The sequence below is a fragment of the Phragmites australis genome, chromosome 3, assembly GCF_958298935.1.
Source record: "Phragmites australis chromosome 3, lpPhrAust1.1, whole genome shotgun sequence".
In the NCBI taxonomy this organism is placed as follows: Eukaryota; Viridiplantae; Streptophyta; class Magnoliopsida; order Poales; family Poaceae; genus Phragmites; species Phragmites australis.
The window spans coordinates 6,722,574-6,792,683 of record NC_084923.1 but is presented as its reverse complement, the minus strand read 5'-3'; the positions used below and the strand labels follow the sequence as shown (position 1 = coordinate 6,792,683).

General features: G+C 42.6%; 8 protein-coding genes across 10 annotated transcripts in view; 4 read left to right on the top strand and 4 right to left on the bottom strand.

The window, feature by feature from the left end:
* LOC133911838 (uncharacterized) overlaps positions 1–1,377 on the bottom strand; it is a 4,211-nt gene extending 2,834 nt beyond the window's left edge. Inside the window, exons 1-2 of one of the 2 annotated variants that reach the window (XM_062354266.1) lie at positions 1,010–1,377; positions 1–375 (exon numbers count right to left, since the gene is read on the bottom strand). The exon at positions 1–375 is cut by the window's left edge and continues 208 nt beyond it. In XM_062354266.1, the coding sequence (XP_062210250.1) occupies positions 1–344 (344 nt within the window). In that variant the 5' untranslated portion in view covers positions 345–375; positions 1,010–1,377. Of the gene's footprint in view, positions 376–883 lie in introns of both variants that reach the window. The other variant, XM_062354267.1, reaches the window with a different exon arrangement.
* Positions 1,378–18,147: 16,770 nt separating this feature from the next.
* LOC133911837 (ADP-ribosylation factor-like protein 8a) lies at positions 18,148–21,373 on the top strand. The gene is made up of 5 exons (XM_062354265.1): positions 18,148–18,411; positions 19,312–19,393; positions 19,474–19,628; positions 20,735–20,896; positions 21,007–21,373. The coding sequence occupies exons 1-5, from the start codon at positions 18,374–18,376 to the stop codon at positions 21,122–21,124; spliced, it is 555 nt and encodes a 184-aa protein (XP_062210249.1). The 5' UTR covers positions 18,148–18,373; the 3' UTR covers positions 21,125–21,373.
* An 829-nt stretch (positions 21,374–22,202) lies between these two features.
* LOC133911836 (surfeit locus protein 1) lies at positions 22,203–26,668 on the top strand. Of its 2 annotated transcripts, XM_062354264.1 has the most exons (7): positions 22,203–22,853; positions 22,943–23,086; positions 23,167–23,270; positions 23,364–23,608; positions 24,595–24,769; positions 25,211–25,494; positions 26,279–26,668. In XM_062354264.1, exons 2-7 carry the CDS (start codon positions 22,945–22,947, stop codon positions 26,346–26,348), a joined length of 1,020 nt encoding a protein of 339 aa, XP_062210248.1. In that variant the 5' UTR covers positions 22,203–22,853; positions 22,943–22,944; the 3' UTR covers positions 26,349–26,668. The 2 variants fall into 2 exon arrangements, with proteins under 2 accessions (XP_062210248.1, XP_062210247.1); XM_062354263.1 differs by lacking the exon at positions 22,203–22,853 and having other exon boundaries at positions 22,862–23,086.
* Positions 26,669–31,945: 5,277 nt separating this feature from the next.
* On the top strand, positions 31,946–36,266 carry LOC133910933 (protein NPGR1-like). Its single transcript, XM_062353172.1, has 6 exons — positions 31,946–32,087; positions 32,772–33,108; positions 33,339–33,612; positions 33,884–35,100; positions 35,183–35,330; positions 35,739–36,266. Exons 2-6 carry the CDS (start codon positions 32,872–32,874, stop codon positions 36,071–36,073), a joined length of 2,211 nt encoding a protein of 736 aa, XP_062209156.1. The 5' UTR covers positions 31,946–32,087; positions 32,772–32,871; the 3' UTR covers positions 36,074–36,266.
* A 991-nt stretch (positions 36,267–37,257) lies between these two features.
* Positions 37,258–39,722, bottom strand: LOC133911835 (small ribosomal subunit protein eS1-like). Its single transcript, XM_062354262.1, has 6 exons — positions 39,568–39,722; positions 39,336–39,441; positions 38,287–38,424; positions 38,020–38,205; positions 37,735–37,935; positions 37,258–37,615 (listed from the first exon to the last, which is right to left on the bottom strand). Exons 1-6 carry the CDS (start codon positions 39,624–39,626, stop codon positions 37,517–37,519), a joined length of 789 nt encoding a protein of 262 aa, XP_062210246.1. The 5' UTR covers positions 39,627–39,722; the 3' UTR covers positions 37,258–37,516.
* Positions 39,723–42,981: 3,259 nt separating this feature from the next.
* LOC133910932 (uncharacterized) lies at positions 42,982–45,247 on the bottom strand. The gene is made up of 3 exons (XM_062353171.1): positions 44,816–45,247; positions 43,641–43,804; positions 42,982–43,435 (listed from the first exon to the last, which is right to left on the bottom strand). Exons 1-3 carry the CDS (start codon positions 45,072–45,074, stop codon positions 43,244–43,246), a joined length of 615 nt encoding a protein of 204 aa, XP_062209155.1. The 5' UTR covers positions 45,075–45,247; the 3' UTR covers positions 42,982–43,243.
* A 6,646-nt stretch (positions 45,248–51,893) lies between these two features.
* LOC133911834 (heptahelical transmembrane protein 4-like) lies at positions 51,894–53,522 on the bottom strand. Its single transcript, XM_062354260.1, has 2 exons — positions 53,049–53,522; positions 51,894–52,951 (listed from the first exon to the last, which is right to left on the bottom strand). Exons 1-2 carry the CDS (start codon positions 53,336–53,338, stop codon positions 52,114–52,116), a joined length of 1,128 nt encoding a protein of 375 aa, XP_062210244.1. The 5' UTR covers positions 53,339–53,522; the 3' UTR covers positions 51,894–52,113.
* A 14,162-nt stretch (positions 53,523–67,684) lies between these two features.
* LOC133911833 (uncharacterized) lies at positions 67,685–69,551 on the top strand. The gene is made up of 4 exons (XM_062354259.1): positions 67,685–68,566; positions 68,651–68,761; positions 68,872–68,955; positions 69,077–69,551. The coding sequence occupies exons 1-4, from the start codon at positions 68,180–68,182 to the stop codon at positions 69,110–69,112; spliced, it is 618 nt and encodes a 205-aa protein (XP_062210243.1). The 5' UTR covers positions 67,685–68,179; the 3' UTR covers positions 69,113–69,551.
* Positions 69,552–70,110: the final 559 nt, after the last annotated feature.

The following is a 70,110-nucleotide window of genomic DNA, read 5'->3' as shown; positions in this document are numbered from 1 at the left end:
TCTGGGAAGAGCATATCGTGTACCGCAGAAGACTCATCCAAGAACTCATCCACTATGGTAGGTGGCTTCTTCTCACCCTTGCGCCGCACAGCCCGGGGATTCCTCCGGCTCCGGGGAGGCGATAACCGGAACTTTTCCTCCTCCACCTCTTCCAGTTCTCTCATAATCGATCGACGGATCTCATGTGAACCGATACTTTCATTCTCCTTATGAATGATGAAAAGATGGAAATTCACAACGATGACCAATGCTGCTAGGCTCCACAGTACCAGAGTTAGGGACTGGTAGCTCGCCGGATAGCAGCGGAAAGCTAACGCCTTTGGATGCCTGCTCCTCACAGCCATGGTGCCGCTTATCTACTCCAATAAGTACATGCTGCAGTAGAAGAAGAAAAATTGAGCTCAAGGGCGGAACAAATTAAACTGCAAATCAATAGCGGTTACGATTTCTGCAACGCGTAAGCTCATCACCATGTCAAATCAAGAAAGACACAATTGCAGCAACCAAACTGAAAATTCTCCAGAAAAGAATAAGGTTTATTAGAATAGAAGTCCAACATTTAAATGTCCCAGATTTCATTCCCGAATTAGCGATGCTCGGCTCATTAGTCATTTCAGAGAACTGCTAAAAGAAACAAGCAAGCGAACTCAACAGTGTAACCATGGTCAAACAACCCGCCCCCTTCCGGGTGTGTGGATACTGGATACACGGATCAAGAAACTCAATTGGATCAACCCAAACCAGAGAACTGTATGAAGAATCCAGCAAAACAGCATAGCAATGGATTTGTACCGAGACCACAGAATTCTCCACGAACCACACACTTTACAGTTTGCAGGGAAAAAAAGAAAGAAAAAAGAAAGAAAGAGAAAAGGATGCTCACCATGGCAGCTTGATCCAGAGAACTGAAGAAGTCAAATGAAAGGCTAAACTAAAACTAAATCCAGTCCCATCAGCTATCACTAGAATAATAATCTCAGCAACTAATATTAAAATCAGCGCAGCTCACCATGGGCTAGTCCTGTCGAGATCTTGGCGAAAGATGGTTGGGTACTCCGATTAGCTTAGCCTCAGCCGTGATCCCGGGGAGATCATGGAGATGTCTTGCCTTGAGCGGCTGGCAACTCGAGCTGTAAAACGGCGAGTGGTTTGGTAATGGTGTGGTATGGTTGGCTTCCCTCACGAACAGCGAACTGTGGAGTCGCTCTGGAAAGGTCGCCCGTCACAATATGGTGGGTATGGAGCGGCGTGGGGGGGTGGACACCGGACACCTGGCTGTGCGTGAGAGAGAGCGGCGTGCCTGCGGTCGGGGTAGGGATGAACGAATGGTCTTCTGCGGCAGGGGGCTGGCGTGCTTGCTCGGTGTGGCCCTGACGGGCTGTTTGTTCTTGTCCGCCCTTGTGGTTTTGGGTCCGTGGGGAAGGAGATAAAAGCCGAGCAAATTGGTCTTGGTTTTATTTTGCGATTTCAATCTGAATATTCCAAATTTGATTGTGGATTTCATTGGCACATGCAGCGAAACTGTTGTAAGATTTTGTCATCTTCTTTCGCCACATTAGTAGAAGACGGTAAAAATATATGGATGTTGACATGTCGATGTCATGGATATTCTAGTAAGAAAATAACATGTAGGAAAGAAATCTAATTTTGAACGGTATTTTATGAATGTGTTCATTTAAGTGGCATTCTTTACGGGGCGCCATTAATTTTCATATATGAGTTAGTTTAGTCAATAGTTTTCACTCTTACATACGCACCAGGATCAATACAAGATTTGAGGTACATTTTGATGTACTTGGTGAATATGTGGTCAAATAGGGTTGAAAGAAAATTACAACAGTATTGAGAGTTAATCTATAATAATGTATCTAAGTGTATACTGAATGATAGGTGTCTGATCAATATTTTCAGTAGTTATTGGTGGGTGTATATCAAAGGAACTCAAAAATATTAGAGTTTATCCCGATGCAGACCTCTCGTGATAATAACAGTCATACGATCTGTGTATTTTTTTTTGAGTTAGATAAACTTATCCAGAATCTCCTCTCTACAAGCCTGATCCTTCCCCTTTAATATTGTAGGAGGCGAGGTGTATATATAAGCAGACCGTATCAAATACGATGTTTGCTATATATCTGACGAATACAACTACCCCTGAGTCATCATTACAGGGAGTGAACCCACCCAACCCGTTCTATCCCATCTGACAAACGCCATCACGCCTACCTGCTAGCTTATCATGCTCGCCTGTCATACAGGACGGGTCACTCTGTCTCTATGTTGGCCCACAACTTCGCCCGTCGAAAGTGTGCGTGGGGAAGAAAACGTATGAGTGAATAACATTAAATATGATTAGACTGGTTAGATGTGTATCTGCCATACGACCAACAAAGATTGATCGCGGGGTTTTCATCTGCGATCAAGGGATTGGTCGTGTTAGCCTCACCTTATCGCACGGTGTGTTATGGTTTTAAAAATATCAACTGCTAACTGATATCTATCTGTGTAAATTCTTCTGATAAGAGACCCCTTATTCTTTATACGGATAAACAGTTTATATGATATTTACAATAACATTTGGCAAGATATCATACATATGACGCCAAATGCATCTTTGATATTCTTAGTTCACAAGATTCCACTTCAATAACTTAGAGCATGACATATCAACCATTCAACCTACAAATCATATATTTTGTTTTTCATAAATAAAGTGGTTGGTGCACATGATCCGAATGATATACGATGTTGAACAGTCGATGCATCAAGCGCCTTCTCAAATCCTTGTCTATTCAGGCGCAAAATCGATGCTCCTGTTTTTGAAAGTGACAAGTACATCTTTCTCGAATAAATCTGACATATGCTGGACAGAAAGTCTAGTTTGCTCTCGTAATAAATCTGACATATGTCACCAGGTCTTATATAAACTAGCGGTCACCCCGCGTATTGCCGTGGAAGGAGTCAAAATTGTAAATTATCATCTATATATGTATTATACATACTATATAGTATTAATATATATCCAATATAAATACCAATATTTATTAATATTGTTGTATATATTATGATATGTACGCTATTGTACTTAGCTCGCACAATATGTGTTAACTAATATGGATTATCTACCATATGTATACCACTATATAAATTTGTATATATATCATATGCAATATGCTATTAATCAATGTGTATTATGCATATAAATATGGTAACATAGTAATGTGGCATGCGGTATATATGGATACCAAATCATGTATATGTATACAACATATTGCAAATATATTAGACATACATATGTATTAATCATATATGTAATTATATGTAACATATAGTATACAATATATGGTTATCATATTATATGCATACATATATGTTGTATTATAGTGGATACATATGAACATAATGGATACATATTAATATGATATGTTACATTAACATATATATATAATGTAATGACATAACATATAATATGTAACCATATAATATGTTATACCTTATATAACATATTGTATATGGTATAGCATATATGTATCAATATAACATATATTATATAATATGGTATAATATGCTATATATTGTATGCATATATTATATATATCATATAATATGCTATGTCATATTATATATATATATATATATATATATATGTTATATCATCATAATATATTGATATATACTGGTACACAACCATATAATATGTTGTATATGGTATAACATATATGTATCCATATAACATATAATATGTACGATATAATACAGCAGATATTATGGTACCATTATATCATATGTTTTAATATATAATATGTTACTAATAAATAGATATTATATATAACAAATTATATGTATGGGTATAACATATTGTATCACATGATGGTGTAATATATATATATATATATATATATATATATATATATATATATAATTATACCATATACAATATGTTATATATGGTATTACATATTATATGGTTACATACATATATGTTATACCATATAATTACATATATGGTATATAAGTACATATGAATATATACATGGATACATATTATATAGCATATATGTAATATGTATTATATTGTTAGTATATGGATAATGGTACCATATATATTATATATGTTATATAATATGCATCCATGTATGTATCCATGTGTAATATACCATATATGTAATTATATGTTATATACATATGTATCCATGTAGTATATACTAACAATAGAATATCATGTATCTATATGGTACATATTGTGCGATCATGTACTATGCATACATACGTAATTATTAGTAAAACATGTAGTATTGTAACATATATGTTATGTTATGTTATGTATATATTATTGTAGCATATATGTTATATATTACTATTTATAAATATACAATTACAATTATATATGATTAGTATCTATATATATAATATGGATACAATATTGAAATGTAAAGATGCATATAAATGGGCCATCACAATGGAACATACCTTTTCACCAAGTAACCTAGTGTTAAAAATAATTTTAGAAATTATTACAGCACATGAGAGGAATATTAGTGAATTTTTCTAGAATTGTGAGAATATTTTTGAGGGCTTAAAAATTGCAAGAAGTTCTAACAGTAGCTCTCGTTAGAGTTTTTTTTTATTTTGAAACCTACTCGGGGTATTGATGTGGATCATTTTAAAATAGATTCATCATGAATTTTAGGGTGTATATAAAAAAATCCATGAATTTTGAAGCATAGTAGCCTCACTGTCCGAATAAAGAAAGAGGGAAGGAGGAGAAACCCTGGTAGGTACTGTGTGTCTGCTAGTACTATTTATCTGCATAGTTCAATAGTAAATGCGCAACGTGTCGCGTTCATGTGATGTGGGCAAAAACTATATATAGTACTGACTCGAGCATCGAGAAAAACCTAGTCGTAGGCCGTAACCTGGATTTTAATTTCATTTTACAATTTTTTTCATCAACAAAAGGATAGAAAATTAGTAAAATTCCTGATATTTTTTCTCTATTATGTGAGTTTCATGTGTCACTAAAAGAAAATTTTAACACTAGATATTTTGTTGCCCTTCAAAATTAGACCAAAGGCTTTTTGACCCTGCTTTTTATCAAAAAAATAAGAAATGTTTTGCTGAGATTACCAGGTTACATGAGAACAATTAGATCACCAACTAGACAGACAAGTCGGAGGTGATAAACCTCTAAACATCAGAAAACATGGTTCATCTAAACGACCTTTAACCTCTAAGCAATATCACATCTAATAGAAACCTAAAAACATTTTTTTAGATACAACATTGTTTAATCCATTTAATTACATTTGTATAATTATTTGCTTAGTTTGATTATATGAATTTGATTATTTGCTTAGTCAGTGCAATAATAATTAGCGTGAATTTGTATAATAGTAATTAGTATGAATTCATATAATAGTAATTATTTGTTTCGCCAGAGTAAGTAGATTGTATAATAGTAATTAACGTGAATTTTATTAGTCGGTGTAATTAGATTATTTAATTAGTTTAATAACATGATGTCCTAGTGGTGGCACTTTATGCTAGTGGCGACATAGGGTGATGGCTTAGTGTATGCATGCTCTTGATAGGTGTAAGTAGGGTGTTGGTGCAATGAGAGAAAAGAGAGAAAAAGAAAGAAAAAAGAAAGGTTAAAAGATAAAAAATAAATTTTAGAAAGATTAAAAAAACTTGGGTTGGACAAAAAGATTTAATAAAAACCACAATGCACCAAAAAATTATCGAATTAAAAATTTTAATTAATAGTGGTGTGCGCATGTTTTATTAGTATTTTAATTCAATCTACTAAAATAGTGGTGCGCACAATAACTCATGTCCTTAGTTAAAGAAAAGAAACAGCTATGAAGTCAAATAGAATAATATTTTTAGTGTCTTCTACTTACCATAAGCTAGTCTTTTTCTCTCTTCAGCTCACTCAGCATAAAGAAATCTATGAATAAGTTAATAGTTCATTGTCAAATGTGAGTACTGAAATTTTACTAGGACTATAGGCGTAGTAGTTTTCACCATAAAAAGAAGATGATCACCTAGGTTGATAGCAGCATGCTGATGATTCTGACTTGTGGAAGAAGTAAATATGGTGTAAAGAAATTTAGCAAAACTAGCTTTCAAAATAGTTTTGAAGTCAATTTATAATGAGATTGAATATTTAGTCAATATAACTTTCATGTTAGTTTAATTAATATTTTAATTCAATATTAATTATTAATTATTTCATTTGAATTTAATATTGATGATTTAATTAGCATTATTAATTACTTAAATATTTAGCATTGTTAAGTATAGTACTATTTAATTTGCACTGTTAAATTATTTATTATTTATCGAGGGGCGTAATTAGTTGTGTATTGTATATACATCTAAGTAGTTATTTTATTAAATGTACATTTGTTGAGCAGATACGATATGATTTTCTATATTTATTGCAGAGAACGTCTCGCAGTTTGCATAAGGGACTCGTAACAATTCAGAAGTGCCAGCACATAGAGAGATCGGTTGATGTACCTAATAACTTGGATGGTCTCAAATCACATGTTATAAGCCTTTTACGTATGAAGCAGCAATCCCATACTGTTGTCTCAGAGGGTGTGCGGCCACGGCTTGTTTCAAACAGCTTGATCGTTGTCTATACGTTGTTCGAGATGAGAGGAAACAACACATGGGCTTTGTACTCACGCAAGGCATTGGAGAAGAACTTTGGTATGAGGGTGTATGTAAATATAGTGCCACAACTGATGCAAGGTGATGCAATGACTAACGTGGAAAGATCATGCCAGCATGTGATGCATGAAGAGGATGGAGAGCATGTTAGGGAGGGCAGTTTCGATAGAGAGGGAGCTAGAGTGGACCCTTCTTAGGTAGATGCATCGATGATGAAGTCGGTAGTAATGGGGATGAATAAGCTACCGATAATGATGACCTGGTGCCTGCGATCCAGTACTTTTGTGGTGCTGGGCTCATATTCTATAGAAATAGGTCTTCTAAAATTATTGGACCTCATCTTAGGTACACTATCATGACAACGAACATAGCAAAGACATTCAACAATGTCTTAAAGGAAGTACGGGGCCTCTCGCTGTGTGCCATCATTGAGCTCATATTCTATAGAATGACGGACTACTTTCGAGACCGTAGTAATGCTGTTATAAATTGCAACACGCGGTTCACACCTAAGGTGGATGAAATTATATCCAAAATGAGGAATAAGGCACACTTTCATCGGACGAGGATTTATGACCTAGCCAACAATGAATTCGAGGTCATGTGCCGTCATAAATATGCTTCAGGGTATAATGCAGGGGACACCGTGTAACAATATCAACTTGGGCCTCACGAGGTAAAGTGCACATGCAATAAGCCAAAACTGCATCATATCCCGTGCTCGCATGTCTTAGCCGCTTGCAGGGATATGAGTGGTAATGACAGATCACAGTATGTAGCACCATACTTCAAGATCGATGTATTTAGCAGCACATGTTTTCCAAAGATGAGGTCCTTCAACATCAGAAGCAACTACAAAATGATCGAGGGACCTAAATGGATACCTTATCCCCGAGTATAACGCACGGATCCTGGAAGGCCTAGAGCCATAAGGCTGCAAGGTGACATGGAGGAATAAGATGTCATTGACGGCCTACGTAAGTGCAAACTTTGCAAACAGCCTGACCATGACAGAATGACATGCCCGACCCGGCAGTAAACTATCAAGCCGCATGGAACTGTAGTGTATTAGAGTTGTTGCATTTTAGTTTGTTGTTTGAAGTTATTCGCAATCATGGTTTGTATTCTAAATTATTATTTACCTATTAGTTGTACAAGTTATTTCGTAATATATTGTTCGGTACTAGCATCACATACGATGTTTTCTTATTAAACCATGAAGCTTGTTATTCACCTATTTGTTGAATCATGAAGCTTGTAATATATTCTTATTCGTTATTCACATACTTATTGAACCATAAAGCTTGTAATATATTTTAATTTATTATTCACCTACTTATTAAATCATGTAGCTTGAAATCATTGTCATGGCTCATGGTGGTCTTCTTGAGCTTCTTCAGTAGCGGTACGATGAGAACTATAGGGGGCGGATGATTTTTATAGAGTAGGTACCACAATTATATATGATTTTTAATTGCTATGATAATTTGCTACTAACTCAGTATATTTATTGGATACCTTTTGCAGTTGCTTCTGTTGCGAGCCCAGAGTGTCCACACGATTAAGAAGTTAGACCATTGATTACACGAGCCACTCGCACGGGAAGGACTGCTACCTTTCGCTCTCGTGATGGCCGGAGCTCTCATAGTGGATGGTGGTAGGACACATCTCCCGCCAATTGAGGAGTCATTACTCGTAGGTCTCATCGACTGGTGGCGTCCTAAGACGCACAAGTTCCACTTTTCTTTTGGCGAGATGGTCGTAACACGTTCTGCAACACGACAGACGATTATGTCATCCCCCATATTGTATGGATAGCGAGTCAGCTCGTGTCACATCTTTATGAGCTAACATCTTATAGTTGGGGATCTGTTGTGCTGGCTGCCACGTGCAGAAGATTGTGTGATGCAACCCAGCGATCAAAGAAGAAGGGATCAGTTACAGGCTGCCTACACCTCTTATAGCTATGGAGCTGGGAGTACCTCCCGATTTGTCGATCTTGGGTGCTCAAGAGCTACTATCCAGTCCCCATCTCCGGTGTTATTACAGATGACATGAGGCCTATGATGGGGTATTGCTGGACACAAGCCGGGCTGAGATGGAATCAGCAGCAAGACCATGGTAGCTGCTCCTGGATGATCAGTGATTTGGACGTCCTTAACGTCAATCTTGTGGAGTGGTATCTATGGCGTATAGCACGAGTGACCAAACTTGTGACTGAAGGGCTCATCACATTATATTATTGGCGTGACTAGGACTTATGGATGACAAATGCATCTTATTGTACATGAACAACATGAAAGCGTATTCTCCTGAGTGTGTATAGAGGTAGTTTGGATACCAACAGGTGGTGCCAGTACCTCTCGCACGAGACGCAGATCGGGCGTATGAATAAGTGTGTTATTGTAGGTAGCATTAGTACAGGAGGAGCGTGCAGGGGGGTGGAGGCATGCAGGACTGGGCATCCGTGAATGTTGATCACCTACAGAGGTGGACGGAGTCGGCTGTGGTGGATGGTCGTTCCTGCTGTACAATACAATAACACCACATACTGGGAGTACCTTCCATGCTACCATCCGCGCACGTGTACCACCTTACTCAGCGGACTTGTAGAGCTGGGCCCCAGACCCTTCCCCGAGTATCGTGACCGCCTTCTTCATGTTGTGGTAATTGTTGTGGTACTTATAATAATTTTTATTGGATAAACCTCTGTTTTACTGACATGACCCTCATCTTATACAGACCGAAGATGTGTACGAGATGCATACGTAGGTGGAGCAATCTTGTGGGGAAGCAAGTGGGTTATCAACGTGGAGGGATCAAAACCCTCTACGGGACTACATGAGGACGAGAGAGTCCCACTTTCTGTCTGCTATACGTGGTCTACGTGGCTGTGTCCCGTGTTGGATGGGGTATGACCTACTAGCCATGGACCCGTCTCGTGATTCCCATAGCAGACACTTGTCTAGTGCTCGTGACGAACCCGTTCAAGCACAGTCGCAAGAGGCACCTTCTACTTCAGAACATTGTGAGGAGTGCACGTAGGCTCCTGCGCCCGAGAAGTGTACATTGGGTTCACAGGCCTGCAATGGACACAACCTCTTCAGTTTATGCTGACACCTCTGCCTACAACATCGACTCATCATGAGGACATCGTTGACTGCACACAGCAGATGCCTGACTAGAACGGCACGCATGATTTTTACTGAGCTGCTGCAATGTAGGCCACCAGCTTCACCAAGCTCCTCAGCGCACAGTACCCCCAATATCCTGATGCACCTGGGGGGTCACAATGGTACCAACAAGGCGAGCCTTCGGCACATTGAACTCCGTCGGAGCACGTTCTAGAGGCATTCACACTGCCACATGAGAATCCTTCTTCATGGTATATCCTTCTGTTCTAGGTTTCTCTTGGAGGCAAAGAACGACAGTGATGTTGTACGATCAGTATGCATCCCACATTCAGGTCTGTAATTTCCTATGTGCTCAATCTACTTATCTTTTTTTCATTGATTCGAATTCTCCTCTTTTGCGTTAGGTGTTCCCAGAAGATGCACAATTGATCAACAAAGCCATCACAAACTTCTTGGTGATGTATATGCTCTTCGGTGGGGGTGTCATGCCTGGTTCACGTAGAAGACGACGACGATCAGTGAACCTAAGGGGTACAGGGGCGTCCTCTACTACTCATCCAGAAAATGACGAGGACAATGAGGATAATGATTTCATGCCCATAATGCCATGACGTTCCAGCAGCAATACAGGAAAAAGGTTTAATGATCACTACAAGAGAACATCCACGCACCACATCGAGATGGCGTACAATCGACAAGGAAATAGGTTGTGCTACTACCTTGATAGCTGAAGATGATGACGATGACGATGATTTCATGGCACAGGAACCCCTCTCTCTGAGGCCTTTATCTTTGGAGGACATTGATGACCCTGAAAATGATGGTGGATTTGCTAGTACTCATCCTTACAACTTCCCATTACAACCTCGGAGACAACAATCATCTTACCCTAATAGCATTGACTGGCACAGCTGGCATCCTTCTGCTAATTTGTGTTGCCACTTTCCTCCACCATCTTGAGACGATTTAGGTATTCAACATCTATGTACTATAAACTATGCAAATGACAGGCATGACTATTTATTTTGTTTACGAACTATTTGCCTAATTAATGTGATGGTAAGTTTATTATATTAACATACTATACAAGCATAATTCTTTCTAACATACCAAAGGTCTTTGTGAACTCAGAATTTAGACACGCCAATGTATCACCAGCTCCTTAGGAACTAACATTACTTGCAACTCTAAAATCAACAATGTGATTGTATGAACTGTTCAACCTCGGGTTGTGCTTGCTTTAGGATGAATGCTTAAAGCAAGTTTAGACTTTGGATTAAGATCAAACGGATATAAATATTACTTCCACACCCACTCAAAATCAACAGCTTTTATAGGGAATAATTTTATAGGATTCTATACCTCCATGCAGATGCAACAATAAGTAATTGTTGAACTTTTATAGAATATAATAACCACACCAAGCAACAGCTTTCACAGAAAATCTTTGTTAAGCATCAATACCATAACTTTTTCAGCTTTCACAGGAAACCCTATACTCCAGCCCCTAGCTAAGTCCATGCACTTAGTCCATGCATCAGCCCCCCTAGCCATCATAAATAACTCTACCCTCATCCATGGATAGACCACTCATTCATCAGCTCTTTCAACTGCAATGTCTTACTCAGAGCCACCAAGTCCACCCAAAAAATATTGAGGGATTTTCATCTCTTAGGAGGTCAAACCGCCTATGTGCTTCTGTAGCGACCCTTGTAGGCTTCACGAGTCCCAGGATATCTCCTACACCTATGGCCTACACTTTTTCATGTGTGTCAACTACTAGTACGACAAGCCTCGACATGGACCATATGAGTACCACCGGTATAGCGACGTATATCACTAATGTGACACTTTCTGTACGATTTCATGCACTGTCTTACTAATCTACCATCTTGTTTTATTTGTCCAGTCTCCTCCACCCATCTGTGACTTAATGGAATGGCTGGACTTGAAGTAAAATACGCACCAGAAGCGGTGGATCGATATGAGCATATAGTGGAGGAGGGAAGCGTGCGAACACCGGGAGTATGAGCAATGATAGGAGAAACTACGGCTCAAGCGTCAAGAGGAGGAGCATATGAGGAAGGTAGCCAAAGAGCGCGTCGCGACTGAGGCACGCGAAGCAGAGGGGGAAAGGAGGCGGGAGATGGCCCGTCGAGCTAAAGCGGAGGGCCTCGATGCCATGCAAAAGGGCAAATATCTTAAGTGCACTTAGTAGAGAGTATTTATTGTAACCAGATCTATTTTTATTCCCCAAGACATGTTTGTTTTAGCTGCGGCACGCTATTAAGTTAGTCTTTAGGCGTACCGTATATACCAATATTTCTTGTCGTCATCTCTTTATGGTTAGGGTCTATACCAGATTATATAATAATTGTACTTCACAACTATTATTGTTCAACAAATTAGATTTTGTATCCTCTCGACGTTACTTCCCTAAAAAGTTACCTACACAAATACATTAAATGAATAATAAAATGTCGACAAAATTACATTGAAACAAATTTACACACACTCACTCATCGAGTTCCTTTCTTTATTTATTCGCTCGTGCCCTGATAAAACTAAATTGTGTTACTGCACTCTATTCAGCCATACTATCACCAGTAGGTACTACACTCTATGAAGAAAGATGATACGAAATGACACATATTCATTCATCAAGTTCCTTTCTTTATTTATTCGGTTGTGTCATAATGAAACAAAGTTGTGCTACTGTATTCTATTTAGCCCCGAAATGACACATGATAAGACATGACATGAGGGACGAAGCAGGGCTAGCCTGTATGAGGTGCCGAATATGGCATGATTCACTGTATTCGAATACAGGGAGTTTTCAGCATATGAGGTGCTAAATACGGTGAACAGTGTCGTATTCGGCACCTCAGGTGTTGAATATAGGAGTTTTCGGTGCCTCAGGTATCAGAATTAATTTTTTAGTGTTTGAGGTGCCGAATACATGTGCTAGATTTGGAAATACACTGATATATGTCTATTTTGGCAAATACGGTGGTGTTTATTGCCTATTTTTGGATTTTATCCAGAGATAATAAGCACACAACAATTGGCCCAGCCTAGGTGCTCACCAAAATGAGTTTTTTTACATTTTCTAATATTAATATTTAAATAAATAGACTCCTGATGAAAAGAATTGTGGAAATAGACGTAGGTAAGCATGTCACGGTGGCACGGCTACCCCTTACTGCCCTTTGAGAGAGCGATTAGGCTCCACTCCTGCCTTACCGTCCCATGCCCCCCTTACCACTCCATGAGACTTAATTTAGATGCTAAGAAACGTGCTGAATTTATTCTTAAGTTGTATGAAACAACTAAAAAGAATATACAGAGCATGACTGAAAAGTATAGGATTGCTGGAAGTATAGGTAGGAAGAAAATAAAATTTGAATCGAGTGATTTAGTTTGGTTGCATTTGAGGAAGGATAGGTTTTTAGAACTAAGAAAGTCAAAATTGATGTCTAGAGTTGATGGACCATTTAAGTTAATTGAGAAAATCAATGACAATATATACAAATTAGACCTACTTGCAGATTTTAGGGTTAGTCTCGCGTTTAATATTTCATATTTGAAGTCATATTTGGGAGAAGAAGGTGAGCTTGAGTCGAGGACGACTCCAATTCAAGAGGGGGAGGATGATGAGCCCATGGCTCCTTCAGATACAATCAATACTACTAATATTCCTCAAATCATATAAGGTCCAATTACAAGAACACGTGCACGACAATTAGACCACAAAGTGAACTCATTTCTCATTGTTCATGCTTCCTTGGATGCGTTACTACTAAATTTTGGTGATGTTTTATTGCTTAGGAACGTGAGAGAAGCACCACAAGCTTACCTGGACGTCGCCCCTCGAAGGCCAAGTCTACTCGGACTCGAGGGTGAGCTCTAGTCGTGGTCGTGGTTGTGGTCATGGTCGAGTCACGGGACAACACGTCAATAAAATGAGTATAACTCTCTCATACAAAATCTGTTTTATGCAATCTTGGATATTCTGAAAAGCTTACGATGAGCCCTTTCCAAGGATATGAGGTTGACCAAATATTCCTTATAGTTTAGTCAGAATCAAAGAAATAAGGTGTTGCGCCACCGTCGGACCCTGTTGGGTCTTGTAATCGTGTCGGAGTCGGAGTCCAGGTTGTGTACGCCTCTTTCCACAGTTGCACAACCCTAAATCAACCTCCTCATGTCCCTTCTATATATACACAGTAGTCGTCATAGTTTAGGCTCGGGTTTAGCTTAGATTATTCTATTTTTAGACAGTTTCGTCATTTATTGATTTGTTAAACCCCAACTTGAGTACTTCATTGGTAATAAGCAATATTCGGATTGCATGTACCTGTTCTTGCTTGTGTTCTTGATTCACTTGCAGGAAAAACCTTTTTAGCGAAGTCAACCGTGTCTTGGCACGGTTGATAACCATGGAGTAGTGGCTGCGAGGGTTCTCGATATGTTCTGTTTAGAGCCTTTGGATCATCAACGTCGAAGCTCCACTAATTGACTTATCATATTACATTTCAAAATATCGGGTAAATGCGCATCAGTTTCTAATAGTTGAAGATCAAATAATACCTCACGGGATAGTCCGGTGATAGGTGTTGTGTACACCGAAGGCTTACACTGGAGCAATTTACACAAAGAGGCTGTAGAGGCTCGAATGGCTCAAATGTACTCACCAGATAGTTCGATGATGAAGATGATGTATACACCAGAGTGTTCGATGTTCACAGAAGCTTTGAGTGAAAGGCCAACATCTAGTTTCTGAAGATGTACTCACCGGATAATCCGGTGTTAGTACTACTGTTCTCATTAGATCATCTGGTGTTAACAGTTTTTTTAAATCGTTGGGTAAACGGCTAGTGCGTGAGTTTGAGGCTATAAATACCCCAACACTCAGTCTTTTGAAGGTGTGACAGGCTACTGGAGTCTAGAGAAACACATAGACACTTGAGAAGATACCCAAGTCACCAAATTGCTTAAAATTAAGCACAATATTAGAGAGTGTTTAGTGCTTATAGGCCTAGAGTGAGTTGTAGCTAGGTGTTTCAGCTTGAAGAATGGATCAAGGAGTGATACTAACTTGTACCAAGTGATACACCAACGCCTTAGAGTTTTGGTGACTTGCCGGCAACTTGAGCTGGAGTTGCTTAAACTTGTTGACCCTCCGACTTAGTGTGAAGCGATGGTGCGAGGACGCGGAGACCATTACCTTGATTGCTCAAGCTCCGAAGTGATCGCGGTGGCAAGTGATCGGAAGATATACTAGTGGTGAGGTCTTGTCTTGGTGGCTTGGTGGCTCAAGAGTCGTGACTGGATGTCGTTCGGGAGTATATTCTTGGTGGAGCTTCAATGTAGATTAGGGTGACATTTATGCCATTGATATCACGGAATAAAAATCCCTTATGCTGAGTTTGCTTTCTCTACCGTCTTTACGCTTTCGTATTTACATTCTTGTAATCTACTTTTGTGCATTTACTTTCCTAAGTAGTTTGCTAGGATTGTCTATAGGTTGCAAAACTTTTGAGCACAATAGATAAACCTAGAGCATATTTAGATAAAAATTAATTTAGATTTATCTTGTAATGTTTTTGGAGCCAATTAGGTTAGGTTTTTAAATGTCCTAATTCACACCTCTCTTAGGACGTCATCGATCCCTACAACAGGCGATGAGAGAGCTGATGGTTGTCACGCATCTACTTCATCCTCGCTGTGGCAGTTAATGTTTCTCTCTCCCACGATTCTCTCCCACTTACATCTTTTCTCTCTCTGTGGACGTTTAACCTCCTCTCAAGAAGTGATTTCTTGAGCCAACCACGTGAGGGGGTGGCGTCGACAGCCACCTCCTAGGCTGAAACGTATGTTCACCTAAGACCCAAGTGGTACGACCAGACCACGATCACCTGGTAAAACCAATCAGTCTCGCGCATTCCTAGGGGAGCTTGGGGCTATTGTCGATGTAAAGAATAGTGAGGTCCCCTGTTCTGTGGGCCTACACTAGCAAAAACCCACTGGAAGTAGATATTATCAAAAGCTAACTTCGGCCCACTCGTCTGATAGGGCTTGTGCGACCAGTCCCTAGATCGCAAAAGGAAACCCCACAACCAGCCATTGCTAGTCATGGGGCAGGTATTCACCTAACAAGTATAATCTCATTTAATACTACCCACTCAAGTGTTTTCTTTATCTGAGCACCTCCTTTCAACGAGCGAAATCATGACCAGCGCAGTGATGCAGTGGCCCATCTCGTAGTAATTAATACTACGGGACGGCCCTACAGGCGGGTGCGACAGTCTCGCAAGTGGGTGTGATGACATGTGGCTGATGGGACATGACGCACAAGATGACTAGGTAGATCGAACATGCCCACTCTCCGTAATGATGGCCTCATAGTAGGGGTTTTTGGCGGGAATGAGACTGCCAAAGTTCTGGTATGTACTGTTTGTATATATGTCTCTCTTCCAACTATATAAAGGAGGGAGGACCAGACTTGTAAGAAACGGAACTTTTTCTGTAACAAGTTGATCCCTATCATAAGAAAATACATATGGTGTAGGGTTGTTATCCTACGGGAGGCCTGAACCTGGATAACCCCTTGTGTTCTTGAGTTCATCATCCAAACACACACTCGTAGGAAACGTTGATCACACTCTTGTCGACCAGTATACCCTGGACATATTGTCAGGGATTAACCCTTAACAGGGTACTTTGGGGAGTTCACCCCAATAAATACGATATCTACTTGAAGGCGGTACGTAGATATAGCATGTGAACGTGGTCTCCCTCTTGTGCTGCTAGCTGAGGCATAACAGAAGGATCCAATAGAGATAAACATTAGAGAAAACAGTAGCAAGAACAAGTCAGGCAGTGGTGGATGAAGCAGACCTGACGACTGTAGAGGACAAGCAGGACGTTAGGGATGTGCAGGAGATGCAACAGAGGGGTGTAGCTGATGAGGGGAGCACATTTCTAGCATAACTGAAGAGATAGAGAGGGAGGATCAGGAGCTCGAGGAAGCCATTACCAATGAGAATTTATCTGATGAGGAGGAAAATACTCATATTACTGCAGAGTGGAGGAATCAAGAATTTTCAAAACAAGAATTGTATACTAGGTATTCTATCACGATGAAGAGTTGCTGAACAAACCCATCAAGAACTTTTTAGGGCTGCATCTGCTCTTCGGTGATGACTGCTTACCCGGACATAACTGAAAACGTAGATGTGGTCATTCGAGACCTTCACGCCGTTGTGAAATAGGCGGTGGTTCGAGCCGTCGTGAAAGAGGTGGCCATTCGATAACCACCATAAGAAGACGTGCTTCTATCACTTTCTTCACAACCGAATGGGTTGGTTCCAACAATGATAACTTCGTGCTTACTCCTTAGAGAACTCCATGTCATTGCGAATTCTCTAACGACGAGACAGATGACTAGGATCCTAATTTCGATTATTTTTCGTATACATCGGCACCATGTAAACCAAAATCCTCAAAATACGATTACCACTGGATAGCCTAGGAGATAAGGCACGGACAACTTCAAGGGTCATTTTGTCCGTAATATTTATGCTACTAATTATTGTAATTATTGAATTCAAGGTGTTTCTATCATTTTTAATCTATTATCTAAGTCGTGTATGTATCTTAGATATGACCTACATGCTATTAGTAATGTTTAAATTTCATACACTCATTTCATATACACATTATGTCTAAAATTCAGTGTGGTTTTATCATTTCACTTAAATATATTTTTGATTTTTATTATTTTTATCTTATATAACTTGTAGTATTTTTGTTATTTTTATAAAAAAATAGGCTAATCGTCCCCTTAGAGAGCGGTAAAGGGAGGGTATGTGGCAGGAGGCTAACCGTCCCTTTAGGGGGCGATAAGTCCTAACCGTTCTCTAAGAGAACGGTAAGGAGTACAATGCGGTAAGACATGGATAGGGTTTAATCGTCCTTTCAGAGAACGATAAGGATACATGTGTCACCGTGTTATATTTACCACTCTATAAAAGGATTACAATCCTTTAAAAAATGGAAGACGCGTATTACTTACAATTTTTTACATCATGGATCTATTTATTTAAATATTAATATTAGAAAATATAAAAATAAAAAAGCTCCACCAAAACCACAAAACGGGGCGAAGTCATCGTCTGTTAGTGTCAGTTGTAATCCCGTTGGAGAAGGGAGTGGATACCGGAACGGAACGGCACCCGTGGTTGGTCGGCCTATCATCACAGGCCACGCGACGCCGTATGATTGGCGGACTGGACGCCAATAATACCCCCGTCCACCCCCCACCCCTTTCGCCTCATCGCTGCTGCTCGCGGCCGCGGCCTCCCCATCCACGTCGCGTCGCCTCCGCCTCCAAATAAAGTAGGCCACGGTGACAGGAGGCCACCACCGAATCCTCCTCCGCTCTTAGAGCCGCAGCTCCCGTCCCCATCCTGATCCCCTCCGTCTCGCCGCCGCCGGAGCCCCCCAGACCGCGCAAGTCGGGACTCCTCGCTTATTCGGGAGGGGGAGCCGGCGCCATGGGGTTCTGGGAGGCCTTCCTCAACTGGCTCCGCAGGTATACGCTTACGCCCCCGTCGCTCGCTTGTTCTTGGGATGGTTCGTCTTGGCATCTATGGTCTGCTTCGCATTGCTTGAGGGCGCGTGGGGATCGATGGGTAGGAGATCTGCGAGTCTTTCTGGTCTGGTTTAAGATTGGTGAAAACTGTTGCGATTGATACGAAATTGTTGATTGGGTAGAAAGCTTTTGACGAGTTAGCAAATGTGATTGGTACAGCGTAATCCTATCAAGTTAGAGGGTTGGGCTCTTGTGGATGGTTTCCATAAGTAAAGTTGAGATTTTGGAGCTTTGCGAGTGCACTGTGGTAACGCCGTATGTTGATAAGAACATGGAAATCAAACTATTGATCAAACATACGTTTCAACTTTTATTGAACATGCTGGTCAAAATCGAGCATATGTTGTGGAGATCGAGGATCATGAAATTTGTAAAATTACTTCTTCTTTTTTTATTCAAAAGGAAAATGGCACAATTTATTCTGTGTTAATGCTCATGTTTCACCATGTCTCGCTATCGTGCAAAGGTGCTTTTTCGTTGTAGTTCACTCTCATGGATTCCATATTTACCCTGACGAGCGCTAGTAAGTTCTTTGAATGTAGAATTAACCTGAGGTTGGAAATTATTTGTTGAACTTCAATCATTGGCATGGAGTATAGCTGCCAGTAGACTAAAATTTATTTAATCTCTACCTACCAGCCAGGTAGGCTTTGGACTAGATACAAAAATACAAGAGGGCTTGCATTCTAATAATGTCTTGCACATGCTCTCGTTGTGTGGTGGAGCATTACTTTGACACATGTTCCAACTTCGAAGTAAAAGGATGAACATATGTAATCAGTCAATTGTTTTAGCTTGATGAAGCTTGAATAAAATATTTCTACCTTTTTACATCTGCAGCCTCTTCTTCAAGCAAGAGATGGAGCTTTCCTTGATAGGGCTCCAAAATGCTGGGAAAACATCACTTGTTAATGTCATTGCTGTAAGTACCAGACATTCTTTTGGCATCACCCATTTACTGGGCGTATGATGATTTATCATGGATAAACGTGTGTTTTGCAGACAGGAGGCTTTAGTGAAGATATGATTCCGACTGTGGGATTCAATATGAGAAAGGTAACCAAAGGAAATGTCACAATAAAATTGTGGGATCTTGGAGGCCAGCCAAGGTTCCGGAGCATGTGGGAGAGATACTGCCGTGCAGTTTCTGCAATTGTGTAAGTATTATTCTTGTCTAATTTGATGCACTTACTGTAAGGACTAAGAAGTAGTACTATACACACCAGCTGTCATTCTTAGTTGTTGGCTTGCTGCACATGTCAACTATTTTATTAGACCGTGTTCGTATTATTCTGATTTAAGTCCGTCCATTATTGGAGGCAAATGCACAACTGGATTATAAGTTTATAACATATAGTGGTCAACAGAACTGCTAGACAGCCTATACTCAAAGTAGTTTCATGCTGTGTTGATATTCACTGTTTATAAACTCGACCGTGAACCATTAAGACACCTTGATACTTGCCAAAATATTATGATTTGAGTGCAAGCTCTTCATTTCCCATCTATCTTATTTTACAAAGGCTTTCTTTAAGGTTGTTGTGCTCTATCATTTCCCTTTGGATTTTATGTTTTAGTTATCTTTGTGGTCAGGATGAATGTGAGTTTGCCTTGTGTCAGTTTGTGTATTAGTTATTCTGGATACTTGTTTGTTTCTATTTTCTGTTACTTGCCAAAATAGTATGGTTTGAGTGCAAGCTCTTCATTTCCCATCTATCTTATTTTGCAAAGGCTTTCTTTAAGGTTGTTGTGCTCTATCTTTTCCCTTTGGATTTTATGTTTTAGTTATCTTTGTGGTCAGGATGAACGTGAGTTTGCCTTGTGTCAGTTTGTGTATTAGTTTTTCTGGATACTTGTTTGTTTCTATTTTCTGTTATTTTGTTATAGATAATAGCGATGCTTGTTTATCTATTATTTTGTTTTTTTCTGAATGAAATATTTTGTTTTGTTGTAGATGATGATGATGCCTTGTTTATCCTCCCTCCCCCCCCCCCCCCCCCGAATTTCTGTTATTTTTCTTTGTCGTGGATAATTATGATGTGCTGTTTATATTTTTCTGACTCTGTTATTTTGCTTAATTTATGAGCTGAGTGTTGTACATGCTGAACGGTGAATTATTCTGACTTATTCTCACATGTTATATTTTATACATAGCTGTATTGAAACTTGATATATGATCATTTATGGGAGTTATTGTAACTGATTTAACATAAGAAAAGAGATATTTCTAGTGTTCTATATTTAAACTGCTGTGTTTATGCAGGTATGTTGTTGATGCAGCAGATCATGAAAACATGGCCATTGCAAAAGGCGAGCTTCATGACCTCTTGAGCAAGCCATCTTTGACTGGGATCCCTTTACTAGTAATTGGGAATAAAATTGACAAACCTGAAGCTTTCCCGAAGCAAAGCTTCACAGAAGTGATGTAAGCACATGCTAAGCTACTGCAGACTGATATATTTACTTACCTAGAAGTAACTGGGAAAGTTTATGAACACCCTATATATGTTTAACGAATCATATGCTGTATTGCAGGGGCCTAAAGACAATAACTGACCGAGAAGTGGCGTGCTTCATGATATCATGCAAGAACTCGACCAACATCGATTCGGTCATCGACTGGCTAGTGAAGCACTCGAAAAAGAAGAATTGATCTAAATTTGTAGCTTCTGAAGTGCACCAGTCTCTATTTTTGCATGTGGCGTAGCATTTGGGCTGTAAATTATGCGAGAGGTATTGATCAAGGAGGTTGTGTTCATAATTTTGTTAACCTGGTTTGGCGATATGTTTGTAGACTGCGTCTGGTATTGTGCACGCACATGATTGATCTGTTACAACTTACAGGAGACTGCACCCTCGTTGCATACTTGCTTGGTCAATTTAAACTGTGCGATTTGTTTCACATTGTTTGCTCTAGATCAAACAAAACTGAAATGAAGAGCTGATAGCACGAGCAAATGAAGTTGTGCTGCTGGTGCAAAGCAAATGAGGCAAAGTAAATAAAAACGATTCATCCGGCAAATCTTATATGATACCAAGTTTTCAAATTCTTCATCTTGTTTAAAGGGGCTGTTTAGTTTTAAAATGTGGAATACATAATTCATGAGAAAAGAGATGGAGAAATTGCTTGGTTTGGTTTAGGCAAAATCTAACCCTTTTCCCCACTCTCCGCTGCGTGAAATTCATCCTAGTTTTGCCTCCACTGTTTTTACCAATCCAAAATCATTATCTAGAAAACGAAATCCAAATTAACATATCACATTTATGTCAAAGAAGACAAAAACAAAAAAAACAGTGTTTTTAAAAAAGCAAATATCAGGAATCGCTTTTTCGAAACTCTATTCCGTCGAGAAATGGTTTCGCTTATTTGTTACTTTGATCTACCATTATTGACGAAATGGTTTCGCTTATTTGTTACTTTGATCTACCATTATTGACTCAAATGATCCCATATTTTATTAATATAAATGATATTATAATCAAAGCATCAGTCTTTTTAAGTGACAAATCATCAATTTATTCATTCCATTCTGAAAATGCGTATTGCCTTCTGCTCTTGCCTCCTCTGGTCCTCCCGAGTCCAGGAGAAATTTCAGAATTTAACATTCAATCTGCACATCTCTATGTATTTGACATTCATTTCGTATGCCTTTTAGAATATAACACCGGGCTGCGAATTTCTTTAATTCCTACCGCAGTGAACTATTTTGCTCCTTTCTTCTTCCTTCCCCTCTTCTCCTTTCTTCTCCCATTCCGGCCATTGTCGTGCTCCTCCTCCGCCTCTCGCGGTGGTCCGAACTGCCCATCCCGCCGCTGGGATGTTGTAAGTAGCAAATTGTCCAGATAAGAAGACCACAACCGGAAACAATATGCTTTGTCATTGTGCAAGGTTTCTGTGCTTCTAAGATTTCGGCAATCAGAACTAAAGGCCATCAAGTGCATACGAGGATTGATTAATTCGTTGGTTGCTTTAGTGGCTTCCGATAAGGATTCTTGGAGGAGCTAGCTCAAATGTAGCACGGCTTAGACCGCCTGATGTTTCCCCTCAGCCGTGGATTTGGAGGGGAAGCCGTAGGTTCTTGTTGAGCTGCAGGAAACGGATGCTGCTCTCCACTTGCTCCGGCCGTTGACGCACTACGGAACCAACCGGCAGGACCAAGACCCCGCCGCCTCGGCATTGTGACGCGCAGGTAGAGGCCGAGAGCATCAGTAGCGCTGGAGAATACAGAGAGAGGAGTGGTGGCGCGGGTGGAGACACAGGGGAGCTGAGGAGGCGGCTGCTTAGTCGGAGTCAGCAGCTGGCCGGCACGGAGGCGCTGGACAGCAGAGAAGGGGAAGAACTCTGCGAGCAAGGGTATTTTGGTCAGAGTGGCGGTCAAGTGGTAAGGAATAGAACGATTCACAGCCTCCGTGTTAAATTCTGAAATTTCTCCGAGTTCCAGAGTTCAAACCCCTGATCCCCTGACCTCAGAGATGGCGGCGTCGCTCTCCAGACCCCTCCGCCTCCGGCTGCACGGCGGCGGGGTGCACCGTCTCCTCCCCTCCCGCGCCTCCACTTCCCACGCCCCATCACCTGCACCTCCCCCTCCCGGCGCCGCCGCGCCGCCGCCCCCAGGTATCCATCTACCCCTACCCCCACCGCGCCGCGAAATGCCCTGCAAAGCATCCACGAATCTGTTCACGTTCCACTCGCAGGGTCAGGGAAGGAGGCGAGCGCGTGGTCAAAGCTCTTCCTCTTCGCGCCCGGTGCCATCACCTTCGGCCTCGGCACATGGCAGCTCTTCCGGAGGCAGGAGAAGGTCACACCGCGCGGGCGCGCGCGCTCGTTACTCCCTGCTTCGTTTTGTTAGCCGAGAAGACCTCACTGTGTGGTGTTTCCTTCTCGACCCCAGATGGAGATGCTGGATTACAGGACGCGGAGGCTGGAGATGGAGCCCGTCGCGTGGAACGAGACGGCATCGTCTGCGGCCCTGCGTGATCCAGCAGCGCTGGAGTTCCGGAAGATCGTGTGCGAGGGCGACTTCGACGAGGAGAGGTCGGTGTTCGTCGGGCCTCGCTCCCGGAGCATCTCGGGTGTGACGGAGAATGGGTACTATGTGATCACTCCGTTGGTCCCTCGGTCGACCGAGCCCGGCAGGTAAATTCTTTTGGAAATGCTATATCGTAGTCCCATACTTTTCAAATTATTTTGGGAAGCAGCACTACACTCTTGCAAGAAATTGTTAGTATGGTATGGTTGAGCTTGATGCCTTTTATTTTGGGAGGTTCTTGTACGAAAGGCTATAGGGAAAATAGTTAACATACTTAAAAACCTGGCTATGAATCGGCAAATGATAATTTGTCCGGTAGAATTGAATTAAATTAGCAGAAAATACACAAGCTGAACTTTGGTGCCCTTGTAGTTAGCAGTGAGTTGGAATCTTTTAATTCTAAACTGGCTTGGTGTATGTGCCCCTCCATTGCTTGCCTTTGGAAATTGAAACTTTCAGCTCGCAATGAATGAATTGAAAAGTTACAAAGTATCTTATTTTAAAATTTGAAATCTACAGTAAAGGAAATATTTGTTACAAAAACCTCACAATATTCAAACACTCTTGTAGATTATCTCAGGTATCAATAATTGAACTGAGAGTCGAGAGATGCAGCAGATTGTAGAAGCATGTCATCCAATAACCCTGTCCCCCCCCCCCCCCCTATTAGTGATCCATGAGTGAAGGAATTTGTATGAAAGGTGTAGCGTTTCCATCAGATCTAGTAGAGAAACCTTTTTTTCAAAGAAGTTAAGTTCTAATCTCAAAAGGACAAAACTAGCTGTTAAATTATGCATGGAATGAACCCACACTTCAGCTTCCATTTGTGCCTTGTGCTATCTGATGGCTTATCGGCGCTTGGACGGTTGGACCAGTACGTGCAAATTTGTGGGTGATCAGGATGCTAGCTTGTTTGCTATGTTTGTTTTGACTTTATCTCTGGCACATTCCTGTCATAAAAATATCACAAAATTGAGTATTGCTATGGTTCTATAGTCCATCTGTCGACCATAGAAATTAGAAACAGATCTTATTGTTTTACATCTTCTGTTTTTTATGTAGTAACTTATCTCTCTAAGAAATGGTTTGTCAGTTTGCAGTCACCTATCCTTGTGAATAGAGGATGGGTTCCACGTGGATGGCGTGATAAAAACATTAAGGGCAACCAAATCCATGATGAACCTTCAGAATCAAAAGTTGTCAAAAAGACGGATGAAAAAAGTTCGTGGTGGAAGTTTTGGTCTATGGAACCTAAATTGACTCCTGAGGTGATTTACTTCCCCTCTTTTTGGTATAACTTCCAATCTGTTACCTAAAATCCTAAATATGTCAAATTTTCAATAGTTTGCTACTTTGCGCATCAGATCAGGTTACCATGCGTTTTGTATGTGTTTTAATCTTTTGAATGTCGTGGTATGTGAACTCCCTGTACATGATAACGTTGTGACAGCCCTTTATCAAATAAGTTTTATGTATTACTGTTACTAGACCTGCTATGTATCATTTAGGGCTGCTAGAATGATACTAGTATGGAATGTAGGTTGTTTGCTGGCCTTTTATGTCAATTGCATCAATGTCATGCTGCCATAATTATCCATGTTTGGAAACCATTAGGACTGTCATTATCTTATTCAAAGTATCTATATCCCTTAAGTCGTATTTGTATTGCTTAAATTAGCACCAAATTTTTTGCAAGTTACTTTTTGCAGATTGAAAAACCTGGAAAACCTCCTGTAAGAGCTATTGGAGTAATCCGAGGAAGTGAGAAGCCAAGCATATTTGTTCCAGCTAATGAGCCCAGTGGTGGCCAGTGGTTTTATGTGGATGTTCCCATGATTGCTCGTGCTTGTGGGCTTCCCGAAAATACTGTTTATATAGAAGATATAACTGAAGAAATCTCTCCGACAAACCCTTATCCTGTTCCAAAAGATGTCAACACCTTGATTCGTCACTCAGTGATGCCACAAGACCATCTTAATTACACCTTTACATGGTAAGCGCTTAACCTCAACCCATTGCCCATCCTTCTTTGCTGTTGGATTATTTCATTTTGTGTTAGTTTTATCTTTTGACTGCTGTTACTAGGCGTTTCACACTTCCTGATAGAAACTAGTGTATCACTGCTTTCATCTAGATGCTTGTACGGTAATTTTTTGCTTTATCTGTCAGACATAATTGATTTTAAGTTCATTGCCTTTACAAACCCACAGTTTCTATAACTTGACTTGTTTGGCAGTTCATCACTGCTGCCAAACCACGATAGCTGACATCTTTTTAACAATAATACTTGTGCTGAACGTAGAAAACTCCTTTTTATAGCAAGCTATGTGCACATCATCAAATACTGGAATGGTTAATATATTCGAGAAAACAGCTTTACTTAGATGAATGCATCTTGTATCATTGTACAATAACCTTTTCCCCTTGTTTTTTTTTTTCGAAAGACCCGAACTATACCTTTTCCCCCTTTAATATTGCTTTCTGCACTCTCGCACTGCATTGATAAGTACACTATCGTGCTGACTTACATATTCTGTGATGTTTGTCCATTATGTAACTGGAGCAATGGGATCCAGATAAGTCCATTGCATTCAGTTGTGGTACAACAGATTGAGTTGCATAAATCAGAGAATACGCAAGGGAACACAAAGGATCAAACTTCCAAGTTTGTATGCATGCTCACATGTGATGAGGGGATATGTTGATGCACATGATAATTAAATTATGAATTAGATGGCATCTTATCACCACTTTATATGTTTTGTTTGCTGTTTTAGGTATTCTCTTTCTGCTGCTGTGACTTTCATGGCTACAAAGCGGATAAAAGCAAAGAAGGTTAGGCTATAGCAGGAATGGAGTCCAAACTGCATTACTGGGTACTTGCGTATTGAAACCTATGTTTCTGCTGCTCTGGAAGATGCCCAAGCTACTGTTTCTTTCCTCTCAAGCAATAAGTACAATGTTGTTCTCTTTGTTTCGGTATGGTGTACATTGATTAGCAGTATCTCACGGTTGAGCTCAGAGGATACAGCAATTTTGTTAGCCTAATTTCTGTTGGAAGGAAGGCCTGTAATATTTTGTTAGCCTAATCTTGTAGTTTCGTTGTAATATTTTATCAGGCAGCTGACATACAGGGTAGCCTAAATCATGTTCGTTGTTCTTGGTTCTTTTAGCATCTTTTGCGGTGATTCTTCCACCCGAGAAATTGATGTACTGGGTTGGCCCCTGAGTTGATACGACATTCATTTTCGATTGCTAGGCAGTTATTGGCTTGCTGCGAGTTCAGCAGAGCAGAACAATAGAGTTTGTGGCCTGAGGAATCATCTCCTGATGGGCTGATGTTGCTTGCACTAGCAGTTCTATTCCAATTGCCGCATTCATATGAAGGCTGAAAACGAAGTAATTATTGTATTTCTGTTCAGTTTATGTGTTTGTACCTTAGCCTGTTATTTCCCAAATCTTACGCCATCATTTGACATGGCCTCAAAAGTGTGAAGTGTTCGGCCGCTAATTCTTGTTATGGTATGTTTGTAAAGCCTAGTGAGATTATACTATTCTTAGAATACTCTCGAGATAAACCAGCATACATCGTTTTCACGACTCTACATATTCATGCTATTTCTAAGCGATGCATATTCATGTCATGTCAAGGAGTGTCAAATTAAAAAAAATGGCTTTGCCCATCATAAAAAGTCACTTACTATTTCCTTCTCTCTTTTTTTGACCGGAGATGGTAACTGTCACCATGCGATGGTTGTGATGCTGTTTCGAGTTCTGCTTGTGAAAGTATTGAATGGTCTAAGAGAGTGGTGAATTAGATATTAATTAAAAAATTTATTCTTACTAAATTCTAGAATCAAGTAGCAATATTAGTCTAGAGAATTGAAATACAACTACATGATCAAACTAGATGGAAGCGAGAAAATAAGCTAAGTTAGAACATAAAGAAATACGGAAAGAAAAACTTGCAAGTAAGCAAATGCTCACATATAAATACAAGAAAGTAATAAGATAGATAAGAGAACACCGATTTTTTTTAGATATTGAGGAGTTGACACTACTACATAGTCCTCGTTGGAGCATCGACAAAGGATATCGCTCCCCCTTCAATCACGAAGTCTCAAATGTTCACTCATGATTGTCACTTCTTCATCTCCGGATTAGCAAGCATCAAACCAAGCATATAACTCTTCACGGTGCTCCCACAAGAACTCCAAGAGCTCACTGAGTGAGAGAATATTTATAGGCTAGAGATCTAAATTTAGCCGTTGTCTAACTATCCACTTTTTTCTATTAGCACCGGATGATCCGGTAAGTATCTTCTTATTCATACCGGATAATCCAGTGAATACAAATTTTAAAGTCACATTGTGCCAGCTGTCATTAGCCGTTACTGCTAAGGATAGTATGGTGCATGTATCCAGTGATCATTCCCTTCACACCAAACCATCTAGTCAGTAGAACCAAGCCTAGCTTCTCATTGCAAACCTCTCTACAAGAATTGCTCTGGTAATTCTCCGATCAACACACCGGACAATCCGGTGAGTAGACCCAATTCAAAACTGCCCGAGCAAACTCTCTGCAAAAAATTAGTTCGGTGACCTCACCTTTCAATCACCAGATAACCCGATGAGTTCAACTTCATTTTACATGGAAAATATTGTTTCTGCTGAAAAAGCTATAATGCTCTCACCGGTGCAACATCAGACCATACGGTGAAACACTTTAAAAATTTCAGGATATGTGTCACAAAAAAAGGTTCCGGTGACACCTGAATTTTAACCACCGAACATCCGGTCAACTCATGTGTTTTCTGTCTCAACCAAAAAAAATGCTCCGATGAGAACAAGTTTCATAATAATAGACTATCTGGTGCAGTAAATATCTCCGAGCTCGTCTAATTCAGCATTTTCTTGAGTTCTAACTTCTCAACATCTCAACCATAGATTTTTATGAGCTACATAGCGCTAGAATTTCACAAGCGTGTACCAAATCAAGTCTAGACTCATCTAAATTAGGTTACTACTCTTAGACTTTCTTTATATACGATAAAAAAAAGACTTATACTACTCTAAATATCTTTCATCTCTTTTTTTTAACGTTTAGAGCTAGAAAATCATTAATCTTAATGTACATATATTTTGACCATCCAAATAATCAATATAGAGACTAAGGATACTCAACCATTGTGAACTAAAATTTTTAATATCTTTTAAAGTAAATTTATTAGTCACGATAATATAATTACCATTAATCATTAAAACATCATCACTTATTAGAAGACTAGATGCTACGGCTTGTCCTCTTCCAACCTCTGTTCCTCAGTCGGCGTACGCGTTCCTGCTTTTGCTTTGTTTACAGAAGGAACTGCATAATAACTATGGCTTGGTAGGCCTGCAACTCTGCATCATCCATGTTCCAATGAGTCTGGTGTGACTGAATTCCTCTCAAGAGAAAGGCGTGAGTGTGAATACGGAAGGGATTTGCCTGTACCCTACCCTATTACGCACCCTCTGGCAAAAGCAGGTTCAGCAATGCATTGCATGTGATGGTATCTTGAGGATTCGATTGATTGCTAGCCTTCCACAGGCCACAGTACACCATGTGGCTTAAATAGCCATCTTTACTATAGGCTCGTACGCTTTTGTCCCGTTTTATCGTATGCACTACTCAATCGAGGCGCATGATAGAACTGACCACCCGTCTCTGCGCCAGTGTGCCTAGCTCTAGCCATGTAATGGTACTACCAAACAGTGCCAGGGACAAATGGACAGTTCTAATGAGGAGGGGACAGTGGAGTTCAGCCGCTAATCATGCTTAACCTACTACTAACAACTTACGCCAGACATAAAACCCAAAATGGATGGCACATGTCTTGGGAGTCGCCAATCGCCGCATATCGGATTCTTCTTTCCTTTGGATCGTTTGCAATGCGTGATAGATGTGTCCACGAGCGGTTTGCCGGGGAGCAAGCTGTGGTTAGACTATGCCTAAGTGTTTTTCTTCACGGTTCAAATTCTCATCGTAAAATGAGTTTCGTTTACTTCAGCGTTTTAACAGTTTTTCTTTACGGTTTCTGTCACGAAAGGATTTTCAAGATTATTCTTTTCAGATGAGATTTTTTCTCCTGTCACTTCGTGATTCCTTTCGAAGCAAATTTATTGGAGATGGAGAAAATAAAAGAAATGGGAACGTAAAAGAGAATCGGGAAATGAACGAAATGAAGAGAATATGGTTGAAGATGATCTTAGAACGTCTAGATTGGAACATGTTTATTCGGGTTAGAGTTTTAAGCTTGGTATGGATATTTGTTTTTTAAATTAAATTTTGAGATATATATATATATATATATATATATATATATATATATATATATGTGGATGTGTTTCAGTGATTAAAGCACATATTCACGATAGTTGAGGTTATAATTTTAATCTTATTTAAAGACATGCTATGACATATGTATGTAACGTGGTGTCTGTGACTTGTAGCCTGACTTGCAGGCTAAGGTCGTGTTTGTTTGAGTTTCTGCTTTTGAGATTTTTTGAAAAATTGTGCTTTTGGTTTGTATGAAAAGCTATTTTTGAAATAGTATGTTGGTTTCTACAATAAATTTTTGGTTTTTCAGCATATTGCTTCTCAGAAAAACATATCTCAGCGAGCTTCTCAGCTTTAGTTTATTTTCCTCAAAAACAGGCTTCTGATTTCTCCAAAAATCACTTCTCCAGAACCCTATTTATTCTGACTTCTGACTTCTAACTTCTAACAATAACAAAAGCAGAACCAGAAGTAGTAAACAAACATAGCCTAAGTGATTGCAACCGCTGAAGAACATGGCAAGATTGCAACTGCAGCTTGACGAGTGGCCGTGGGAAACCACTGCGCCCATCTCTCACACAGTCACACACACCTATAACGAGCGAAACCCTCGTTTTGTGTTGCTGAGACATGCGCCTATCGTTCGAGTTGGATCTAGTAGTGGCAGGGAGGGGACAAACCTAGCCGGAGTCCTAGTTAGTGATGAAGATGGCACTGGCACAGTGGCACTACACCTAGCCATAGTCCCAGCTTCTCTTTTCCTTTGTCAACAAAGCAGAGCAGAGCAGGCCACCTGCTCTCCACTTGTCTCCTTCAGTGGACTTCCCCTCGCTCCTGCAACAAAGTGGGCGAATAGATGCGTTTGTTGTCCTCTCGTGCTTACAACGCTGAAAGGCACACAACTTTAGAATCTACCTCCGCAAGAACTCCAAATTCGAAATAAAAAAAACTAAACAAGAACAGCGCGAATTAACATAGATTGTGATGCATTCCTCATGCACAATTACTCACTCCGTCCGGAAATAGTTCACGTATTTTATTTTAACAAGTTAAATTTAATATATTTTAACTGATGTTTAATTAAATTGTAAGAATATCCGGTGTATAAAAGTATATAGTTAGATTCATAATTTAAAATAATTTTACACCGTATATATTTTGTATCTATAAATAATATATTTTATAAGAAAACTTTAATCAAAATATAACTTTAAAGATCAAATAAAAAATATATATCTACTATTTTTAAACTAAGAGAGTAACCTGAACCTCTATCCAAGTGATTTGAACTCTTCTAGCATTCCGTAAAGAATGCGTTACGTGAATGTATAAGCGGCGGTCATGTACTGTGTAATTTGTATAATCTATCTGTAGAGCCAATTCAACATAACAAGTAGGCGCTTTACACTGCCACGACACGCTCGCCTGCAGATCTTATAAAAACATGGCGGACCGCATTTCACGATAAGCAGGCAGGCACATTTCACCACAAGATTCTCGCACAAATCATTCTCATCGACGATAAACACACAATTATACCGCCATGTAGGGCTGGGCTTGGGACCAAATCAGGCCTGGCCCGGCCCGACGTTAGCCCTCAAAATTGTCGCCCATACTAACCCCCTCTCCCTTCACGATTGTTTAAAAAATTAAAAAAATTATAAATATATGTATCTATTTTAAAAAATTACAAATCTAGACTTTTATCGCTCATTAGAAAGTTTAAAATAAAAAAATATTACATTCCAATACTTTTAAATAATCATGATTTTTTTTAAATAATCATGATTTTTTTAAATAATATTATCATTTAGCTAAAAAAAATTCAACTCAAACAATTATTTGTATAATGAAAAATAAAAAAGACAAATTTCATGAGTCTAGATTATAGCATACTCTAACACTCAGACTTTTTTATGATTATTTTGATAGTGATTTGAATTTTAAGAGCGTTGAAAGATAGTTTTTTTAAAAAAAACTGTCGCTCTCAGTCTAGATTAGCAATTTTTCAAAACTCCCAAATTTTCAAATCTTAGTCTATATTTGTATATTTTTATTAAAAAACTCCCTTCACCTCAGCAACACCCGCGCCCGCTGCCCGCCTGCTGCCACCGAAGCACACGCCGGCCACAACACAGAACACACCCAACGGACTCTTCCCTCCCTCGTACTTGCCCTCGCCATCCTCCTAATCCCCGCTTCCCTACTCGCACTGGATCGGCGTGGCCTGGATATCCATCCGGAATCGGGGCTGATTCCTCTTTGTCGGTAAGGAAACCGAACTCGCTTGAACGGAATTTTTCTACGAGTTCTCTCGGTTTCCTGAGACTGAAGTTCGTTCCGAGAGATATTTTTATCTAAGTAGCCATGCAATACTTGATGAGGATTTATCCGGTTTTTCCTTGTATGTTTTGGGTAAGGCTGATCGGAACATGGGGCGTTTCTGCAGTTGGCAGTAGGAATCGGCGTTGCTGTTCTTGCTGAGGGTTATGGTTTGGGTAGGTTTGTCGGAGATGAGGTTTTGCGCTTGGGATCTCACTGGGAGCTAGCATTTGGTGTTGTCTCCTGCTGTATGTGCGCGTCTCCAAGTAATTTTGTTTAGCGCATTAGCTGCTCTAGTGAGAATTTGCCTTGCTGATCACCTGATAGGTATATCCAGTTACTGTTGTGTTCCTGAAACTCTGAACCTGCTTTTTTGTCAGCTTCAACAAGTTGCTAGCATCAAACCCTGGAAGTCGTTTTTTTAAATTAAAAATGATCATAGGCAACATGTTTACTTGGGTAATTAGGATTAGGGAACTGCTAAGTATGCCTTTGCTTATACATTTCCTGATTGGGTTGTCTCGGTTTCCTTTTATGTTTGCTCATGATTATTTGCTTGGTTAGTATAAGATTATTAAAATGTGTGCTAATAATGGCTTCTATCCTATTTATCTTTGCGAGGCTCTGTAGTGTACCTGATTGAATGGCCAATACCGTTGGCCCCAATGGAAGATCCTGAGAGACAGAGCTGATTTATCTAAATTAAGTAAAATTTTCTGCACAGCAGAAAATGTCTGCGATCATGTCATGCACTTGTAGTGGGGACCAGTCCAGGTTTGAAGATCTGCCTCGATCGCCTGAATCTCTTGCGACACGTGATTTCTCAGAAAATGGCTCTTCCTCAAAGATAGCAAATCGAGAAACAACGCCTGACGACGCAAAAAAAAAAAGAGAAACAACGCCTGATGATAGCCAAGTAAATGAAGTAGAATCAGACCTAAGAGAGACCCTTTCACTAAATTATGAGGTTTGGCTGAACTCCTTCGCTCTTTAAGGAAGATAGGCTACCTTGTAATTCCCAGATTTGCTCACTGTCTGTTATATGTAACAAGCAAGTTGATATATAGTTGATATATATATGTCGCTTTTTCAGACCTGACTGACATGTAGGTAGCTTGTTTGTATCTATTTTAAACAGGCGGGGTTCGAAATGTGGCATTTCTATAAAATGAGTCGATTTATTTGTCTATGTGACAGGAAGCCCGGGCATTGTTAGGTAGATTGGAACATCAGAGAGGGAACTTTGATGCAGCATTGCAAGTTCTCCAAGGAATTGATATAAGAAGCCTGAGACCAAGAATGACCAGTGCTATTGCTGATAGTATCAAGCCTAGAGAGCCTCCACGTTCTTCAAGGAGAACCTCACAAGTGAATGGAATGCTAATTCATATGTCAATGCATTCTGTAAGCTTGCTTCTAGAGGCCTTATTGCTTAAAGCAAAATCTTTGGAAGGACTTGGTAGAGTAACAGGTATTAACTGGGATATTTTTCAATGCTTCTTTGTATTGTACTTCAGCATTTTTCATCTGAAATGTGTATAGTAGCTCCAGAAGCATTGGAAATATCCCGATGTCCTATGTATGGGGGGCTAGTTATTTTGTTCTATAAAATTAATAGAAGGGAAACATAGTTTGACATACCACAGCAAAAGGCTGTTATGCTTCATATTGATAACTTGTGCATCTGAAAGAGCTTTGTTGCATCTGTTAGAATTTCACTCCATGCTGTCTTGACATGGCAGATGCTGCAGAAGAATGCAGAACCATCATAGACATTGTAGAGTATGCATGGCCATACGGTGTTCCTGACGGTACCTGTGAAGAGTGTAAGCTAATAGACATATTCCATTCAGCTCTAGAATATCTTCCCAAACTGTGGATGAGAAGTGGGTGCTTTGAGGAGGCCATCATTGCATATCGGAGAGCTCTTGCAAAGCCATGGAAATTGGATCCTCAAAGGTCGGCTAACTTACAAAAAGACTTGGCAGTGACTCTGCTGTATTGTGGTGTTGAAGTAAAGTTCCCTCAAGAATTTGGTCAGAAAGGGAACCTGGTAGTCCCTGGGAACAACATAGAGGAAGCAATTTTGTTGTTACTCATACTAACAAGAAAGCTATCCCTCCAAGAAATAAAATGGGATCCTGACCTTTTGAACCATTTGATGTATGCATTCTCATTATCTGGGCATTGTGAAGTTTTGGCCAACCATCTAGAAATGTTGTTGCCTGGAACCTATACCAGATCTGAGAGATGGTATATTCTTGCACTTTGCTACAGTGCAGCTGGCATGGATGATAGTGCATTAAACATCATAAGGAATGGTTTTTGTGTATTAGAGAGAAAGGGAAAACCTCATATTCCATCTCTTCTCTTAGGAGCAAAACTATGCTGTAAGAACCCAAAGCATGCATCTGAAGGGATCAAATTTGCAAATAAAGCCATGAAGTCTTTCAGAAGTCATGATATGCATTTCATCAGCATTGTTAACCACTTTCTTGGTGTTTGTTATGGACCTTATTCTAGGTCCTCCACTTCACACTTGAACAAATCGAGATTACAAGATGATGCGCTGAGGCTGCTGCAGGCTTCTGCTACAATGGCAAAGTATAATCCTGAAATAATGTATAGCCTTGCTTGGGAAAATGCGATGCAGCGCAAACTCAATGCAGCTGTTGAAAGTGCAACAGAATGTCTTGAGATGGTGATGGGAGGTTCAGTTAGTGCCTGGAAGTTATTAATTCTTGTATTATCTGCGCAGCAGAATTTACAAGAAGCCGAAGCAGTAGCGGATATTGCGATAGATGAAGCTGAGAAAGATTATCAGTTGGATATTTTGAGGCTGAAAGCACAAATTCAGGCTTTCCGTGGACAACTCAAGCCTGCAGTGGAATCTCTTCGGGTTTTGCTTGCGACCATTCAAGCAAATAAGGAAGTCTGGAAACCAACCATTTGTAATGAGGTACAGACCCTTCTCTTCTTTATTAAACTCCAATGCAAATACCATGGTTCTTCTTCTCTCATTATCCACTTGGTCTTGGCAGGTTAAATCCCTACAGAAGTTGGAGATGGACGCATGGTTAGATTTGGCGTCAATCTACACAAAGACTGAGGCATGGCATGACTCAAACATCTGCCTTGACAAAGCCATATCCATCGATTTCTTTTATCCCAAGTGTTGGCACGTTAGAGGTAAATATCGGCAACTACTTGACTCTGCTACTGTTTTGTACATTCATGGGTTTTTGGGCAATCCTGATTCACAAATACTATGATCAAACTATTATGCTCTTTTTTGCCAAACATTAAGAAACTCAAAATAAATTGTTATAATTTTGACCATTTTCTTCTGTAGGCTTGGACGTAGTGTTGAGATTGGTTTAGCTGTATTTGCTTCTGTTTTCATGTCCTCTGGACATTAAGACAATAGGGTTGTCCTTGTCCCTGAAACTTAATGCTACTGCTGTACTACTATACTGGTGCTTCTGGTTAATAATTAAAAGAATATATTGGAGGTTGCATCTGTTAGATTTTAACTATTATATTTTGTTTCATTGCTCTCGATGTTTCGAAGTGCTAATGTGATCAGCACCTCTGCAGGTCTTCTGTTGGAGGCTCAATCCTTGCATCAAGAAGCCCTAATGACGTTTTCATTTGCCCTCTCGATCAATCCAGATTACGTCCCAAGCATGATTTGCATGGCAGGAATTCTACGAAATCTCGGAGGGAATTCGTTATCAATCGCAAGAACTTTCTTGCGCAATGCCCTCCGTTTAGAGCCTACAAGCCATCGAGCCTGGTTGGATCTTGGACTTGTCCTGAAATCTGAAGGGTCGCTGCTAGAGGCTGCAGACTGCTTCCAGGCAGCATACGAGCTCAGAGAATTGTCACCAATTCAGGACTTCTCCGAGCAACTCCCCGTCATGCTGCATTAGAAACCATAGCAAAAGCTCAGTTTTGTAAAATTTGCATCTTTTTTATGTTTTTCTCAGCCGTCACCGCTTGCGAAGGTAGTAGGAAGTATGTGATTATGTGAATGTAGAGTTATCCATTTTTGCTCATGTTGCAACGTTGAGCGTTCGTCGCTGGACATCCTTAACAATTTTGTTCGATCTTGCAAAAGGCAAAATTATGGGCATCCCCCCCCCCCCCCCTTGTGTTTGTATTGCAATTGGGGGTACAACATGATCAGAGATCTGGGAGAAATGAACCATCTCCAAATCATGCTGAGTGCAAGTTTTCAATGGACTCCATCTGGAACATGCAGGTGTCAAATGAGTGCTGTTCTAGGAGAGCTGCAGTGTACCATGGCGAAGGAAGTTCGGTAGATCGTGCGGTAGGTGAAGAAAATGCAAACCTCCTGTCTTAGTTTTGATGCAGGCAAGAAACAAAGCAAATGCTCGGCAAAGAATGCAGAGTACAGAGGAGATACGCAAATCGGTGATGCTTCGGTGCGTGGAAATTAAGAGCATGGCTAGCAACTTTTCATCCGAGACGTGCGTAATAGCTGGGAAACCTGAAAACCCGTTCCTCAACATCAATTGTGACGGAGTAAAGAGACTTTGGTCAAGCAATTCTTCAACGAACTGTGGAGCAGGCCAGTATGCAGCAGACTCCTAAGCTGCCTTTGGAGCAAGCTCCGTCGTCGCATAATCCCCTGTTTTTACAGGATCAATGGAACGAGAAGACGAGAAGACGAGAAGTGGAACTACATCCAGCAGCTTTATGACAACTGCTATATTTCCAAGACAGGCAGCAAAAAGCATCTCTTGCTGCCCAACATCTAGGATGGCAATTAAACCCAATTACCCATTTACAGAATTAGATATGAATTGCATTTGATACTCACGGTACCAGATATGAGTAGCATTTGATACTCATATGTACATTCATAGACAATAAATATTACCTAACGATATACAAATACAAATATAAATAAGACATATTCATATCCATAACACTAATATAAATCTATGACAAGTGAGTCTTTTGCTCAAAAGGCTAATCTCTCACATACATGTAGTACAGATATAGGTGAGGATTACCCTAACATGCCAGAAACAGGTTACCACAAACAACGAGAAGTGGTAGCATAGAACCAAAAATCCACAACAAAGCATGCACAGAACTGAAAAAAATAAATTGCATCCAAGCATCACAAACAATAACTTTCGACTCAAACAAACAAATGAACCATGGTACCCTGAAAACATTCTACAATTTTCATATGAAAACAAGCCGCCACTGGATAGGTCTAGTCGAAGTGTTCAGGAAAGCAGGCATCAAAACTTACTCTACGAAGTTCACGTCACCCACCTTGATAGGTAGCACATATTATCTTCTAAATATAAAAGCAGCAAAATAGTGATAACGACTCTCTACTCAGCAGCAGGGACCTCTTGTCCTGCCACGACCTCATCTACCTCAGCAGGCCTCTCCAGCTTCACACCAATGTCCTCCTTGTAGTCACCATGGACCTGGGATATACAAGAAATGTTTGAATTAAAAACCACATCAAGTAAGACGTATGGAATATATATATATATATATATATATATATATATATATATATAATCAGTTAGCTTGTAGTAATTACCTCCATGAGTTTCCCCAGATCGAACTTGGGGGACTTCAGGATCTTCACCTTGCGGATGAACACATTCTGGAGAGGGAAAATGCTTGATGTTGCCTTCTCGATCTCCTTACCAATGACCTCAGGAATGAACTTCGATACCAGCTCCTTCAAGTCGCAGGTAGCGGCCTGGTTGGTCATGATCTCAACCATCTTGCGGCGGATCTGCACAGAATACGGTATAAATATAATGAAACAGCAGGCTAAGATATAGTTTGAGGCCTCTTTAAGATATGGACAGAAGGTTACCTGTCTGATCTGACTGGCCTGAGCATAGCACGTGCGCTTAACTTGGTTGGGGCGTCTCTTGGTGAAACCAATGCAGAACAGGCGGAGCATGTAGTTATCAGTGGTCTTGACTTCGACATGAGCCTCAATGAGTGTCTGCCACTTCCTCACCAGTGACCTGAGCTTGTCAGTGGTGAAATCCATGCCCTAACAAAATGGAGAATTGGTTAGCACCACAATGTACAATATTAGGACAGTAATAGTGTGCAACGAGCCAGAGATCATTACCCAAAAGTTTGTGAGCACATTCCTCCCTTGTACATCTTCTGCGCGAAGTCTGATCTTCCTGTAAGCCTGATCCTCATCACTCTGAAGATCGGCCAAGGAGACCTCAAAAACTCTGTGCTTCAGGCCATCGGAGGCAATCTAAAACCAAAGAAGGCATCTGGGAATCAGCCAAATATATAATGAAACCCAATGCATCAACATTTGAATAAAGATGGCAACTTGTAAAACCTGATAAACCTTGGTGACCTTTCATGCTAGGGCACCAATTACATAAGTTTGGTGACCTTTTATGCTAGGGCACCAATTACACTCTATATAGTTAATGACAAAATTCTCATCCGTATAATATCCGGGATGCACCAGCCAAGGACACATGATGCAGCTCCCTAGCTAATAATGACACTTTTGCAATGACTCTTAACTAGAAGACTAGGAATGAACATTAAAACAAACCAAACAGTGCATAACCAGCAGACACAAAAATTTATGGGCACAAGCAGCAATGTGGATAAATGTGCTACAGATAGTGAAACTAAATTATAATTTGACTTTGGCCATTAAAGTGATCGCCATACAAATACCAAGAAAACTGTATTTTATGCTCTGATAACCTAGACTTACACCAATTGACAACTATAAATAGCAGTCTTAAGAACAGAACTGAGTCATTCTATACAACCAGGCTCATCTGGAACTATGCTCATTTATGTTTTATCAGAAGAGTAACCATATCTATATCAAAGCAATAGAATAAAATGTTAATTCCACATATCCGTCATTTGCTCTATTAGTCTTCAGGCCGCCATATACTGATCAGTTTCCATATACACCACATCAGTACATAGCAGAGATTATCTGAGGAACACAAAATATAAACGAGAGCCGCACAAGCACATAAAACATCCTACCTGTTTGACTAGACAACATACCAAACTAACCCTAGCACAACCTATATAGACATGCAAAGTACTAAAAATGAACAAACCTCACCACAAACACATAGCAGCAGAATAAATCCTACAACGTCGTGTGAGCAAGCGAGCACAGACCTTGGTACCCTGTGTCCTGGACACGAGCGTCTTGCCGACGTTGCGCACGCTGAATACGGAAGGGGCCTTGATGTCGTACCAGTCCTTCTTGGCGAAGGGATCGACTCTGCAAAACAAGACGCACAGCCACCAAGAAACGGATCAGCACTGGGCCGAAGGGCGAGAATAAACGAACAAACTTTGGATCTGAGAGCGGAAGAGAGGAGAAGAAGGTGGGTGCGAGCAAACTCACGTCTTCTTCTTGCCGCCCTTCTTTCCCTTGGAGATCCGCTTGTTCTTACCGACCGCCATGACTGCAGCAGCCGCCGCTGGTGCTTGGTGCTCGGGAGGTGGGGTGGCTGGCGGCGCTGATTCGGGGGAGAGGGTTTTGCGCGCCGGGGTGGAGCGACTATATATAGTTGAGGTTCGAGGGCTCCAGGATCCGATCGTGCGGTGGGGAGCCGCTTCTGAGTAGATGGACGGGTGCGATGTCATGAGGCCCAATCGGCTAGGACGAGGCAGAAAAGGACGGCCCTGTCAAATCTGAAAACCTCTTCATGATCCTGGATTTCAACATCTCAGCCCAAAACAATTTGGGCCTTGCGTAAAATGTCATTTTTGAAGCTATCATGTCATCTCCATTCTGTTACCAATATAATGGCTCCGCCGTCACTCTGTATATTAAAGCATGGTATTTGCAGGTATGTGACGATCAGAGCTGGCATAAAATCAGGTCGATATCTCCAGATAGAACATAAATTCTTGGTGTAGGGAACTATCATACAGGGACATCACTACGTGGTGTATTATGCACAGATTGGTATTTACATCAGAATGTGCAATTCCAAGCATTTGAATGAGATGGAGCACGCAACCAGGCATCACTGCATTACATGCACCTCGAACAGAGTTGCAGAGCATAACTCTGAGGGCATCAAGCGATCAACAGCTCCGGTCAAGGTGATGGTCCTCCTTCAGATTCCCTCACTGACAGGGACACCACGAGAAAGATGGCACTTGCTTCATCGCCAGGTCAGAAACATGCGTCCAAGAGGCAGCAGCAACATAAAGCTGCAAGACTGGCAACAGAAAGAATAATGAAAACACAACTGCTAGGGCACGCTAGTGTTAGTATGAGCAGAAGAACATGGCTCTATATAGCCCACGAAGCCTGCTCAAATACTCAACCAACTAAAAACATCACAATCATGGTGCAGCACGCTCTTCGTTGGTAGGCAAATAGCTATTAAAACTTCGAAGCTTAGCGTTTGGTATCTTGTAGGAGACATGTAGAATTTGCTTGGTTGATCATGGTATATGCATCGTTTTCCAATGACGTAAATTTGGTAGGCGCTGCCTTCATTTCTGTCCTAGCATGATCTATCAGCGACAGTCGTGAGACGTGTCAATGGCTCAGCAGCATGACCATTACAGCATAACTGCTTTTCCTGTGAACCATACCGACAATCTGGTCAGGTTTACTTATTTTTGTTTGGCACCTACCATCCTTGCGCGAAAGAAGGGCCGTTGCTCCTCGGCGGCGGGGGCGGCGGCGGGGGCGCGTACGGCGGGTACGCCTGCGCCGGCGCGTATCCGTATGGCTGCGCGTAAGGGTGCGCCGGGTATCCCATCGGCGGCGGTGGCGGGGGAGGCGCGTGCTGGTGGTGGTTGTGGTGGTGCCCGTCCATGCCGCCCTTCGCGTACGCGTCCATCGGGTACCCTGCCAAGCCAGACGTGACAAACAACATCTCAAAACGATCGTACAATTTGCAAGTGTCGGTGGGTCAACGGCTCATATAAATCCTCTGCCGGCAGGCCAGAGGACGAAGCCAGTGAGATGCCCGCTTGCTTGCGTAGAAAAATAATCGAGCAGAGAAGCATGGCGTTCACGAGTAAACGTAGAAAATGTATGGAAATTTTTAACGAGCATCTTCTTTGGAAATGCAATTAACAAGCGTATCTCGTGTGAGAAACGTGGATGCCGATTGGCGCGTCGGTCAACCTTGTGGCGGGGGCATGCCGGCATGGTTGTAGTAGCTCATCGTCCCTCCTCTGCCCCTGAGCAAAAACAAGATCGGAATTGGAACTGCGATCGCGTGTTTCTCTGGTGCTTTTCGCGTCGATGTCGAAGGTCTCCGTGTTTGATCCGCGGAAGAACAATAAAGAGGAAGAGAGGAGAGGTGCAACGGATTAACAGAACGATATTTTGCTAATTCGGTCAAGGTCGTTTGGAGAAGAATGGAAGGGAGCTATAGCTATTCTTGGCAGCAGGGCAATCCATGGCACGTTGCCAGCTCGTTGCAGCGTAAAGACGGTCCATTCCCAACTCGTTGCCGATCAGGCATCAGCAACTGACTGGCGTGAACTGACGAACCAAGAAGAAAACAAAACGATCCGATGCCAGCATCAGCGACCAGTCCGGACGAGCGATCCGTCAAGTTGCCCCACGAAACTTTTGTCCGAACGTAGTCGCTTCTTATCTGTGTTCTCTGGCCATTGTTGTAGAGGGCCCTGTTGGTTTGTCCCTCTTCTTTTGTTTTCCGTGTTTTTTCTTTTAACCAGACTCGTTTTTCCTTCTCGTCTAATAATATGGGTAGAGCTCCTGCGGCCGTTTCAAAAAAATAAATCTTTTGTCCGAGCTTTGCGTATCTGCGCCAGGAATTTTGCCTTCAGGAGGCATCTATCCGGCTAGGAACTGACGACACCGCAGGCACTTAACTTGTTGCAAAAAAAAGGCTCGAACCAGAGCTACACGTGCGCCACAGTAGTACACAGCAGCAGCAGCAGCAGCAGGGTCATCACATCACTGGTCTCAACCATGTAGTCTGATCAGGTCACTTCAACGCGTCCCCCGCACGCATCCATCCGTATATGCGTCATATATGCGTCAGCTGGAGAAAGACTGACGAAACGCTGGAATACCCAAGGCTTTTTCGGAGCTTGGTCGAGCGACCGGCCGGAGAGCACAGAGATGAGAGATCCCATCACCATGTGGGCTGCATCGCCGTGCAACCGTGCGTGCGCATCATTGCGTACTTGCGTGGGACAGTAGGAGGATTCGCTGCACCATGCAGGGCCAGGCTCGCTCGCGTTGCACGAGTGCACATGCTTATTCGGCGGTTCGTCGAGGCAAATCAAGTCTATGGTACACGCGCATTCAGAGTTTCAGATACTAACAAGAGCATCCTGTGACCGGGAAGTAAATCAAGCTTCCTGATTCGTGAAACTTGGTCGAGCGCCAACGAATTCCTTTAGGGACTAAAATCCTATCATAAAAAAAATTTATTCTCTTAAACGATCTAACGATTTCTCTTTAAGATTTCTTTCACAACTCTAACGATTTCTCTTTACGATTTTCTTCACGATAAAATTCTCAAAATTATTTCCTTCGAAACGATATTCTCTCACCTTTCACTTTACCACACCACAAAGCTAAAGGACTCAATCGCTTCTTCCTTTACAAATAGCCACTGACAGTCATTGGAGGCTCAAATCACGCACAGTTCGACGCCGGACGGTCCAACTGACAGGGACTATTTGGCATTCAGAGACACAAGCGCCAAAGTGGAAATTTTGGTCACTTCTACACAGGAACGTCGCGTATAATCTCGCATGCTTTCTAGTCACATGTATCGCCTGTGCTAAAAGATCGGGGTCATCCAGCATCAAATCAAACCACAGCGTCCACAGTCCATGCATACTGTATATACTGATCTGCCACCTTACAATCCATGTCACTGCTACTAATCTACCAACCACTAAGCATCTGGAAGGTATCCACACAGGGCACAAACTTATTTTACAATACGCTGTCAGCCTTGCAAGCTGCAACTTGCAGAGAAGTAGCTGCTGCTGCCGCCTGCGTTGACTTGCACTGTCCTCGGCTGCTCACCGACCGGAACCGAACGCTTGAGCTTGGAATGGCAAGCTCACCCTTCGGCGATGCTCTGCAGCGCGGGCCTCCATTGCCGGGCGACGCGCCGGCCGAGCACCAACCCCTGCGGCAGCAGCGCCTCCAGGTCGCGGTCGAGGTCGGACGAGTCGTCGGCGGCATGGCCGTCTTTGTCGCTGGGACCGGAGGACGGGGCCGGCTCCGCATCCTCTTCCGTCTGGCGCATGACCTGGATTGATGGGAACAGGAGTGAATGCGTGATGCTGACTGCGTGCAGGTTGTCACATACGTGTTAGCTGTGATCGATCGATGGCGACTAAGCGGATCAGTCGTTGGAGATTGGAATGACTCGGTTTTGCAAGAATTGATTGAGATTTTTTGTTACAGGTATAAAAACCTGGACGCGTGTTAGAGACCCGGGAGGACCGTGCTACCTTAGCCAGTGACCAGTCGGATTCCTTACGCTCGCCGCCGCGGCTGCTGCTGCCACGCCGGCGGCGAAACTTGGGCGGCTTCACCTCCTCGCCTTCGTCCTTGGCCTTGATCGTGACGCGGCTCAACTTGACCTGCCGCTTCGACGCGAACTCGCTCAGCACCTCTGGGTACACCACAGCTCGTTAGTTAGAGCGGCAAAAGCGACATGAAAAAGAGAAGCCAAAAAGGTGAAAACACCAATCAGAAAAGATGAGCAAATCGTCCTAGTCCATCGATCCAATTACGGACGCCGGAAAAGCTCAGAAAGGCGCTCGCTAACCTACAGTACTCCCTCCATCTCGTTCTCTTCCCGATTCCCTTCCCTGTTCTCATTCCTTTTATTTCCTCTCATCTCCAACAGTTTACTTTCGAAGGGAATCGCGAAAGAAAAGTAAAGAGAATCCCGTCCTGAAGAGAATGATCCTGGGAATCCCGTCGTGAAGGGAAACGTGAAAAGAAACCATTAAAAACGCTGAAGGGAACGAGAATCACTTCACGACGGAAATCTAGTCGTGAAGTGAATCTGTTGGGGGTAGTCTAAGTACACTAGTTTATAGAGTTGATTATAAATATTAATGTGAAAGATAAAATTATTAAATCTCACTCTATTTTAATATTATTCATTGTAAGAAAAGTAGATTGATATTGGAAAGGAAATTACTTAACGAAGAGTTAAAGACTGAAAAAATTAGACTAAAATTACTTAGATTTATAAAACATCATATATTTTAAATACTGTATAAAAAACTAAATGTATCTATTTTGGAATTAAGAGAGTATCATCCTAGGCAACAGTAGCATTTAACGGAACACGACACTAATCTTATATTTATCCGTACACGAGCACGCAAAGCGTCTCATGCGCACCTACCGCCCGGCCAAATAGGATGGGCTTGAAGCCATCTATGCATCCATTTTTATTTTAACTCAATTGATTAATTAATTGTTTTAACTAGATCAAAATAATAAATTAAATAATTAAATTATAGTAGCGTGGATCATAGTTATCCACTGTTGCTCCGTGGCTCCGTGCCCACCCCTGCGGCCAAACACGGCCAGCAAGTACGCGCTGCCAACAGACGTCGCAAATCGCAAGTTCGGTGCAATGCAACGCGGCGGCCGGAGCACGACGTACCTTCGAAGCTGACGAGGCGGTAGACGCGGCCGAGGAGGAGCGTGTCGTCGGGGCGGAGCAGCTTGAGGTGCTTCACGGGCGCGGCGCCGGTGGAGGCGCCCGCGGCGGGCTGCGTGGTGATGACGGCCGCGACGTAGTGGCCCGGGTTGGCCGCCATGACGGCGGCGGCGGACAGCGCCCAGTAGGCGCGCTCCGTGCGGCCGCCGCCCGGGTGCTGGATCAGCACCGTCGCCGCCTCCGCCGCCTGGCAGTTGCCCATGCCGTGCGTGCCACCGCCCGCGCGCACGCGCGTTCCTTGCGTTCGCGATGGGAGGTGGGCGAGTGGACCGCGGGCGGTAGCGGCGCCGGACGTTTTACAGGGTGGTTGGCGCGCCGCGGTGCGAGCTCGGCACGACGGTTTAAGCCGATGGGCGACGTTGCAAGGTAGCTGCCCTGCCTGCCCCAGTCTCAGTCTCGTCTGGACTCGGGTTTTATAGGCGGGCACGCGATACGTGACGGATACGCGGGATTTTCCTCTGTCAGTGCGAGCCTTGTAAAATCGGAAATGTAATCGCGACACAGACGTGATGAGACAAAAATACCACGAGATGCGAAATAAATGGGAGATTTTTCTTGTTGCTGTATCTCCATGCGGATCGATGACAAACGTATTGTAATTTCAGCCTTGTATCTGCGTGGTACACTGCTACGAAACTTTCTATGGTATTTTCAATCTTATATTGGCGCTTCTTATGGAAATCGAGCTGTTTACTATGGTATTCATGTGTTCTAAACATATTTTTTAATATTTAGACTATCTGTAACAGATATTTAAAAATTTATCATTTAAAATATTATTATAGTATCTTTTAATATTATTACAACATCTTTAACTTTTTATCTTTAATGATTAATATATTTTTTACTTTTTATTACTCTATTTCTTCTTTCAAACCCGCATTCATCCTTTACGAACAGTATTAAAGTGAGAAGGGAGTGTGCCGCAAATTTGCGATGGCCAGCGCTAGGCCGGCTTCGTCCGCATCCCTGTAGCAATCGAAACAGCTTCCGCTGAATGTGTTTACCGCACGTACCGATTAGCAAATGTGTCCGTAAAATATTACGACTCGCTTTTGTATGTGCTGCTAGAGCTCGCCTTAGTGTTTTCAACTACATCATCACCGCAGCTTGATGGTGGTGCAAACCTCTTGTTCGGATTATAAGATGCCACGCAAACTCCAATTCAATTTACTGGATACAACTTTGAAAATCGGCAGATAATAGATTTAGGGCCCAAATCGTTGAAATAAACCCAAGGGCCAAATTCAACGTCCTGCGATAATTCAAACAGACCTCTCTCCGCCTTTAATTTCAAGTACAACAGTACATAACAGTACATGAGGACAAGCAACCACGGTCGCCTCTTTTCACTAGTACGGTACGGAGCCACTCCTATTCCAATCTCATCAGTCGTGTCAAACTTGGCCGTGAGCTGCCGTGCATGACACAGTCATGCAAAATTTCAGTGCTCCATTTCAGTTCAGCTGCTCGAATAAAAAGAGGTACTCCATCTCAGCTCAGCGTCAGCCGAGCTTGCGGATATGCCACTTGGTACATCCGCGTGCATCAAGTAGGTTCGTGGTCAGCGACCGGTGCAACCGTACCGGCATGCACCAAACACTGCTCTACCGGGAGCCTGCAGTAAGCAACCAACCACGGGCGCTGCGATCCGATCTCCTGTTCTTCCTCCTCCCGCCGCGGCACACATTTCCTAGCGGTGGTTACCTGATTGCTTTCGTCTTAAGGAGGCAGTTCAAGGAGCCGTCAGCTGAACTCTGCAGGCCCGCAAAATGTTTATCACTTCGCATGCTCTGGAGCGGCCTCTGAACATGCACCGGCGTCCGCAGAAACGCGTAGGTTGGGATGGGCGTGTCACCGGCGACGCTGCATGCGCTTGTCCCGTTGCAGATGAAGATTGGTGTCGAAGCAACAAAGGCCGTCCCCGTTGAACCTCCGTGTAACCTTGCGAGATGTTCTAGCAAAACGCCATGGCGACCTGAGGTCATGACAGGAGAAAAAGAGCTTGCTTATCCGCTTTCTTCTCCCTGAAGCGTAGGTTGCGCGGTGCAAGGGAAGAAGAACACATGGCCGGACAGGAAGGGGTAAAAAGATTGCGAGCCTAAGCAACAACTGGAACTGGCCTTTTGCACGAAGGGTCCCGATCGGCAACCGGCAACCGCACAATCTCTGAGCGTTATGGCGGACGTATCCGCTTGGCTTCTTGCCCGCGTTTAGTGGATTAATGCTCAAGTTAAGACCGGCTTTTCTCGTTGGGGGCTTGGGGTTTTCCGCGACGTGGCGCGCGTGTCGCTTTGCTGCTTGCTTCAACTGGGAGCTTGAGCTGGACATGGACTGCTGGGGAGAGGATAGCGCTAGCAACTACTAACTACGGGGATGAAAAGGGTGGTGGATCTACTAACTACGGGGATGAAAAGCATTGGCCAACTTCTGGATTGAGAGTGGAACTCTCGAGGCGTCCTCGAGAAACCTGGTGGTTTACTGAATCACTGGTTAAACTACAACGCGTGTAGGGAGATTCTGGTTGGGATGTGACCGTGTACACCAGAACAGCAAAAGCTCATGCATCCATGGATTTGGGCTCCAAGTGGATTCATCAATTTAGTCCCAGCAGTTCTAATGGGCTAGTGGGCTTCTCTTATCTACCGAAGGATCGAAATTTTTATTTTTTTATTTCGAAAATAAAAAATATATAAAAATAGACATCTATTTGAATTTTTTTAGAACTAGACTACTATCTCCCACTGAAAGGCCAACAAACACATGTCGCCTTTCCGACGCGTGGCATGTTTAATAATAAAAAATGTTTTGTTTTATTATTCTTAAAATTCAAAATATTATCGAAATAGTCATTAAAAGTTTAAAAAATATTGGTAGTGTAGAGGATACTATTATCTAGCTCTCTAAAGGTTTTATTGTACAAGTAATTATTTAAGTTAAAAAAAATTGATAGCTAGATTATAGTATCATCTACATTATCAAATGTTTTTAGAATTTTTCATGGCTATTTCGATATTGTTTTGATTTTTGAGAGCAATGAAACATAATATATAAAAAGCGGATCACTTATCTTTACATATCTGAATCGTGTCGGGTTTCTCGACCTCTGATTGGTTGACGAAGAAGAACCGTTCGATCGCAACAGAACGGTCTGATGATGAGGTAGTACACCAACTGGGCATCGCGAACAATCAAGCGAACTTGGTGGCTGCTTCAGGAAGCATCAGCCCCGTCACCCCACCTCCCGCTCCCCTTTCCTTTTCCCCTCTCAGTGCCGCCACCCGACCTCCCCCTACCGCCCTAGAGCTTCAAGAGGCTGCGCTGTGAGCTCCTCCATCGACGACCCAAGCTGTCGTCACCTCCTTCGCTCGAGACCAGAGTCGCGCTGCTTATTTCCCACCGCCGAGCTCAACCTCCACTGACCCGTTGTTGCTCTCCCGATTGCCGACGTCTCCCCCTCCACTTCGAGCCCAGAGTGAGCTCCGGCATGCTCCACTAAGCCTTTGTGCGTGTCTCCCCTTCCTCTTCCCCCTCGCTTCCTCATGCCGCCGCCGGCCATGCTCCGTTGCTGCATGGCGCCGCTAAGGCCTCAAACCGGTTCCTCACGCCATGTTGATGCTCCTGGTGCTCTTCCATGGCTCAGCCTCACCGCTCGCCAATTGTCGTCGACGCGCCGATCAACGCCCCTCCTCCCTCTGTCAGGTTCAATTTTGGCCGAAGTCAAAATTTTGACCTAGTCTAGTGAGTTAGGCCCCACAGATCCAAAGAGTGGCTATGTAGATCTAGGTGTAAAATGTGTTTTTGGGCTAAATTTGTTTAGAAAAATATGGAGGGATTTAATGTTGTATTGATAAATCGACTAAAATGATATAAAATGCATAGAAAATTATCTATAGCTAAAAAAAAGTGAAACCAATTTTGTTAGATTTCTAATACTGTTATCTATATGTTACAATTATGTACATGTATGAAATAGTTAATGTTTTTCTTATGATTAAATGAATGTGTTAAATCCTGATAAATACATAATTAAATAAAGAGATGTCCAAAATTATTGAATCCTATTTTTAGTCCTCTTTTTATCATACTATGTACGGGAAAAATACATTTCACACATGAAACACTTGTTGAGCGCTATTTCCTGGTTAATCTTGTTTAAGCCTTTTAAACTTGTTTAATTTCTACAAAAATAAATAAAAATCATAAAATATGAAACCATATTTTAGGCCTTCTCTATGTGTACCCTACACATGGAAAATATTATTTGGCATGTTGCACCTACATAGGCTAAATATTTAAACGAAATTTGTGACAATGTTATTTGTGAACCACATAATAACAATATTGCTACAAAGGGATGCCGCAAATGAACTAAAGCATTCTTCACACTTGCTTAAACCACGTGACAATGAAAGAACCAGACCCACATGATTGGCACGAACCGAACACAAATCTATACATATTAAAATCTAATGTGTACCCACCGGTGCTCCTCGATGGCACTGAAACCCTAGTAGCCGCTGGCACCTCCAAAACATCATATGGTGGTGGGTAAGAGACAACGGTAGTAGGCCGAAAGGAGAGGATAGAACCCTAACCAACATCATTACATCTTTTTTTTCTTCAGAAATCATCACATCTGATCAGATGTTCCAAATAAATTGTATGGCTCTCCTACCCTAGACACTGCACCACGTACTGGTACAATGCAAAATAAGCTAACTTGATCAATCCTCATACAAATGTGTTAAGGAATTGCAACACAACGACACGGTAAGTGTGCTATCTTGTACGCTAAGCGCGGGTTTCAATTACACAGAAAATTATAATAAAATTTATGCAACCACTGTGGTCACCAACTAAAATACCTAACTCAGTCTCTATATAATTTACAATACAATAAATAATAATGTATACACGTATGATTCACTTCGGACATGCTAAACTTTATAGTATTCATTTCAAATTACTATAGGTGATTAATTATTGAAAAAACACATCCTTTTGAAATAATAGGTCGGTGTCTATATAACGGAATGAGTTGACAATTGATATGTACAATTTCACACCATTGAACCAACTACCAACAACATCTACAACAAATGTCCTTTTCTATGGTTCAATAAATGCAAATGTTCAAATAATTGAACATACTACAACGGTGTACTTTTTTTTTCTATATATGTGTAACATTTGTACCAAACCTTTTATATATAATATATGGATCATGTATCTTAGTTACTATCTGTACAACATATATCTACCTCACACGTTATTTATCATATATTTGATGGTTCTTCAATAAGATTGGAACATGCTGGTCTAACCAGCACATATGCAAAATTCCTGTAAAAAAAAGTAACAAGACAAACAATATATTATAACCGGAGGTTAGATTCTTTACACCTCTAGCAATGATGTAATCATACCAATGTATGCAATATTTGACGTTATAAGTAACATTATGACAGTAATATCAAGTTTTAAGGATTAGACCCGTTGAGATATCACTATTCTCAGTGATATATTTTATTGATTCAGTTCTCACTAATGAATTGAACCATAGACCCCAAAAACAGAAAAAATAAAAAGACGCGCGGCAATGACGCACGTTTTTTCTAGTAACTTCTAAGGCCACGCATTAATCATCGTGGGCCGACATGGGTTTACGGGCCACGTGAGCTTCTTTAACGTTCCCAATCCACGTACTCCTCGCAACCCGCTCATGTGCATTTTCAGCCAATTTTGGACAGGCATTCACGCTGCGCGGAGCCTGTCCAACCATGACATACATAATGATGTAAAATTCCTGTAAAAATAAGTAACAAGACAATACAATATACTATAACCGGAGGTCAGATTCTTTACACCTCTAGCAATGATATAAATTTTAGATTTCATACCACTGTATGTAATAATTGACGTTATAAGTAACAATATGACAATAATATCGAGTTTTAAGGATTGGATCAGTTGAGCCATCACTATTCTCAGTTATATATTTGATTGATCCAGTTCTTTCCAGAGAAAAAATGAAAGGAAGCACGGCAATGCGGCGCATTTTTTTTAGTACCTTCTAAGGCCACGCATTAACCATCGTGGGCCGACATGGGTTTACGGGCCACGTGAGCTTCTTTAACGTTCCCAATCCACGTACTCCTCGCAACCCGCTCATGTGCATTTTCAGCCAATTTTGGACAGGCATTCACGCTGCGCGGAGCCCAACGCGGACGGAGATTCTCACACTTTTCCGGCCCACCGGTGCCGAAATTGACTCGGTCCGGAACCCCAATCTTGACCTTTCTTGACGGCGCCACCGCGGAACGCAGCGCCTGCCCCTGGTCGAAGCGGTTCGCGATCGCCGGCCGGCACCACTCGCCTCGGTGCGACGGCGCGCACCACTCGTGACTTCCTCTGCATGTCTCGCTGATGTCAACGCCACGGCATAGACTGGTCCGCCCGCCAGATCAAGAAACCCACAAGACGCTTTGTCATCTTTGCACGCTCAATGAAAATGTGCGCTGAAACAAGATGATTGCAGCCATACAATTCGACACCTGTTTTCCGTATGCGTATGGTCTGGCCGTCCGAATCATGATGTACATCATCGCTGCCGACATACAGTACGTATGGCCGTATAGTAGTGGCATATGGCATGGGTACTTTTGTGTCAAAAAAGGGGAAATTTCTCAAGACATCGGATTTACAACTGTTTTCTTCTTATTAATTTTCTTTACGTAATGGAATAAGCAAGCATATCCCGGCCTCTGAATACGAAGATGCACACAGTAGTCCGTTATTGTGTCGGCAGCCATAGTAGAAACTGCTAATCGAAATCAAATTACGGGGTCATGCTTCAATTACAACATTTTGTTTGCTTCGCTACGCAATTTAAGGTACCATTGGTGGTTCCATTTCCATCAATACACTCGACACTCTTGGAGCACATGATACGTTCTATGCTCTTGACACACAGTCCTTCAAAGATACACTTTGACTGGGGAAAAATAAATTTGTGAAGAAAATAGACAGCTACTGATTTATTCAGTTTCCGGTCTATTAACGAAATTAATTAATTGATCTGGTTACATTTCTCTTGATATATGTTCGCTTTTTTTAGATGATATGTTCACTTCTGTGAAAGAAAAAAAAAAGATACAAGAAGAAGCAAAGAAGGAAATCAACGTCGAATCAACGAAAAGTGAAGCTGGTCAAATTTCTACAGCATGCGCGCGTCGTCGTCAGCACCCTTCCGTGTCCCTCCAGCTCAGGTAGACCAAGCCGGCGAGGTAGTGCGCGTACGCGCCGGCGATAACGAGCACGTGGAACAGCTGGTGGCTGTGCCCGGCGAGGTCAAACCGCCCCGGCATCCACCGCTCCGGCACCCTGGTGGCGTACACCACCACGCCGGCCAGGTAGAACGTGCCCATGGCCATCTCGTACCCCGTGGTGAGCACCGCCTCCGGGCGCGCCCCGAACAGGAGCATCTTGTGCACGATGGGCACGAGGCCCGACATGCCCATGCACGCGAACAGACCCGCGCGCGCCCACCGCAGCTCGGGCGCCTCGAAGACTGGGAGCAGAGAGACGACCACGGCGGCGGCGCCGAAGACGGTGATAAAGCCGAGGTAGAGCGTCTGGTAGAACGGGTCGCAGAGGAAGGTGTAGTAGACGAGCGGGTAGAAAGAGGTGACGATGAGGCCGGTGATGCCGGCGTAGTCGAGGCGGAGCAGCACGTAGCTGGCGTGCTCCGAGTGGCAGGCCAGCAGGTGGCACGCGCTGCTCATCAGCAGGCAGAACATGGCGCCGCAGAGGTACGCGTAGAACGGCCACCGCGCGACCCGGTGCCCCGCCGACAACGACGCCGCGGCGGCGAGCTCCGTTTCAACGGACACGTTGCGCAGCACCTGCATTGCCATGACCGCTCCGTCGGCGCTGTAGCTCCTCGGCACCATTGGGTTGCCGGTGTTGTTGGCCAGGCCTGTGGACGCAGCCAAGTGAGACGCCTCGTACTCCATCGGAACCATCGTAGCGGCGCACACGGTGAGGGCGAGGAAGACGAAGAAACCAATCAAATGCCTGCAGGAAATTGAGAAAAATAGCGTCATCAGCTGAATAAAGCTAGCACAAATTAAGGTTGTCGTTGATGGTGCTCTCGACGTCGACGAACACTTACGTCCAGACGTTGATGGTCTCGTTGTGGATGGAGAAGGCGCTGAGAAGCGCCTGCTTGATGGGCCACTCGCTGCGGTAGTAGTCGAGGATGAACTCATTGTGCTTGAGGAACTCCGGGAGCACGTCGTAGCTGATGAGCTCGTACTTTTGCCCGCAGCACCGTCCCGTGGTGTCGTCGCCACACCCGCCCTTCGTCTTCTTCAGGAGCGGAGACCTCATCGTTGGCGATCCGACATCGGCGTCGTTGCTCTGGATTGTGGTCGTCTTCTCCAGTGTCACCGTGGAAGACATTTGAGCTGAAGGCTGGAAGTTCTCGTGTGCCACGGCTTGTTTGCTTGTCGTGCCACTTCAGGAGGTGCGTTTTGCATGGTTGCTTTGCTTGGGTGTATATATAGCTAGCTGTTCCAAGCGAGTGTTGGATCGTTGGTCTGGGAACCGGGTGTCCGTGAAACGGTCCGATTATTGGGACGGCAGGCGGGGTCTGAAGAAATTGTATGCGTGGTCCCGGTCCAGTTTTTGGCGCGTGTTTTAGCGGACCAGCCGGGTGATGTCATGGCAGTACTGTGGTGATGTGCATGTTCGTTGTTACGGTGTACTTGTCAGTGATGGATTTTCCTTCGGCTTTCTCCTTTTCTGGTCAGAGCTAAGGTTTGTCACCTGTCACTGTTCTTTTTTTGCTCGTCGGAAACGGGCATGGTTTGGTAAGAGTCACAGGGACATAAAGGAACTTGTGCATTACGGTAATACTACTATTCAGAGTTCACATTTGGCGGCTTTTCGTAAGAAATCCTCGGGCAACACACCAGTGATCACCAAAGATAGCAAAGCCATCTGCAGATTACAAACCAAAACCTCGTCAAAGAAACGATGCTGCAACTGGGTTTAAGTCAAGAACTCCGACGATTGACATTTGAATGTACCACCAATGGCCAAGGGTCCAGCACACCAGCGATCTGCATGCATACCTAGTCAATACAGTGAAACACTAAACTGATACACCTGTATGAAATAGATCAATGGAATCCGGGCACTATATTTTTCCGGATACCTTTCACGACCTTGTTAGAGTAGTAGTATCAGCCACGGGTGGAGCCCGCCGCTGGCCTAGCTCCTTGCTTCTCGGAGTAAGGCCCTCCGGGGGGCGTGTGTTTCTCCGTTCCCAACTGACAGATCGATATGTCTGATGCGCGCTCGATGATCTAGTTATACTCCTATGCATGGCACGGTGGCAACCGCCAAGTAGCAGCACTTGTTCTTGTCGATGCCCTTCGGTTGGATCTTCCCTCGGACACCATATTTCGTATCGACATCTGCATTGTTTCATAAGCAGTACGCAGTACTCCTAGTAGTGTAGCGCTATATTGCAGAGGAAGTGCTTACTAGGCTGTGATTTACTCTGTTTCACACTAGACTACAGTAATCCTGGCGAATAGCGACCATTAACACATGTCCCTTTGTGTTGGCGATGATTATAGTCGGCGAAGCGAGCTGCAGCCGGCAGCAACCAGCCCCACATTTTCGTCAAGGCGCGGGCTTTGGGGACACTCTGTTATTGTGGGGTGATAGCGCGTTGCGTTGTCGCTGTCTCGCGCCGCCGCCTCGGAAAGCAAGACTGGTCACCGAGCAGCGTGAGCACCAGCACCGCGGCTGGCTGCGGCGTCGGTTCTAGCCTTCTGGGCCTGCCGTACCACTCGGCTTGAAGCGCCAGAGGATGCGCGGCGCAGGCCTTGGTGCAGCGGCGGTGCGGGTTTTCGGCCTTTGGTTCGTTCGGTGCATGCGGATTTGCCGTCCGGGGCTCGGACGAAGCGTCAGAACTCAAAATTTGCACACACGGCCCACGGCCACGAGACGTTGGGCATTTGGGACGGCTGGAGCCGTCCCCCGACATTGCTGCTCCGTGCGCTGTTGGTCTCAGTCCTGTCGATCTGTTGCTTTTTGTTTTCGGTGTTCTGAACTTCCATTGCATTCACCCGTTTTACAACGTCCTGCTATAATCCACAAGGACTGCATGTTTGAACAGAGGTACTGTGGATTCAAATCCTTACAGATAAGTTTAAGTTCCAGAAATTTCCAAGTCAGTCATGCTCCTCCATAGCAAAACATCCCACCGAATCGAGAACCGAACTATTTCCTGCATGTAAAATTACCGCGCTTTCATTTTCCTATGCCTGCCAAGTAGCACTACGCTGTATAACTTTCTCTGGCTCCCGCGTATGCAGGTGCAGCTACCCTACTATGTATACGCATGAGCTACACGAGTGCACGACAAACCATTATATTTGGCCGTACATATCTCGACAAACCAGGAAGCTCGAAATCTCAGAACACCCAATCGACGACGAATGCATGCCCTCAGTCCTGCAACGGCTTCAGCTTTTCTCGTACTCTGATTGAGCTCGCGCGCCAGGCGACACATCTGCCGATCGGTCTCGGTAAACGACGACGTACGGCACGTACTGGAGTTAGCTGACCGGCGTACGTACGTACGCACGCACGTACCATATCTCAGCTGGAGACCGACGAGACAAGATGCGCATGCACCACCAACAGGACCTGCCTCTGCCTGCATCGCATCACGAAATAAATCGCGCACATGGGAGCCGTTAGCGTCGGTCGAGATACGATACGGGAGCGAGCGATCAGATCGAGCTAGCACTCATGCCGGTCGTACAAGTTGTCGATCGCACGTATGTATATATGCATCTGCACGCATGGTCCCCGGAATCCGTTGGCCAGCCGGCCAGCTATACATGCTTGCATGCACGAGTATGATGTATCCTCTCCTCCAGCACCAATCAAAACAAAAAATGTTCGTTTCTCTGTCTGACTACTGTACGTACGAGTAGATATGTGTAAGTCGATGCACAGCCCAATAATATAGGTAGGGCGGAGTCGTCCGTTTCATTATGAATTAATATTGTTGGAGGTGAAAAATATACTAAAAAAGGTTAGTATGGAGATAAAAAAAAAAGTAGAGCGACCATCCTACCTCGCTCTATTAATCGGTGCGGCTATGTCGATGCACATCTGCTCGTAGGTACTTACTGCGTAACCAAAGTGCCAGTCGTACGTAAGAAGCGTCCAGGACGCGAGTGGGATGAGAACTCTGCAAAATGAGAGGCGCGTGCATGCACGCATGGTCCGTCGTCGATGGCGTTATTCGATTGAGACAGGTGTTTGATGTTAGTATACACATGCAAGTCGACATGAAACTTTGGTGTTTGATGTGCAACTATATATCATCACTAAAGCTCATGATGATGCTGCCAGCTTGTTGTGAGATATTTGTACGTATCTTACTAGTTGTCTATGGGTGAGGTAGCTTGTTTGATAAGGTGTTCTATGGGTGAGGTAGCTCGCTCAGACGATGTACTCGATTATTCAGATTATGTACAGTCGTACAGAGATGCCACGGTACATAGACATCTTCGCATGTGCCAACTCCCATAGGCAGCAGAGGCGCCGCGGTACATTATATGTCATTCTGCAACTTGAATTTACCTCGGCTAAATCAAAGTCCATCCAACAGCTGAATTGATATATATACTTAAGGCCCTGCGTTGCGTGTCCGTATAAAAACAATCTATCTATTGTCTTAATATATATTTGAGTGCAAAAGAAGTCACCATATTCCTTCTTAAAATCACGAAATTACCATATTAATTAAAAAAGAAAAAATATAGATCACTCATTTGTTATGAGTATCTAACGGTCTAGATTTAATCAAAGAGTTCATATCAAATACATTAATAATTAAGTAAATTTATAATTAAAAGATATGACACGTTCATTCTCAAGGCATAGAAATTACCACATTAATCAATATAAAAAGAAAAAAAACTAAACCATCGATTTTCATGGGATCAATTTATAACTATGTAGATTTAACCTAGAGAAGTCCATATTAAAGTTGAGAAGCCCCATAACAAATTAAAATTAGAGTCCATAATAATATAGTATCAAGAGTCCCAAAAGATAAAAAAAAGAGTCCCTAAAGATCAATTCTCCTTTGACAAGACAAATCAAAACAAATTTGCACGACGCTCCAATACACCAAACCGTCGACTCGCCGAAAACAAACGCGCTAGCAAAGGACTAGGTCGTGAGCGTGGGCATGTGAACAATGGATGTCGACGGCGTCACTGGGCATGAGGAAGATGGATCGAAGGAGGACGACGGTGTGATGCCGTGATGGTTCGAAGCAGATGCACTCCAGTCAAAACGCAGTCGCTGGCAAGGCACGGCCGCAGACATCGTTGTTGCCGCTGCTGCTTGCCCCACGGCTTGCCGCGCTCATCACCGCACGCAGCCCGGCAAACCGGTCCTCCGTTCACCAGCCGAGGCAAAAACACACGCACGACGCCCGGCCCGGGCGTCAGGGCCTGGCTTGCACTTGGGAGAGAACCTAAGACTTGCAATATCGTCCAAATCAGCAGCTAAAACCGGCAGACCTCTTGCCATGCTTTTGAGGGAAAAAAATCAGGAGCCACCGCAATGCATAGCGTGCTGTTGAGGTGACTCCTGTTCTGATGAGGGATGACTGAGTTGCCACCGAGCGGGAGTCGTTGCCGGCAACGAGGACCATTGGAAGCCGGAACGGATTTTGAAATTTGAATCGGAAGCACATGGAAGCTTAATCGAAGGGGAAAACGGGAGCACAATGAAGCTTAATCGAAGAAAAAAAGGGGATGTATGGCACAAGGCTAGCATGGGGGTTCGATTTTTGGTGGTTGGTAACGAGATTCTCTGTTACTCGCGTCGGATTTAGCGGTGGCGGCGTGGTTTCATTGAGGAGAGAGAAAGGGGAGGCCAGTAGGTAGAAGAAGCGACTGTTTCTGTTCGTTTGGCTAACAAATTGATTTTCTTTTCTTTTTATTTAGCGGTGGGACCATAAATGAGACCGGAAGAATAGCTAAATCATTGGAACATTTTTTGCTATTTTTTCTCCGAGGTTGCAATTAGTTCCTCTACCACTATTCTTACCCCCATATGCCTCTTCAACGGTAAATTCATCTCAATGTGGCAAAAAATAAGTAACATGTGTAACCGTATTGGTTAAAATAGATAATATATTAGTATATTTGTAAATTTAGCATCTGTATTTGGTACCTCAATCAACAAAAATCGATTTCGGTATCTGATGCCTTTTTGAACATTTCAGTCGCCTTTTTGAATATGTGTGCTATCATGTTTCACTATAAAACGCGAGTGCACTGTTGTGTTTCGCTATAAGAAGCCGCAGCGCGATCAGAGAGTAGACGAGCAGTGCGAGCAAGGGAATAGAGGAGAGGAGAGGCAACAGCGCAATACGTGGAGAGGAGAAGCAGTGCAGGGTGAGTAGTAGCAGCAGCGCAAGGAGAGGAGAAGCAATGTGGGGTGAGCAGTAGCAGCAGCGCAAGGAGAGGAGAATCAGTTCGAGACGAGGATGAGCAGTAGTGTGAGTTACAATATGTAATTAAATTATATATTTAATTAATACTTACAGTAATAATAGTAATCACAGTAAGTAGATTGTTTAATTCGCTCAATTATATTTGTATAATTATTTGCTTAGTTTGATTATATGAATTTAATTATTTACTTAGCCAGTATAATAGTAATTAGTGTGAATTTGTATAATAGTAATTATTTGCTTAGTCAGATTATGTACATTGTATAATAGTAATTAGCATGAATTTAATTGGTCAGTGTAAATATATTATTTAATTAGTCTAATAAAATGATAGCCTAGCGGTGACACTTTGTGCTAGTGGTGGCATAGTATGGTGCCCTGGTGTATGTATTATCTCTATAGGTGGAAGTAGTGTCACTACACATTCTGAAATTAATGACGATCTTAGATATAAGGATCCTGTAGGTACATTATCTGAGATAACAACTCATGACACATCATAAATAATAATCCCAATAGTATATCAAAATGGATCTATCCAACATCATGTTCTGTAATATGAATGTCCACATTATTGATTCGATATCTCTATATCTATGATCCGTGAAATGTAATCATCAATCAATACATGTATTTGTCTTGTGAATTTTATCCCAATAATATGTGATCAGGGATCAAATCAGAATAACATCATAATATAAACAAAGGTTTCCACGAATAAGTCACATATTTGCTAATCTATGTAAATGATAGCCAATAAAAAAATACATCCAAAGAATAATACATTATTTAAAAGTACATAAACATAGACGTTTGATATAATCATCTCTATGATTGCACCTAGATATATCACTTTTAGATTGTCACCGGCCTGGAGGCCTTAGCAGGGATCGAAGGAAGAGTGCCACCTGTCAAGCTTGTTGGCAGCCGAAGGCCACGGAGAAAAGAAAGTTCCTTGGTTCTAAGGAGTCGGGTGGTGGTGGCGTTGGCTGGTCTAGGGCTTGATTCCTATCACATCATTCTTCTGGCCTTAGCGGAGCGAAGGAAGAGCACCACTAATCAGTCCTGGTGACGGACAGAGGCTGCGAAGCAGTTTGTCAGCAACAATGGAGCAAAATGTATTCCCTGGGTAGCAAGGGATCAACAACATGCAATTAGCTATCTCATCTAGTTTGCAATTGCAAGGAGAATTGAATGAAGCCATCGAGCCACTGAAAAACTAAAAATACATGACACTAACAGATAGTGGAGAAGCTAGATCGATGCCATGATGTGAGGTTATAGATGATGGATGGTGACGATATAGTGTGGGTATAAGGAAGATGGATCCCCACATAAGTTACGTACCACCATCTCCATGTCTCCCCTCCTGAGGTCCGCGGGGATTATGCGAGAAAACAAGTGAGGACTCGCTGAAGGCGGTTGATGTCAGCCAGCAAGGAGCATTGCGCTCATTGTGTGAGGGTAAGGACTAAGGAGGAGACACATTAGATGTTTCCCTGTACATCCATAGAACTATTTGCATCTTTATCTAAAAAATAGAACACATGCATGTACGGATACACCGCTTCCTCGCATGCACATGTACGAGAAGCACACGCGGACGGGAAACAACAGATACGACAACCTAAGTTTGTTCCAGTGTAATCAAGTGAAGTGCTTGCCGCACACCCTCACTCCGGCCGAGGCATATGACCCTGTCGATCACCCATTTGCTGTACCACCATGGCACATATGTTGATTCATCTATTTTCTTAGAATGAGTAGAGCAAAAAGCGGGGGAATGTTGCAAATCCGCTTGATCTTTTAGCACATGACAAACAGAGAGGCTGGAGACATGATCTAATCCTTTCATATGCAAACTCTAAATTTACTTACCTTTCCAATGGAAGTGTTTACGATGAAAATTTTATATTATAGTGGGTCTGGTAATACTATTTACACGGGTCACTTTACTAGTTATATTATTATTTAAGAAGAAAAAAGAGCCGTCACGTTCACTCTCAAGTTCACAAAATAAATTACCACATTAATTAGAAAAATAAAATTATATAGATCACTTAGTGTTACAAATATCTACCAGTCTAGATTAAACCGAAGAGTCTATATCAAATACGATTAATAAACAACTAATTTAGAAATCAAAGAGTCTATATCAAATACAATTAATAAATACCTAAATGTAGAACTAAAAATTATGAAAAATTAACAGTTCAATTTTAATATAGTTTGAGAAGCAAATATCTAAATAAAAGAGTCCAAATAAAATAAAATAAGTAATATTTAAAATTGGAATTAGAATAAAATTATTAAAAAATCAAATACCTAAATAAAGAGTCCATATAAAATACAATTAATCAATAGCTAAAATTCATAATAAAAAATAATGAAAATCTTTCAAATTCTTACTAAGATAATTGTCAGGGGATAATTACCGATAATGGATCCGGGGTATACCGAACGATGGGTGTGTTGATTTATATTTCTTGTGGTTGTATATCAAATTGGACTCGAGAACACTATGATTTATCCAGGTTCAGATCTTTCGTTGGATAATAGCCGTATGTCCTTTGTATTATCTTATGAATTAGATAGACTTGTTACAGAGTGTGTTCTGTGTCCCTACAAACCGGGTCTTCATCCTTTTATATATCAGGAGAAAAATATTCATACAAACTGATCGTACCAAAACAAATGATAGATCTACGTCCGACGAAGCCTAGCTATTCCTATCTCATTATGACGATTGGTAAGCACGTCCACACTACTCTGGTCATCCTGCACGCCATGTACAATCACAAAACGTCATCACACTCACCAGTCAAGTCGTTCCATGTAATTAAATGCTATGGGACAGGTCATTGCAACACCACTCCACCCTACGAGCATGCCTCGTCAAAAGTGAGCACTTAGAAAAGGAAAATACTCGAGTAGACAACATTAAATGAGATTTTACTGATTAGATGAGTATCTGCCCTGGTCGCACGATGGGACCGTGGTCTTGACAATATCTACTATCAGCTGACATTCGGCGGTGCGGGGCCCACTTCGTGGGGCACCTCCTTATCTATTACACCGATAATAATAGATTAAGAAGCACAGTGCAACTTAAGGTTGTCACATCAAGCAGACAACAGACAAAGCATAGTACGCAAGCAAGTTAAATATATTATCATTTTGGTTGGGCTACATATACCTGACACACGATTTTTACAGCTGATCAAAACATCTACGAATCGAAACAATATGTGACGATTCGGGTATTTAGAGCTTAAATAATTTTATTTTCCATTGGCATAATTTTATTTTATCTTCTAATTTTATTCATTTTGTAAGAAATGACACTAACCTTATAAAAAAAACTAAAGAGACTATTTTTAATAAAAAAAATATTATGATAAAATATTATATCGAGGCCAGCCGTAGGCCAACTTGCTAGTTAAACTATGATTAGATCTGGAGGACCAGATGATCCAACCTCCACCGATCCTGTTCCTTTTCTGGTTGCGAGCTGCTGAGTTGTCGAGTGGTTTGACGGATGCATGCACGCCGATCTCCAGCTTATCTCTACGACGGCGTCAGAAGACATGAACATGAAAGGTGATCCGATCGTGTGCTGGTCCAGCCATTGAGAAATAAGAAGACGCTCATACGTGCACGCGCATTGGCCGTCAACCCTCCTGGTTGTAGACATAGTTATTTGCATTACGGCCGGGTACAAAGGGCACTATGATGAGATTCATGGTCAATTGACGTAGGAGCGGTTAAGGTTTGCAATTTGCATGCATGCAGGACCATCGCGACTCGTGAGCGTCTCTATATAGACAAAGCCTTTGGAGAATGAGGCATTTGGATTTTACATGAATATAAGACTATAAACTGATCAGAAAGCCACCTGTACATTCCATAGAATTCACATCGAAGTACTGATAAGTTATTAGATTATGTGGCACTTTTATGGAGACTTTTTTCATAGACACTTCTATAAAAAGTTATATATGAATATATGATACTGATCATGCTTTACAGTGGGTTTAAAAATAAAAAGAAACACTTATAACTGTGATGGTGCTTTACAAATAGCACCATCCATCTGTATTTGGTGAAATCGATCTATTGATCTAACCCATGATTCTGCACTATACATATACGTACATACATGTATCCATCATACTCGATCGTATATATCCCATCAATTTTCAAATCCAAATAGTAATCTCTAGATTTAGCTGATCCATCGTCTTTTATTTGATTAGCCAGTTGTTTTCATGGCCAGAGATTAATCTACCCGGCACCAGGCACAGGCACAACAGGTACGGTGTGCAGATCGAGCAAACTCGCGCACATGCATGCTTGTTTGTATGCACATATGACTGCACCAAGTGTCCCTCTGCGTGTAAGTACGTTCATAGTCTGCATGAACGTTCATAGTCTGCATGAACATGCTTGCATGCAAGCGCTACTGTCCGCGCACTGTACGGGGACGCATCATGCATGCAACCAAAAAGCTCGCCAGCGCGAGCGACTCGCTCCATGTGGGCCGTACGATGTCGCACGTGCAAGTTAATGTAGTGATAAAGCATCCAGTGGCTGTATATATTAGCCATTTTTAACAGATATTTTTTAAAAAAATCGTCTATAATACTATTATAGCATATTTAATCATATTACAATACTTTTTATTTTTTTTCATCTCCAGCAGCTAATCGATTTTTTATATTTCTTTTCTTTCGGATCCACTGTCATCTTTTATGAACAATTATATAAATAGAGAGAAGCGTCAAATATGCCGACGGTATCCAGAATTCGTAATAGTGTTTGGATACTGTAGCACGTGATAAAAGCTCCGCTAGCGCTGTTTGCGGGCGCAGAGTACACATCGAACACTGTAGCGCTGAAAAAAAAAAGGCTCAGCTGGAAACGACCTTACCAACCTTTGGCAGGGTTCCAGCTATTACCTCCACGTCATATCTTAAATTTGAATTTAAAGTTAATTAATTTAACTCTCTATTTTTATATTAATATATAAATAAATAGTTTAATCTAACACTCGATATTTCATAGTTCGAGCTCCTCCATAAATTTGGAAAGCGATATACTCTCATCTCATAGCTTAAAAATTCATAAAGTTAAAAATTTACAAAACAGACCCGTATTGCATACACATGTGGAGCCATTCAATACGCCTGCTCGCCGTGCGCGCGCAGGCAGCCAGATGCAGGCCGTGTCGTCGTCCTCGGTTGCTAGCTCAGCTCGTGCCCCCGCGCGCGCGTTGGCGGCCTAACTGTCCCTTGTCAGGTGCTCACTGCAGACACCGCTCGCGCCCTTATAACGCCGGAATAGTGTCGGCGTGGTGTCGCGATTCGCGGAACTGAACAACTGTCCAAGTTTGCTGGAGCCATTGTATCGCAGATCCAAACCCATACTTGTATCCACATAAGACATACTAAGTTCAAATATGCTTTAGTTTATGTATATGAGTTATTGATAATATTGTATTTGAGATGATTTTAGTTGGTATGAGTTTATTTATGGGTGTTCTTGTTTATGTTTAATCAAAGTTTAAATTAAAGTAGGTTGTTTCAGAGTCTAGAAAAAACTTCTCACCGTAATATTCGGTGTGTGGGTTCTGAATCACGTCGGATAGTCAGGTGGTACGGTGAAATGAGCACTAAGAGCATTTTCAGTGTTGAAGAAGAAATATGAGCAAACTCCGGATAGTCCGACGTTTCAGTGTGAACACCGGAGGATATCGCTAGACCTCTGGTTGCAGAGAGGTTGTAGAATGGTGGTTCAGTGGATTTGCATACGCCGGATTATCTGGTAATGGGCATGAGATCACGAAAGCTTCCATCAGATCTTTTCTTGCAGAGGGCAAAATTTTCCTGTAACGGATAGTGCTACGCTCACCGGAATGTCCGATGTTTAGAGGCAAAACACGTCAGATCATTCGGTGTTCACGTTTTTAGTACAAAGTATTTTGAACTGAGGATTTATGATTTTAGTTTTGAACTAACCTGGTTTGGAGTTAAAGAGACATGTTTGCTTATCTCATGGTGTGCAGGTGATAGATGCAATTTAGCTGTCGATGGCAGGATGATTGAGGCCAAACCGGAGGCTTGGTGTCTGACGATCAAAGAGGCAGGACGGAGTCAATGGTGATCCTAACTGTACACGTGGAGGTCAAGTAAAGTATGAAATAGAGGATGAAGATAGCGTATTGACAAGTCAAGCGAAGTGGATACCGATGCAAATGACAATATGGCATGAAGGATCGAGAGCGGGTGAGACTTGCCAGTAGTCAAGATCGCAAGACAGAGGACACACATCATCATCGGAGCGCTCGCTTCAGGTGGAAGCAAGTGACGGCTAATCACGCTTTGAGAAGCGTGCTAGGGTTTTACGATTTGTCCTCAAAATCATGGAAGGACTGAAGGAGTACGTACCATCATCGCGAAGCTTGCGTCAAGACGAAGCTAAGTCGTAAAGGCGTCGTGGCTGTCTGATGAAGAGAGAAGAAAATAGACTAAAATGTCATCGGTAGTAGGTCAGAGTGCATTACAAGAGAGAGATATTTTCGGACAAAGCTAGAAAACTTAGAGATCAAGTTTACTGTATCTATAAATAAAAGGGTAGAACTATTGAAGGACTTGAACTGACCATTTGAGCCCCTTGTGTCACCAATTTAACAGTCTAGTGCTAGAGGTTTAGATGAGAGGAAGATGAGTGTTTTGCTTGTGTAATATGTGAAAGTTTTTGAGAAAATATCATTGTAATTCGTATAAAATAGGGTTAACTCTTTGAGTAATGAAGTTTATATTTTTGCAAATGCTTGAATTCCTCTTCTTCTAGTATCTCTATTGATTCTCTTACAATTTTGCAAGTTTTTCTTTTTTTGGTTGTGTTTTTCTTATTGATTTTCGTTTTTGATTTTAAGCTGCAAATTTTCAATTTTAGGAAGTTTTTTGTTGTTGCTGGAGGCATAAACGTTCATATACTCATGTATTTGAGAGGATATTGAATCCCCTTATCTCTAGACCTCAACTTAGAGAATTGCTTTTTTCAGTGTTTGTCTTTTTCTTTGTTATTTATTCTAGTTTCAAGTTTTTATGCACAAAGACATATAAAATAATCTTGCATAGAGCCTATGATTCATATTCTATCCGTGAAGTAATGTTGCTTCAGATTTTTCTTTTTCTCTTTGTCTCCTAAAATTTATGCTTTTATTTAAATATTTTTAAAAGACGTTGAGTAAGTCATCTATTTGATAAGAAATTTATAAGAAGTTTATTCGTCTTTTTAGTCGTCGTTGTCAAACTTACAGCATGTATGAAGCTCGAGAGACGGAGAAGGAATGAATAAGGGGTTAACCTGATTAAGCAAGTCACTGTACAGTTTACCTGAAACTGTGCAACATTCCTAGGAAATATTGTTGTGCAGTTGGTGGTAGCGTGTTGCACCTCGACGTGTGCAAGTGGTCCGGTTGATGCTTGTGCATGCTTGTACGCCTATTAATCATGCCCAACTGTTCTGGTCCAGGCGAGGCCAGCAGCCCCGGCCAGGCGGCGTGCGGCTGCTAGCTGCTGCGTGCTAGCTACAGCCATACACTAACCTGCATGCATGTGCCCGGTTTTGTACTGCCGGTGCGTGCCCTCCAGCGACGCACACATGCAGCACGTACGTGGCAGCTCTCCGTCGTCGCGTACGCCCTTCGCCTGCCGCGCGCTGCCGGCTTCTTTGATCGGCGCGACTGTTCCGCTCGAGGCTGGGCTCCCGCGTACGTCGTCCAGCTGTTTTCGTGCCCGCTCTTTCGGCGGTAGCAGATCCAGAGATTTTACTAGATCTGTCTCGTGCCCGCATGGGGTTCAAAATCCATGCATGCATCCTGGAGTATCAACGACGTGCTGTGATACTTGCTTTATGATACATACTAATCTGACGTGGTACTAATACTCTCTCCGATCACATATAAATATCGTTTTAGATATTGATATAATCTTCAAAATACAATAAATTTCATTTTAGATATTGATATGATCTTCAAAATACAACAATTATTGATTACTTTTTTTTGAAATATATAGAAACAATTTTTAGAGACGGGAAGTAACTTATTTTCATAGGTATTTAGCCACCAACTCTAGTTGATATGATCTGTAGAAATTTATTAATAAAGACGGTTCACTTAAGGAACTGAACCACTTCTGATAGTTGATCCTTGAATCGACATTTTTTAACAAGTTAGTCCTCGAATCGATATTTTTTGACCCAACCAAGCATCCCTGCGACCACACTATCACAAGTCATGTGATTTTCGCGCGACTAAAAATCATCTATGAAAATGTCTTTACCACATACGGTTTACAAAAGTAATCGTTTGTGAAAATTGTCATTTGAGCTGCCTTGGTAATCATCTCAAAACTGCAGAAACTGCTCATGGTTATGAGTGTCGTAAAAAATAGTTTTTTATAGTGCAACTTGTATCAATTTCAAATATCAAAACTTAATATATTAAAAGTAATTTGTAGTTAAAATTTAAAATAATTAACCGTGCTTAACCAAAACCATATTTATTTGGAAATAGAGGGAGTATCTTGACTGCATTCCAGCGGGATAGAAATCAGGAAAACACATTTACGACCCCTTCCTCTATGTATGTATGCATGTATGTTATGCAATGATGCATGCATGTATATGTATATGTATATAGTGCTGCAGGATTATATTAATTAAAATGTATCAATTCTAGTATTTCGTTTTCAAATATTTGCAGCATATAAGGCACGGATATCGTTCTGTCTTCAGTCTGGACCTGATAATGTTTCTGTGCACTAATTCTGTCAGTTATGCTTGGGCTAATCAGTCCAGCTATAAAAAGTGTGTCTAAAAAAACAATTGGCAGGTTGGATCAACCTGAGTAAAAGAGGTTGAAGCACACTGTTAGCTTGAGCTTGGCACGGTTTTTCGTCCGGACGCGAAATTAGATTGCTAAACCTGGTCAGGTCCTAAACACTGCACCTGGTTGGGCCGAGCCGAGAGGGTCCATTCTTCGATTTCTGCCTCCCCCCACCCCCCCCCCCGGGGTGCCTTAATTTGCACGCGTTTTCTTGTCGTGTTCTCTCCCTCGTCCTCGAGCGATCTCTACTCGATCAAGCAGCTGGCTCCCGTGCTTACAAGATGCTTACAAGGCGCGGCGCCGGTCCTAGCAGCCGTTCGGACGGCCCGGTTGGTTCTTCGGGAGGAAGAGATGAGCAGATGGGGACGGAGGAGCCAGACCAGACGAACAGGCCGGCGAGGTGAGGCGCGCGCGCGTCTGCTCCGCGTCACGGGATTCGCCCTGACCACGTAACAGTAGCGTACGCCCCGCGACGGGGTCCGTCCATCCAGCTCCCTGCCTCGCTGTCCCGCACGCGGTCGCTCCCGCCTCCCCGCTCCGCTTCATTCTCGCCGAGTCTGGCCCCAGCGATACCTGCCCCCTCCTGTCAGTGAGATCGATGCCCTCTCCCGTCACGTCCGGTGGGGCCTCCCGCCTCGCATCCCCCTCTCATCCGCCTCCTACTTAGTACCGCGGCACTAACACTCCTGTACTACCGCTAGTCTAATAGTCTACTTGACTACTGCTGCAACACAGCAGCTTGCTCGTGAGGAATTCGTTAGTGGTGGGCTGGTGGTAGTGGTAGAGATTAGACAAGCAGAGACGCCGCGGTGTGCAGCATTGTTCGAGGGGAGGGCGGGGGGTGATGCTGGTGGGCCTGTACGGGGAGCTGGCGATGGCGGCGACGAGCTCCGAGTGCAGCAGCGGCTGCCAGTCCGGCTGGACCACCTACCTCGACGACCACTCCTACTCCTGCGGCACCACGCGGCTCCAGGGCAAGGCGCAGCAGCCATACTACTGCGAGTACTCGGAGGAGGACGACCTCTCCATGATCTCTGACGCCTCCTCCGGCCCGCGCCAGCAGTGCTCAGCCGGCAATGACGTGCAAGGTAGCGCCGCCGCGCATGCCAATGCGGAGAGGAGAGGGAGGCGGGAGGAGGCCGCCGCAGCGAGGCGGCAGAGCAAGAGGGCCGCCGTCGCATCTCTGCTCGAGGACACGGCCAGTTCGCCGGCCTTCTTCAGCTACTCCAAGGTACGTGGCGTGTCCATGCCCTGCACGTGCGCTTCTTGTTTCCTTCCTTCTTCATGGTTGCTGATGCGCGTTCGCTCTTTGCAGGCGATTAGCTCGGGAGACGCCAATGGCTATGGTGACGCGGATGCCCCGATGATGGAGATCGGCAATGCGGCCGACTTCTCCTGCGCCTTCTCCACCACAACGGGCCTCAAGGTGTGCCACTGTTTACGACAATCAAACTCGCATTTGGTCAATGTCTCACGCTATTCGTTTGTGCTTATGGCCGTGACAAATTTGCTTCTGCATTTTTCCTATTTTTGCAGTCTCCCTTAAATGAGACTCCTTTGGGCGGCTACCTGCAAATGCAGTACTCCCCGGCTCCTGTCAAGCCGATGCCCACAAGACAAGTGAGCATTCCTTCCAACATACTGCTCTGTTTCTTGTTCAGACAAACACAGTCATATATTCTTGTAGTGATTTATACTTTAGTCTCACGAAAAGAAATTGCTCTGTGTTCTATTTTTGCAGGTTTGCAGAGATGGGGGTGAGAAGATGAGGTGGTGACTGGTGACTGTTGAGGAGCTCTTGCTTATGCTGGTTCTTGGAAGGATGTTCGTGGCTTGCTCCGCTCTGTTCTGTTCTTGGGAGCAATAGGAGATGGGCAGCTGCAGTGTGTTTGCAAATCTTCAGATCTCCAAGAGATCTTTCTATTAATCCCCATCTGTTTTGTCATCTCTCTCTCTCTCTCTCTCTCTCTCTCTCTCTCTCTCTCTCTCTCCTGTGTTTCCACTGTGATTCTGGCCCTGTTCCTCCCCATCTGCAGTTAGTATCCCACTTTTTAGCTGTCATTGCAGTGGGAAACAACAACCCGAGGCAAAACAAGCGCGCGAATGTGAAATCCCTTTTGCACCTCGCAGTCATATGCTGCTGCTTTTGTCACTGTGAATGGGCAATGTGATCCTCTATCTGTTAGTGGTATACTACTATCTTTTTCTTGTGACGCCTGTCCCAGTTTCGCAAACGTTGACGTCAACCGCTCCGCGCTCACGATCATGAGCTGACAGAATCGTCTACCGCTGTCTTCTAGATATTTGCAACAGAAGATTCAGAGCGACGCGCACCATGAATGCCTGCCAACCAACCGACGAGAGTGTCATTATCCCTATCCACGAAATAATCTTAGGACCAGCCTGGATAGCTTTACACGACGCTGGACCTTTAGGCCGCTGCTAGCCTGCTACTACTACGCTAAACAACAAAGATTTCGCATTGCATTCGTGCCATCTTTTTCTTTAATCCCGGCCGCGCATCCGTGTTTCTTTTTTATATTGCCTGGCTACTGGCCATGCGTGTCTCTGTCGTGTGTGATCCTACCAAGAGGAAGCGGCCCGATTCATAGTATTCAAAATGCTGGCGAGGCCCCAGATGCCAAGTTGGAAGCGAGGAGGCTTTGGTGCTAGCAGCAAGCACGGCGAGGGGAGTATGTGGCTCAGGGCACGTACTGCTCCCGCACAAGATCTCTCTGCCGAATTCTTCAAAGCGGCGGAAACGGCATGTGCGCG

Bases quoted from the DNA above. Each gene is read 5' to 3' on its own strand.
- LOC133911837 (XM_062354265.1), top strand. From the start codon at position 18,374: ATGGGGTTCTGGGAGGCCTTCCTCAACTGGCTCCGCAG. The intron at 19,394-19,473 runs GTAAGTACCAGA...TGTGTTTTGCAG, and splicing joins CACTTGTTAATGTCATTGCT to ACAGGAGGCTTTAGTGAAGA. The intron at 20,897-21,006 runs GTAAGCACATGC...GCTGTATTGCAG, and splicing joins CAAAGCTTCACAGAAGTGAT to GGGCCTAAAGACAATAACTG.
- LOC133911836 (XM_062354264.1), top strand. From the start codon at position 22,945: ATGGCGGCGTCGCTCTCCAGACCCCTCCGCCTCCGGCTGCACGGCGGC. The intron at 23,087-23,166 runs GTATCCATCTAC...TTCCACTCGCAG, and splicing joins CGCCGCGCCGCCGCCCCCAG to GGTCAGGGAAGGAGGCGAGC. The intron at 23,609-24,594 runs GTAAATTCTTTT...ATGGTTTGTCAG, and splicing joins CGGTCGACCGAGCCCGGCAG to TTTGCAGTCACCTATCCTTG.
- LOC133910933 (XM_062353172.1), top strand. From the start codon at position 32,872: ATGTCTGCGATCATGTCATGCACTTGTAGTGGGGACCAGTCCAGGTTT. The intron at 33,109-33,338 runs GTTTGGCTGAAC...TCTATGTGACAG, and splicing joins CCCTTTCACTAAATTATGAG to GAAGCCCGGGCATTGTTAGG. The intron at 35,101-35,182 runs GTACAGACCCTT...TGGTCTTGGCAG, and splicing joins AACCAACCATTTGTAATGAG to GTTAAATCCCTACAGAAGTT.
- LOC133911835 (XM_062354262.1), bottom strand. From the start codon at position 39,626: ATGGCGGTCGGTAAGAACAAGCGGATCTCCAAGGGAAAGAAGGGCGGC. The intron at 39,442-39,567 runs GTGAGTTTGCTC...CTTGTTTTGCAG, and splicing joins AAGGGCGGCAAGAAGAAGAC to AGTCGATCCCTTCGCCAAGA. The intron at 37,936-38,019 runs GTAACCTTCTGT...TATTCTGTGCAG, and splicing joins AGGCCAGTCAGATCAGACAG to ATCCGCCGCAAGATGGTTGA.
- LOC133910932 (XM_062353171.1), bottom strand. From the start codon at position 45,074: ATGGGCAACTGCCAGGCGGCGGAGGCGGCGACGGTGCTGATCCAGCAC. The intron at 43,805-44,815 runs GTACGTCGTGCT...TGGTGTACCCAG, and splicing joins CCGCCTCGTCAGCTTCGAAG to AGGTGCTGAGCGAGTTCGCG. The intron at 43,436-43,640 runs GTAGCACGGTCC...CCATCAATCCAG, and splicing joins CCGACTGGTCACTGGCTAAG to GTCATGCGCCAGACGGAAGA.
- LOC133911834 (XM_062354260.1), bottom strand. From the start codon at position 53,338: ATGTCTTCCACGGTGACACTGGAGAAGACGACCACAATCCAGAGCAAC. The intron at 52,952-53,048 runs GTAAGTGTTCGT...AATTTCCTGCAG, and splicing joins GAGACCATCAACGTCTGGAC to GCATTTGATTGGTTTCTTCG.
- LOC133911833 (XM_062354259.1), top strand. From the start codon at position 68,180: ATGCTGGTGGGCCTGTACGGGGAGCTGGCGATGGCGGCGACGAGCTCC. The intron at 68,567-68,650 runs GTACGTGGCGTG...CGCTCTTTGCAG, and splicing joins CCTTCTTCAGCTACTCCAAG to GCGATTAGCTCGGGAGACGC. The intron at 68,762-68,871 runs GTGTGCCACTGT...CTATTTTTGCAG, and splicing joins CCACCACAACGGGCCTCAAG to TCTCCCTTAAATGAGACTCC.